General features: G+C 43.8%; 2 protein-coding genes and 1 pseudogene across 2 annotated transcripts; 1 reads left to right on the forward strand and 2 right to left on the reverse strand.

Moving 5' to 3' along the window:
- Nucleotides 1-9,066: 9,066 nt before the first annotated feature.
- LOC127033182 (olfactory receptor 6B1-like) lies at nt 9,067-9,976 on the forward strand. The gene is given in 3 exon segments (XM_050920975.1): nt 9,067-9,682; nt 9,685-9,711; nt 9,714-9,976. Coding segments are annotated over 3 exon segments (903 nt in total). The 5' UTR covers nt 9,067-9,069.
- A 7,607-nt stretch (nt 9,977-17,583) lies between these two features.
- Nucleotides 17,584-18,550, reverse strand: LOC127032824 (olfactory receptor 2AP1-like; annotated as a pseudogene).
- Nucleotides 18,551-52,287: 33,737 nt separating this feature from the next.
- Nucleotides 52,288-53,157, reverse strand: LOC127033183 (olfactory receptor 6N1-like). The gene is given in 1 exon segment (XM_050920976.1): nt 52,288-53,157. A coding segment is annotated over 1 exon segment (867 nt). The 5' UTR covers nt 53,155-53,157.
- Nucleotides 53,158-57,387: the final 4,230 nt, after the last annotated feature.

Genomic DNA, 57,387 nt, shown 5'->3' on the forward strand with positions numbered 1-57,387 from the left:
AAGAGAGGCAGCCTACAAAGAGAACAGGCAGCCTACCAAAGAGAACAGCAGCAAAGAGGCAGCACACAAAAGAAACTAGAAGAAGAAGAGGTGGCCTACCGAGGAAACAAGCAGAAGAAGAGTTGGCCCACCGCCGAGACATGGAAAAGCACCAAAAAGAAATGGGAAAAACAACAAAAAGAGAATGAAGAGAAGGAAAAACAGAGAAAACATGAACTGGACTTGGCAAAAGCTGGGCTGCATGTGCCAGCCAACCCTAACAACCCGGCGCCAATTATTGCTCCACAGCACAGGAAATTTCCCACCTACAAGGCAGGTGATGACACCGAGGCCTTCTTGGAAAATTTTGAAAGAGCCTGTCTTGGGTACAGAATCCCGAAGACCAGTACATGGGTAGAATTAAGGTCACAGCTCAGTGGACCTTTAGCAGAGGTGGCAGCTGAAATGCCTAAGCAGCAAATGAATGACTATAAACTTTTTCAAACCAAGGCCAGATACAGAATGGGGATAACCCCAGATCATGCCCGTCGGCGCTTCAGAACCCAAAAGTGGAAACCAGAGGTGTCATTTCCCAAACACGCCTACTACATTGCAAAAAACTATGAGGCCTGGATAACAGGAAACAACGTTCAAACCTTGGAAGAACTGCACCTCCTCATACAAATGGAGCAGTTCTTGGATGGTGTTCCTGAAGACATCACACGGTACATACAAGATGGAAAACCCAAAGATCTCGCTGAGGCGGGGGAGATTGGAGCCAAATGGATGGAACTGGCAGAAAGCAAGAAAGCTACTGTCAAGGGGAACGATTACCCCAGGGGGCACACAGACCATAAACCCTACAACCGAGGACAGCCAAAGACCCCACATACCACCCAAGTAAAGCCACAGACACCCTACCCTTCTACCTCACCAGTCTCCAGTAACTCACCTCGGCCCAGTGACCCATCAGATGGAAGATGCTTTAAGTGTAATGAACTGGGACATATCAAGGCCAACTGTCCAAGAACACCATGCGAGTGCAATTCATTACACCACCATCACACCAAAGATCCCCAGGCCCGGATGCCTCTCAAATACCCTTGGAGCGAAGGGAAAATTTGAGAGTGGGCGGAAAGAAGGTTACTGCGTGGAGAGACACGGGGGCACAAGTGTCAGCTATCCACCAATCCTTCGTTGACCCCAAATTCATCAACCCAAAGGCCAAAGTTACAATTTACCCCTTCATGTCACAAGCTGTAGACTTGCCTACAGCTCAACTGCCTGTCCAGTACAAAGGCTGGTCAGGAATGTGGACTTTTGAAGTCTATGACAATTATCCTATCCCCATGCTACTGGGGGAAGACTTGGCCAACCAGGTGAGGCGGGCCAAGAGAGTGGGAATGGTTACCCGTAGCCAAACCAGGCAAGCTTCCAGACCCATTCCTGTTCCTGAACCGTCCACAGACGCCCCGTCTGTGTTACCAGAGACCCAGACAGAGGTAGTGGATCCAATTCCATGCCAACCACTGAAACAGCCACAGCACCTTCAGTCGCAGGCCCGGAACTGGAACAGCAACCAGCACCAGCAAGTGCAACCACATCTTCAAACTCAACGCCAGAGGGCGCCAGCGAGCCAAAACTGGCAGAAGCAACAGACAGCCATACCCAAAAGGCTCAGCCAGAGCCTGAAATACCCTCAGGTGCACCAGCGGAGAGCGGTACACCAGCAACAGAAACAACCCCATCACCTACATCGCTTCCAGAGGGACCAAGCCCAAGTCCACAGTCTGAGGAAGAACTGGTGACCCCAGCCTCAAGGGAACAGTTCCAGACTGAGCAGGAAGCAGATGACAGCCTTCAGAAAGCTTGGGCGGCGGCACGGAGCACCCCACCGCCTCTCAGCTCTTCTAATCGATCCCGGTTTGTTATAGACCAAGGACTTTTATACAAGGAAATTCTTTCTGGTGGACACCGGGAAGAATGGCAGCCGCAAAAACAGTTGGTGGTTCCAACTAAGTACCGGGGGAAGCTCTTAAGCTTAGCCCATGATCATCCCAGTGGCCATGCTGGGGTGAACAGAACCAAGGACCGGTTGGGGAAGTCCTTCCACTGGGAGGGGATGGGCAAGGACGTTGCCAAGTATGTCCGGTCTTGTGAGGTATGCCAAAGAGTGGGAAAGCCTCAAGACCAGGTCAAGGCCCCTCTCCAGCCACTCCCCATAATTGAGGTCCCATTTCAGCGAGTAGCTGTGGATATTCTGGGTCCTTTCCAAAAAAGACACCCAGAGGAAAGCAGTACGTACTGACTTTAGTGGACTTTGCTACCCGATGGCCAGAAGCAGTCGCTCTAGGCAACACCAGGGCTAACACTGTGTGCCTGGCCCTAACAGACATCTTTGCCAGGGTAGGTTGGCCCTCTGACATCCTTACAGATTCAGGGTCTAATTTCCTGGCAGGGACCATGGAAAAACTGTGGGAAACTCATGGGGTGAATCACTTGGTTGCCACTCCGTACCACCATCAAACCAATGGCCTGGTGGAAAGGTTCAATGGAACTTTGGGGGCCATGATACGAAAATTCATCAACGAATTCTCCAATAATTGGGACCTAGTGTTGCAGCAGTTGCTGTTTGCATACAGGGCTGTACCACATCCCAGTTTAGGGTTTTCACCGTTTGAACTGGTGTATGGTCACGAGTTTAAGGGGCCATTACAGTTGGTGAAGCAGCAATGGGAGGGGTTTACGCCTTCTCCAGGAACTAACATTCTGGACTTTGTAAGCAACCTACAAAGCACCCTCCAACACTCTTTAGCCCTTGCTAGAGAGAATCTAAAGGATGCTCAGGAAGAGCAAAAGGCCTGGTATGACAGACATGCCAGAGAACGTTCCTTCAAGGTAGGAGACCAGGTTATGGTCTTGAAGGCGCAACAGGCCCATAAGATGGAAGCATCATGGGAAGGGCCATTCACGGTCCAAGAGCGCCTGGGAACTGTAAACTACCTCATAGCATTTCCCAATTCCTCACTAAAACCTAAAGTTTACCATGTTAATTCTCTCAAGCCTTTCTATTCCAGAGACTTACAGGTTTGTCAGTTTACAGTCCAGGGGATGATGCTGAGTGGCCTGACGGTGTCTACTACGACGGGAAAAAAACGGTGGCGTGGAAGAGGTGAACCTCTCAACCACCCTGGAACGTCTGCAGCGGTGACAAATCAAGGAGCTGTGCACTAGCTTCACCCCATTGTTCTCAGCCACCCCAGGACGGACTGAACGGGCATACCACTCCATTGATACAGGTAATGCTCACCCAATCAGAACCCCACCCTACCGGGTGTCTCCTCATGCCCAAGCTGCTATAGAACGGGAGATCCAGAACATGCTACAGATGGGTATAATCCGCTCATCTACCAGTGCATGGGCATCTCCAGTGGTTCTGGTACCCAAACCAGATGGGGAAATACGCTTTTGCGTGGACTACCGTAAGCTAAATGCTGTAACTCGTCCGGACAACTATCCAATGCCACGCACCGATGAGCTATTGGAGAAGTTGGGACGTGCCCAGTTCATCTCTACAATAGACTTAACCAAGGGGTACTGGCAAGTACCGCTAGATGAACCTGCCAAGGAGAGGTCAGCATTCGTCACCCATGCGGTGGTGTATGAATTCAATGTCCTTCCTTTCGGCCTTCGAAATGCACCCGCCACCTTCCAGAGGCTGGTAGATGGTCTACTAGCTGGACTGGGAGAATTTGCAGTTGCCTACCTCGATGATGTGGCCATTTTTTCAGACTCCTGGCCCGAACACCTACTACACCTGGAAAAGGTCTTTGAGCGCATCAGGCAGGCAGGACTAACTGTTAAGGCCAAAAAGTGTCAAATAGGCCAAAACAGAGTGACTTACCTGGGGCACCATGTGGGTCGAGGAACCATAAACCCCTACAGGCCAAGGTGGATGCTATCCAAAAGTGACCTGTCCCACGGTCCAAGAAGCAGGTCCAATCCTTCTTAGGCTTGGTAGGTACCACACTACAGCCAAATCGCTGCCCCACTGACCGACCTGACCAAAAAGACCCAGCCAAATGCAGTTAAGTGGACAGATGAGTGTCAAAAAGCCTTTACCCAACTTAAGGCAACACTCATGTCTGACCCCGTGCTCAGGGCCCCGGATTTCGACAAACCATTCCTAGTAACCACAGATGCATCTGAGCGTGGTATAGGAGCAGTGCTCATGCAGGAAGCAACAGATCACAACTTCCATCCTGTCGTGTTTCTCAGCAAGAAACTGTCTGAGAGGGAAAGTCACTGGTCAGTCAGTGAAAAGGAATGCTATGCCATTGTGTACGCCCTGGAAAAGCTACGCCCATATGTTTGGGGACGGCGGTTCCAACTACAAACTGACCATGCTGCACTAAAGTGGCTTCATACTGCCAAGGGGAACAACAAGAAACTTCTTCGTTGGAGTTTAGCTCTCCAAGATTTTGATTTTGAAATTCAACACATCACAGGAGCTTCTAACAAAGTTGCTGATGCACTCTCCCGTGAGAGTTTCCCAAATCCAGTAGTTAAAAGTGTTCTTAAAATGTAAAAGTCTGTTAGTTATATACTTAGTAGTATATGTAAAGGTGCATGTGTTGTAATAATCTGTTTATTTTAAAGTTCTAGAAGGAAATCGCCGCCAGTGAGCTTCCCCACTGTCTGCAATTTGGGGGGCGTGTCATAAACAGATAGCTAAGGGTTAATGTCTCTTTCACCTGAAGCACCTGACCAGAGGACCAATCAGGAAACCAGATTTTTTCAACTTTGGGTGGAGGGAATTTTGTGTCTGAGTCTTTGTTTTCTGTCTGCCTGCTTTCTCTGAGCTTTGGAGAAGTAGTTCTGCTTTCTAATCTTCTGTTTCTAAGTGTAAGGACAAAGAGATCAGATAGTAAGTTATATGGTTTCTTTTCTTTGGTATTTGCATGAATATAAGTGCTGGAGTGCTTTGATTTGTATTCTTTTGAATAAGGCTGTTTATTCAATATTCTTTTAAGCAATTGACCCTGTATTTTGTCACCTTAATACAGAGAGACCATTTGTATGTATTTTTCTTTCTTTTTATATAAAGCTTTCTTTTAAGACCTGTTGGAGTTTTTCTTTACTTCAGGGAAATTGAGTCTGTACTCACCAGGGAATTGGTGGGAGGAAGAAATTAGGGGGAGATCTGTGTGTGTTGGATTTGTTAGCCTGATTTTGCATTCCCTCTGGGTGAAGAGGAAAGTACTTTTGGTTTCCAGGATTGGGAACGGAGAGGGGGAGTCTCTCTGTGTAGTTTCACAGAGCTTGTGTCTGTGTATCTCTCCAGGAGCACCTGGAGGGGGAAGGGAAAAAGGATTATTTCCCTTTGTTGTGAGACTCAAGGGATTTGGGTCTTGGGGTCCCCAGGGAAGGTTTTTCAGAGGGACCAGAGTGCCCCAAAACACTCTAATTTTTTGGGTGGTGGCAGCAGGTACCAGGTCCAAGCTGGTAACTAAGCTTGGAGGTTTTCATGCTAACCCCCATATTTTGGACGCTAAGGTCCAAATCTGGGACTAAGGTTATGATAACCATCCCTTGGCTTCCTTGGGAGCTGTATCCTGGTCACATACCACTCTGCCCTCTGTGACTTCCCCATAGCATAAGGTGCACCATAGGTCTTGGTTTTTTTAATTTAATAAGTCATAGTTTGTTAAAATTGTACAGCTTGTAAATTTCACCTGCCTTGTTATAGTTTACTGTTTTATTGCTCCGTATAGTTGCTTGTTATAGCTTTGCTTAGAATTGTGATATTTGTTGTTTTGCCTAGTCGTTGGTTAAGATAGATAAGGTTTTTGCTGCTGTAAATTCGTCTTCCCGCTGTCCCGATCTCTCCCTGAACTTTCCCGTGTCTGTTTTTCCCCGCTCCAATCTCCCCCTCTGTGTGCTTCTCCGTGTCTCCCTGTTATAACCCTTTGCTGCCCCCCCCGCGTCTTCATCACCCTCTGAACCTCCCAAACTCCTTGCTGCTTCTCCCCCTGTATAAACTTCCCAAACCCTTTGCCGCTTTTTTTCCCTTTGTTTTTGGTGTCCGCTTGTTGCTTAAACCTCTCTCCAGCCCTCCTTTACACTTCTTCGCTGCCCCTCCCCTACCGAAGATCACCATCACGCTGCTCCATTGTCCTTACCCTGCAGGGCTTCAGAGTCTCTCGCTGCTTCCAGCCGCACTCTCCTCTCATCGGTTGCCACTAATTATTCACTCCCCTCCCCCCTCCTGTTCCTTGACAGATTATCTGCTATCCTAGCCTCACAAATTAAGTCATTACTTTTCTTTTATACCGTTACATTGCATAAGTTCACTTATATTCACATTTTACTTGTAATTATAACACCCCATTGGTTGCTTCCACTTTTCTAATATACGTTGTATTTGCATTGATACCATTGTGTTACATTGTGTATAAGGCCACTAACCACTTAATACATTCTATCTAAGATTGTTGACCATTTTATTTAGAAGCTACCATTTTATTTTGCATTTCTTTTTGATACGCTTATTGACTGTACTGTACCCCATTGTGCTGAACCCCACTTACTGTACCCCACTGTTAGAACTCCCTACACTGTTCAATAAGAAGAACCCCCCCATCATTGTCTATTGTAAACACCCTATACACCCCATCCCATCCTATTTCATTGTTAAATTCCCACCACTTCCTTTTTCCTTTAATAAAGAAATTAAATGGCACCCCACCTGTGTGGTAATTGCTCCCCAAGATCTCATATACCTGCAGGCAGGGACAGAACCAAGGTTGTCCCCTACAACCATTTCTTCTATGAGGTCCTCACTACTCACCAAAACCAAATCTAAAATGGCATCCCTTCTTGTTGGTTCTTCAACTACTCGGTTGAAGTAGAAATCCAGTTTGTCATTTCGACCATCAGGAGGAGTCCACGCAGAATTCTTCTTCTTGTAGTGTTGGTAGGAGGGTTCCTGTGGGTCAATGCGCTGTTCAGTGGTGTCTTGAAAATATTCCTGGAGTCGGAGGTGATGAAAGTAGGCTTCCAGGTCACTGCAGATCTCTATCATGTGTGTGGAGGGGGTGGGGCAGAAAGTTAAATGGCCATTTGGTGGAAGCATGTTGTAAGGGTGATATATGGGCAGCTCTTTTCAGAAATATCCACTAGATGGCAGCATATATTTAATATTAATAATGGAGGTGGTGCAAGTACATTATAAGAGGCAATCTTCTTGGACAGGCATCTCCCAAAAATGTAAGATGCTCTTTAATCACGATCTCAAATATTTTCCATAATGGATTATTAGACTTCGAAAAAGATGCAATTATACAAGTCACACTGTACAAGTCTCATTGGGCATTGTTAGCTACAAAGCTTTGGAGCCACAAAATGAACCACGTGGGAGAAAGGTTGAAGCGGGACCTTATAAAAAAGTTTGAAGACTGAATATAAATATGAGGCAGCATTTATACTTTTTAAATCAAAGGGGAAGCTCATTTTCCAAAGGTGGATCAAATGTACCTGCTCATTCCTTCCGCTAACTGCAGGTCTCTTCACTGAGAAAACCCAGTTTCTGCAAAAACAGGAGAGACGGAAACTCAGCTGAGGATCCTGAATTCTGGCAGCCAAGACCTGAGAAATAGAAGCTCATCGCTTCAAGCTTGGACTGTGCTGTCATTACAGGTGAGCACCATCTTTCTAACTGTATTTCTATACCACCACCAGACAGGGGCATGAATGTGCTTTGTGAATATTAGAGGGACGAGGCAGGCGAGGTCATATCTTATATTGCACCAGCTTCTGTTGATGAACAAGGGAAGCTTTTCAGCTACACAAAGCTCTTCTTCTAATGAATATAAGTAGTTTTATGCTCACCTTCCCACAGCCGTGCCAGTCAGGATTCATAGCACCATTTCACAGAGATGGAGCTTGAGATCCATGTCTTGTGACATGTCCTCAGTTGGGGATCTGCCCTGATGACACAAATGGAGCTACCTGATTTACATCAGCTGAGAATCTGGCTTACAGTGTGCCCCAATGGGGTGGCGAATGCTGATAGAGTCTTACTAGCCCAGATGACACATGCCAGATTGTTGCTAGAGACTGAATTCAGGGACAAGGTCTTCCCCCCAGTGCCTTTCTTGTTCTTGTGCTATCATCCCACAATCATTATTGTGTGAGGAGGATCACTGTCCAGTTACGGTTTAACATCAGCCTGGCTTTTGTCCCTTCCTAACATCCACCTTCCAAAGAGCTGTATTTATTTATTGCTACATAGTGAACATTGGGAAACAGAAAAAGCATTGCCAGTCCCTCACCACGTCACCATCACCGCCACAGGGATGAGGGGACAATTTACGCCACTTCATAAATTTATGGCATAAAGTGATCTCTTGTGAGGGGGGGGCGGGAATTATTTCTTCTCTTAAAGGACACTGAAAAGCTGAATATACCAGGAAACATTGTTAGATTAATTTCCATTAATTCTAACAGAAGATCGATGCCTAAGGAAAATAGGCTGCACTTGAAATCTCAGTTCAACATTTCAGTTGATGTATTTATTGATTTTGACTCCTAAGTCATGGCATGATTCTGGCAATTGCCAGAAGTGAAATACTGCATTAAAGCATCATTGTTACACTTTTGAATGTCACTAGATGGGATACAATAGTAGATAAAGAAAGAGTCTGACCTGTTGTATCAATATTCGGCTACCAGAGAAATGGACTGTTGAGTTAGTCATTGCTCTGATATGGGAGAGGGTGCTCTACATGGATACAAAAGATCTGTTCTCGAACTGAGACTCCTTATACTTTGACTGAAGTCAACATTTAGCATTAAAATTTCAGCTGGTAGCCAGGAGTGGGTGGAGAGTTTCTGAATATTTGTGGAATTAATTCAAAAGACTTGATTACCTTTCAGCTCTATGTTCTTCTAATTCAATTGTACAGTTTGCTTTCTTCTTCGTAGACTCAACCTATGGCTGACAGAAACCAGAGAAACCAAACTGCTGTCACAGAATTTATCCTCCTGGGATTCGGGAATCTCCCTGACATGCAAATTCCTCTCTTCCTGATGTTCCTAGTGATCTACATGGCAACTGTGGCCGGGAACATGCTCATCACTGCACTAATTATGGCTAATCATCACCTTCACACCCCTATGTACTTCTTCCTGGGGAACTTGTCCTGCTTGGAGACCTGCTACACCTCCACCGTCCTGCCCAGGGTGCTAGTCAGTCTCCTGACTGGGGACAAAACCATCTCATTCAATGGTTGTTTCTCACAACTGTATTTCTTTTCTGCTCTGATATGTACAGAATGCTGTCTCCTAGCAGCAATGTCTTATGATCGGTATTTAGCGATATGTAAACCTCTGCACTATTCAACTCTTATGAATAACAGGTTTTGCCTCCAGTTGGCTGCTGGGTCATGGTTAAGTGCTTGTTTGGCTATTACAATTTTTGTCTTATTCCTATCACAGTTAACATTCTGTGGCCCAAATGAAATAAACCATTTCTATTGTGATCCCATCCCACTGATGGAACTCTCCTGCAGTGACCCACACCTGAGCATATTGGTGGATTTCATACTAGCCTGTGTATTCACCTTGCCTCCATTCCTACTAACCTTGATGTCCTATGTGTTTATCCTTGCCAACATCCTGAGAATCCCATCCATCACCAGGAGACAAAGGCCTTTTCTACCTGCTCCTCCCACTCACTATGGTGACAATTTTCTATGGAACCATGATGATTTTCCACATGCTACCAAAACGTGATACACTCAGAGATCTGAAGAAAGTGCTGTCTCTTTGCTTCACAGTCCTAACTCCCCTGCTAAACCCCCTCATCTACAGCCTGAGAAACAGAGAGGTCAAGGAAGCCTTAAGCAAAGCAGTCAGTAAATGTGTCCTTTCACAAAAAACATGCAGAAATTCTGAGACAATAAAGGAGCCTGAGATTTTGAAACTGCCTGGGTGATTGAAGCAATGAGCCTGTGATGCACTGTACCTCAAAGTAGCACCCTGTAACTCCCATATTCGTCTTTGTATATAGTTGTGCTATTTCATAAAAAGCATGCCTTGTAAGGTATATATGTAAAATCATGATCTGCTGAAACTCATTCTTCTGTTAAAATATGTATATCATCACTGTATACATCATTATCAAATTTTGTTATATGGTTGTTATTGAAATATATTAGAAGCCTGGGTGTCAGACACTGTTAGTTCTCCACTCACAACATAGGAGGTGACCTGCACCCAGGCGGGTGTTAAACAAATATCACCAACCATTGACCAGCAGGGGAATTGTAAACAAGAAATTCACAAATCTGTAAGAGACAGTTGTGCAGGCACCACACAATGGTAATTGCTGAACTCTATGACTCAACAAGGCCTAGCAGGACATGTCTGGGCCAGTATTTTTCCAGGGACATGAATTGAGAGTATAAAATAAGGGACAGTGGCTTCATGAGACCACCTCTCTCCTCCCCAACCTATCTGGAGGCAATAAGAATGCTGCAAAGACAAAGACTTTGAACTGGGGAGGTTGGTCCCAGGCTGGGAAGGGAATTCAGCCTGTGTATGGAGAACTGTAACCTGGCTACAACATCCAAAAGGGTGTGGAAAGCTTTTTGATTCAAATCCTAGTGAATCTGATGAAGTTTAGGATTTACAGTGTGTGTTTACTTTTTATTTCCTAGGCATAAAGTTCAGAGATAGATTTTAAATTATTGTAAGTGTTAGGTAACTATTTTTCTGTATTTAATAAACTTAGTTTAATGTTTAATTTTAAACAGTGAGTTGCCTCTAGAGGAGCCCAAGGGGTAATGTGTAACTGTCTCAGGTTACTGGGTTGGGGATCAAGCCAGTTTTGTGTTGTATTATTGGAAAGGAACCCTTAGATATTGAACCCGGCTCTGTAGCTGCTGACTCCAACTGGGAGAAGGGTAACATAAGGAATCAATACTTCACTTCGGGCAATGTTCCAGACACACCCTTGGATCCCTGACCAGGAGTATTCTATCTGCTACCTAAGATCCATAAACCTTTAAACTGTAGACACCCCATCATCTCAGGCATTGGCACTCTTATAGCATTATTATCTCACTATTTGGACTCTTTCCTCAGACCCTATGCTACCAGCACTCCTAGCTATCGTCGAGACACCACTGACTTCCTGAAAACACCATCCTGCCCATCATGGATGTAGCAGCTCTTCATACCAATATTCAATACAAGGATGGACTACAAGCTGTCAAGAACAGTATCCCTGACATGCCCATGGCACACCTGGTGGCTGAGTTTCATAACTTTGTCCTCACCCACAACCATTTCAGATTTGGGGACAACTTATACCTTCAAGTCAGCGTCACTGCTATGGGTAGCTGCATGGCCCCACAGTATGCCAACATTTTTATGGCTGACTTAGAAGAACGCTTCCTCAGCTTTCGTCCCTTAGCGCCCCTCCTCCACTTGCATTACATTGATGACATCTTCATCATATGGACCCACAGGAAGAGGCCCTTGAAGAATGCCACCTGGATTTCAACATTTTCCACCCCACCATCAACCTTAGCCTGGACCAGTCCACACAAGAGATCCACTTCCTGGACACTGCTGTACAAATAAGTGATAGTCACATAAACCACCCTATACTGGAAACCTGCTTACTCCTATATTACCTACATGCCTCCAGCTTCTATCCAGGACACATCACATGATCGATTGTCCACAGCCAAGCCCTAAGTTGCAACTGAATTTGTGCCAATCCCTCAGACAGAAACAAACACCTACAAGATCTTAAAACTACAATACCACCTGAGAAAGTGAGGAAACAAACTGCCAGAGTGAGGTGAGTACCCAGAAATCACCTACTATAAGACAGGCTCAACAAGGAAAATAAGAGAACACCACTAACCATCACGTACAGCCCCAGCTAAAACCTCTCCAGCACGTCATCAACCATCTACAACCTATCCTGGAAACCCGTTCCCTCACTCTCACAGACCTTGGTAGACAGGCCAGTCCTCGTTTACAAACAGCCCCCCAACCTGAAGCAAATACTCACTAGCCACTACACACCACACCACAGAAACACCAACCCAGGAACCAATCCCTGTAGCAAACCTCGTTGCCTACTCTGTCCCCATATCTACTCTAGTGACATCTTCTTAGGACCCAATCACATGATGAGCCACACCATCAGGGGCTCATTCACGTGTACATCTACTAATGTAATATATGCCATTATGTGCCAGCAATGACCCTCTGCAATGTACATTGGCCAAACAGCTCAGTTTCTACGTAAAAGAATAAATGAATACAGATCAGACATCAAGAATGGTAACATACAAAAACCAGTAGGAGAACACTTCAATAACCCTGGATATTCAATAAGAGATTTAAAAGTAGCCATCCTGCAACAAAAAAACTTCAAAAACAGACTTCAAAGAGAAATTGCAGAGCTATAAATTATTTGCAAACTTAACACCATTAATTTTGGGCTTGAACAGGAACTGGGAGTGGTTGGCTCATTACAAAAGCAATTTTCCCTCTCTGGGTATTGACACTTCCTCATCAATTATTGAGAGTGGATCACATCCATCCTCATTGAATTGGCCTTGTCAACACTAGTTCACACCACCCACACCTGTAAGGTAACTCCCTTCTCTTCATGTGCCAGTATATTCGTGCTTGTACCTATACATTTCACTCCATGTATCTGAAGAAGTGGTTTTTTACCCACAAAAGCTTATGTCCAAATAAATCTGTTAGTTTTTAAGGTGCCACTGGACTCCTTATTGTTTTTGTGGAAACAGACTAACACGGCTACCCCTCTGACATTTAACAGTATAACTTTCCTATTATCGTGTTGGTTTCTGAAATCTGTTGGTCACTAGTCAATATTTCTGACACCCCCTCCCGTTCCCTCTACTCTGCTGCCATCTAGTGGTGATTTCCCAGCATGACAGTATAACGATGCTGGGTCTGGCGGAACTTAACTGAGAGTGCCAGTTCAGGACAAATTGCTTAAAGCAGGGTAGTTACAGCCCAAGGCTGGGGTTTTTCCACCTGTAAGGCAAACCAAACCAGCCAGATAAGATCAAGTCACTGGAGTACATCCCCAGCTGGGATGGGTCATTCAGTCCTTTGTTCAGAGCTTCTGTTTGTAGCAAAGTCCCTCCAGAGGTAAGAAGCAGGATTGAAGAGCAGATGGAGATAAGGCATCAGCCTTTTACAGTCTTTTCCAGGTGTAAGAACACCTCTTTGTTCTTACTGTGGAAAATTACAGCAAAATGGAGTCTGGAGTCACATGGGCAAGTTCCTGCATACTTTGCTGAGTTACAAGGCATATCTGCCTTCTCTCAATGGGTCAATTGTATAGCTGATTGTCCTTAGTGGGCCATCAAGCAGGCTAGGCAGAGCTAACACCAGCTTGTCTGGGATGTCTCCCAGAAGCATAGCATAAGTTTGGAATACAGACTGTATAGAGCCAATATTCATAACTTCAATTACAAAATTGAGACACACATATAGACAGCATAATCACAACCAGCAAACCATAACCTTGTCTTAGACACCTCATTTGACCCCCTTTATACAAGATTTGGTGACACTACAGGACCTTGCAACCTTGTTCTATATAGTCCCAGTTCAAATAAATAACATTACAGACAGTCTGGATTATTAGTGGATTAATGGATTATTCTATCGCTGCCTCTTTCCAGTTCTTCGCCCATGTCACCTTCTGTCCATTACTTAGAAAACTGCTCACTTCTGACTCTACAACATCTGCTACTATCCATAGTTCATTATATACATAGATGTCCTTATCTCTTCAGGGTCCTTCCCTCACCACGTATAGACCATTAAACAGCTTCATCTCCCTTTTCTCTTCCCTCAGATGGTCATTTGACAACATAATTTCTCCTGTCTTACCCTTCTGCTTTGGCTGCTATTGGTTGCCTATTGGTCAGAAGGGCTGCAACTTTCTCATTCCTCTGCCCTCTAGTGACCCTAGGGAGCATAATCTCATCTCTTCTCATTTCTTACCAACTGTTAGGTGTGCACTGCTCCAAATTAAAGCCACTGAGAACCAAATCGTACAACAGCATGTTTGCAAGACTGGTGGCTACAACAGCACCTACAACAGCAGCAGGTCTCAGAGGTTCAGCGGGGGTTTCCCATCAATAGACAGAATTTCTGTTTCCAATGGAAATGCATAGATTGAACCTACCGAAATAGAATCCCAGTGGCTCTTCAGGCTGAGATTCTCAGAGGCGTCTAAGGTTGTTAAATGCCCAACTCTCATATCAGAAGGATTTGGATGCATAACTCCATTAGGGCCCTTGAAAAATCCTTCCCAGAGTGCTGAAGTCCTTCTGTTCTCACCAGTGCTCACCTCCCCTGCCTCTGGCCATGCCCTGACATGCTCCCAGAGACTGAGCCAGCACTGCCATTTGGGCATCACAGGAATTCTGCCTGTTGGTAGGTGAGAGCTGCTTCATCTCACCATAGGTTGCTTCACACCCCAAGGGGAGGGTCCTAAGTGCAGCGGAGCTGTCTAAGGCACATAAGACTGGCTAGGCATTGCGCGCTGAGAACTACCCCTCTCGGGACAGGTGCTTGTTGCAGTCAGTTTTGGGGATGCTCAACGTAATGACATAGCAAAATCTGTGAGAGTGAGGGATCATCTTTCCACATATCTATTCAAGTGACACCATCATAGTACTTAATCACATCAGCCACACTATCAGGGGTTCGTTCACCTGCACATCTACCAATGTGATATATGCCATCATGGGCCAGGAATGCCCCTCTGCCACATACATTGACCAAACCAGACAGTTTCTACACAAAAGAATAAATGGACACAAATCTGACATCAGGAATCATAACATTCAAAAAACAAGTTGGGAGAACACTTCAACGTCTCTAGTCACTTAGTAACAAACTTAAAGGTGGCAATTTTGCAACAGAAAAGCTTCAGAAACAGAGTTCATTGAGAAACTGCTGAAATGGAATTAATTTGAAAACTAGATGCCATTAACTTGGGCTTGAGTACAGACTGGGAGTGGCTGGGTCATTACACAAATTGAATCTATTTTCCCATGATAAGTATCCTCACACCTTCTTGTCAACTGTCTGAAATTGTCTTACTGCATGTTTCATTCTATGCATCTCATGAAGTGGGCTGTAGTCCAGAAAAGCTTATGCTCAAATAAATGTATTAGTCTCTCAGTTGCTGCAAGTACTCCCGTTCTTTTTTCAAAAGTTTCTGTTATTCACCAACAGGAGTTGGTGCAATATAAGATATTAGCTCACCCACCATGTCCCTCTTATATTCATAAAGGACATTCATGGAGTTATAGAAATGCAGTCAGGCAGATGATGCTCACCTGTAACCAAAGCACAGCCCAAGCTTGAAGAGATGAGCTCTTATTTCTTAGGGTTTGTCAGCTGAGGTTCTTGTCTCTCCTATTTCTTCTTCAAAAACTGGGTTTACTCAGTGAAGGGACCTGGAGTTACCTGAAGGGATGAGTAGGTGCATTTGATCTACCTTTGGAAAATGAGGTTCTCGTTGGATTTACAAAATGTAAATCCTCTTTCATATTTGTATTCGGTCTTCACGGTTTTTGGTATAGTCCCACTTCAACCTTTCTGTTGACGGTCTGTTATAATGTACTTGCCCTACCCCTTTATTCATATTCAATCTATGCCACCACCTAGTGGCCCTTTTTCTAGTATAACTTTCCCATTGTATTGGCTACTAAAATATTTTGGTCACTACTCAGTATTTCTGACACCCCCTCTCAGTTCCTCTCCTCTGGAGCTAGTCACAGCTGGGCTTAGTCCAGGTAAGAGCTCTAACGCTGTTCCTGGTGAAGTGTCCATAGGTCAATGCTGGGGCCTGGCTGTTTGCATCTGGTCTGTGTGAGCGCAGTGAAGGTGGTGGATTCAGAGCCTTCCAGAGGATTCACAGGGCCTAGGGCATTGGTGGTGGGAGGCCCCTGTTTTGGTGGTAATTTGATGGCGGGAGATCCTTCTGCCCTGGAGCGGAAGGACTCCTCGCCGCCGAAGACCTAGAGCGAAGAAGAAGCTCTGGGGACCCCTCCCCTATGAGAGTTTTCCAGAGCACCCGGAGCGAGTGAAGGACCCCCACTCCACGGGCCCCGAAAAACTCTCATGGGGGCCACTGCAAGGCCCAGGGCAAATTGCCCCACTTGCCCTTGCTCTGGGTGGCCCTGGGTGGATTTGCAGATGCATATAATGGCAACAAGCACAATATCAGTGGTGGCAGATTTCCCAGGCTTACTTCCCTATCTCTGCTGTCCCAGGAGTTAGTATTTTTATTGTCCAAACATTTATTTAGATCAGAAATGGCTTTTTTAATGGAAATAAAAAATTGGTTAAAATTGTCTCCACTCTGCCTGGTACCCAGTTAGAAAGTCTATGATGGGACCATGGTTATGGCCACCTCCCTCCCTGGTTAAAAGAACACTGACCTGAACTCTGTGTGGCTTCTCCATTGTGTCCTTAGGGACATAAGAAATGACTTGTAACTACAAGCATGATGAAGTCATCCTGTCACGGATACATATGTCCAGTGCTCTTGAACAGCTCTGGAAGAGTCCCTGGGAGAACCCCTTTAGGTTGTCAGCCCCCTTAGGGTCACACTCTCACTAGGGTAGGCCTCTTGGCTTAACCGCCTCCTGAAACGTAATGTAGCTGCCTTCAGCACCCCTGCTCCTCACTGTGAGCTCCCCTCAGCGAGTCCACCTGAATTGGACACGTGGAGAAGACTTGCACACCCAAAGGGGACAATGAACCCCCGACTTCCTAACTCTGGAGTGACTTTCAGCCAGGCTTGTAAAAGCAGGAGGGTTTATGAGATGTCTGGAACACAGCGCAGAAATTCTTTCATTAACACAGAGAATGAAAAGTTACATTTGGGTCAGTCCCAAAACCCAAAGCTCTGTGACCCCTCTGTAGTCCCAATATAGAAGTTTCTCCCTGCCTCCAGCAACCCACACTTAAGAATCCCACCTGGCCCCTCCCCAGTCCTTTGTCCACCAGCTTGTCACACCCAGCTGGTTTCCTGCTAAGGGTGGGCCATCCAGGGTCATTTGTTGCTAGGAGGCAAATGTCCTGGCAATTGCAGTGGCAATTGTGTTCTGGAAGTCTCCATGGCCATGGATACCCAGACCCCAGACAGCTAGGCATCAGTCATACCTATGTCTCTGAGTCTCTGCAAAGCGTAAACAGTTCTTTCTCCCATCTAATTAAATATGCACACTATAGGGGACACTGAGGCACACACAATATTCATATGAAACATTAAGAAAAATTGCCATTTCATCTGAATTTGATAACAAGACTTCATTATCTAACATACAGAAACAATGATCAGGACATGGACACAGCGAGGGACCACAAAAACTGTCTTAGTAACTCTGTGCAGATCATCTCCAATTCTTTTTCATTTTAGTGCTCAGATTTTTCAATGGGACTTTTCAACTTAATTTTAATGGGGGCTGATTGCTTAAATCACCCAGGCAGCTTTGAAAACCTCAGACTAAGTTATTATCTCGGAGTCTCTGCATGTTTTGTGAAAGCTACATTTACTGACTGCTTTGCACAAGGCTTCCTTGACCTTTCTGTTTCTCAGGCTGTAAATGAGGGGGTTTACCAGGGGAGTTAGGACCGTGTAGCAAAGAGAAAACACTTTTTTCAGGTCTTTAAATTTATCACATTTTGGTAGCATGTAGACAATCATTATTGTGCCATAGAAAATTGTCACCACAATGAGGTGAGAGGAGCAGGTAGAAAAGGCTTTCTGCCTCCCAGCGGTGGAAGGGATTTTCAGGATGGTGGCAATGATACACACATAGGACGTCAGGGTTAGTAGGAATGGAGGCAGAGTGAATACACAGATTAGTATGAAATCCATCAATATGATCAGGTGTGTGTCACTGCAGGAGAGTTTTATCAATGGAATGGGGTCACAATAGAAGTGGTCAATTTCATTCTGGCCACAGAATATTAATGATGACATGAATAATATAAAGATGGTAGTAGCCAAACAACCATTTAACCATGCTCCAGCAGCCAACTGGAGGCAAAACCTGTTATTCATAAGAGTTGAATAATGCAGGGGTTTACATATTGCTAAATACCGATCATAAGACATCACTGCTAGGAGACAGCATTCTGTAGCTGCCAGTAAACCAAAAAAATACATTTGTGTGAAACAGCCACTGAATGAGATGGTTCTATCCCCAGTCAGCAGACTGGCCAGTAATCTGAGCAGGAAGGTCGAGGTGTAGCAGGTCTCCAAGTAGGACAAGTTCCCCAGGAAGAAGTACATGGGGGTGTGAAGGTGCTGATCTGTCACAACAAGCACCACGATGAGCGTATTCCCAACTGTGGTTGCAATATAGATCACTAGGAACATTAGAAAAAGAAGAATTTGCAGGTCAGGGAGATCCCCGAATCCCAGGAGGATAAATTCTGTGATGATCGTTTGGTTTCTCCATTCGGTGTCTGTCATGGGTTGAGTCTAGGAACAAAAAAACAAGCTGGGCAATTGAATTGGAAGAATACAGCATGAAAAGTTAATCAAGTCTTGTGAATTAATACCATCAATAATCAGAATATTCCCTTCCTTTCCCGGTTACAGGTTGAAATTTTCAGGCAGATGTAGACTTTAGAGCAAAGTGCCAGGAGTCTCAATCGGAGGACAGAAGATTGGTATCCCTGTAGACCTCCCTCTGCCATATCAGAGCAATGACTCGTATAACAGCCCATATCTCTGGTAGAGAACTGGTCTGATCTGTCATATCAGTATTGGGTTATCTATTATATCGCACCTTGTGATATACCAGAGCTGAACAACTAAAATCTTCTACTCAGATTTTTCAATGCAATCTAGTGTCAATAGGCACCAATCTCATAAGAATTAATGGAAATTAATCTATCCATATGTAATGATGAGTACTCTGGCGGGACACAACTGAGAGTATCAATTCATGAAAAATTGCTTAGAGCAGGGCAATTACAGCCCAAAACTGGAATTCCTTTACTAAGGCACAGCAAACCAGCCAAACAGAGAAGACTTTGGTTTTACCCTACTGGCTGACCGTAAATCACACAAGCAATTCCCTTAGACACTCCAGTTTCCCAGTATCAACACCAGCACCGCTCCTCATGGGGATGCCTCATTATGAGAATCAATATCCCAGTAAAAGAAGAATGGTTCTTCCGATCTCAAAGGACCAAGCCCCAGACCCAGGTCAATATACAAATCAGATCTTACCCACAAATCACATTGTTGCCAATCCTTTAGAATCTAAAATCTAATGGCAAACTTCTTGGTTCAGGCTTTTAGCAGTGATGGATTAAACTGCAGATTCAAATCAAGTCTCTCAAGTACATCCACTGCTTGGATGGGTCATTCAGTCCTTCGTTTAGAGCTTCAGTTTGTAGAAAAGTTCCTCCAGAGCAGGGGTCTCAAAGTCTCAGTCCACTGGCTATCTGTGGCTAGAGAACCTCCCCACTTCTGCCCGTAGAGGAGAGACGCAGGCAGACACGTTGCCAGGATTCTCACCTACAAGCGCCGCTCCCTCTGGAGCTCCCATTGTCTGGGGGAGAGGGACAGAGAAACCAGGCAGAGTCAGCATAGAAGACGGGTTCTCAAACTTTTGTACTGGTGACCTTTTTCATACAGCAAGCATCTGAGTATGACCCCCCTCATAAATTAAAAAAAGTTTTAATATATTTAACATCATTATAAATGCTGGAGGAAAAGCGGGGTTTGGGGTGGAGGCTGACACCTCGCAACCCCTCCCATGTAATAACCTTGTGACTCCCTGAGGGGTCCCGACCCCCAGTTTGAGAACCCCTGGCATAGAGGCAGCATCCCTTTTTTCCACAATGAATACAAGTAAAAATACCGAACACAACTATCTGATGCACGCCTTGCTGCAATCCTGAAGGTTTCAACTGCTCAGTCACTGAGGCCAAACATTAACAAACTGACAGAACTGAAGCATTGCCACGTGTCTGGCAAACACTAAAAGCTCTCTGGGAGGTGAAGAATTGTATAAAGTTGTATGACAGTTTAATTTAATATAAAATTTTTGTTTTCTGAACACTATCTTCAGTAACATTATTGGTCCGTTGGAAGGATTTGAGGACTGGCACTGGCCTTAAGGTAAATTGAGTTTGAGACCCCTGCTCCAGAGGTTAGAAGCAGGATTGAAAACAAAATGTAGATGATGCAGCTGCCTTTTATAGTCCTTTTGCCATGTGGCTGGTGCTTCCTTTGTCTCAAATACAAGCTACCCAGCACATGGCACGGAAAAACCTGAGTTCTGTTCATAGGCATGTCCCTGCATGCCTAGCTGAGTCACAAGGTGTATCTGCCCTTTCTCAGAGAGTTAATTGTATAGCTGATGGTCCTCAATGGGCCATCAAGCAGGCTAGGCAGTGCTGATGCCAAATTGTCTGGGGTGTCACCCAGAAGCATAGCACAAGTTTGAAATGCAAACAGTATAGAGACAGTACTTATAGCTTTAAATACAAAAAATGATGCATACATACAGATAGTATAATCATAACTAGCAAATCATAACCTCCTCAGAGACACCATACTTAATCTCATTTTGACAAGATTTGGTGCCACTACAGGATCTTGGTTTCAGTAATGGTCTACACGGTCACACTTTGTGTCAATAACGTCACATCCCCAATGTAAAATTGATGCAGGAAGGAATGACACAAACATCATTGACTGCATCCCAAGAGCTCCCGATCCTTGGTTCTGTCTTACTATAGCTAGTATTGGATTAGAAGTCATATCAGTGTAAAACAGAAATAGTTTATCAAAATCATGTTGAATAACATGACTGAATCGCTTTACAAACTCAAGGTAAAACTTGGTTAGAACAACAGTGGACTCTATCTGCTCTTGTTCCTATATGTCTCATGTGATCTTGCCAAGATCTAAAGAACATAGCTACTTTATCCATACAAGCTTCGGCAAATGTTTGGAACTCAATTAACATTAAGTTAATGTAGATATTAATGTTGTTCCTAGTACAGGAGTCTTGGAATTTTGCTATGAAAGCAATGTTAGTGTGCCTCAGTTTCCCTTTTCATTCAGCACATAAGAGCTGGAATGTCTTTTCTCCTGTGAAAAGTTACAAGACTATACTGTTCAACATCAGCATTACAAGGTCTTTTAACATAAAGTGCATTCTTATGCATAACTCTTAACATATTCAAGAGATTTTCCAAAAGATTAGGCACATTGTATGTTTTTACAATGTTTGGTATTAGCAACACATTAATTACAAAAATCACCATTAGCAATAACAACAAATCCATTGCAAGTGTACATATACAAGCATTTTTGTTATGCCATGCTTTTTGTTTAATACCATTAGCATGATAAAGTTTTTTTCTTTTCTTCCTGTTCTGAGCTTTCTTGCTTAACAGAATTCACTGGCTGTTTGGGTGCAGTCTCTTTGCTAACAGCTATTAGCAAGTCTTTCATCTCCCTGCTAGCCAGGTAATTTGCATTAACAGTGACAGGAGCCTGTTCACCAGTTTTCAGATGCTTAACTGCTACCAGTTCCAAGGCTGGACCCTGTCTTAAAGAGAATTACCTTTTGCTCCTCATGTGGATTCCTACCCAATCCTCTTTTAGGCAAACTGCAAGATTTCATAGTCGAAAGGTTAGAAGCCTTGTCCTTCCCTTTGCCACACACAAGCTCAGGAATCTTTTCCTTCTTCCTACAAGTTTTCAAACTGTCAGTTAGTAACACAATCAAAGCACCTTTATGCTCGCCTGGTGCCCCAGCTAGGGTATCACTCTGATCAGACAGAGTTGCTACACCATTCTCCAGCCACATATTACCAACAGGCAAAATACAAGCACCAACATTGTCTGGTCTCTGGGATTTTGCTAGAACACTGACTGGATACAACCTAGTTACAGTGTCATTCTTCCTAGCAGAAACAAATTTAGGACCATTCCCTTCCTGGGCTTTAGTTGAATCCAGAACCAACTCTGAGACAACTGCAGTACCCTCAACCATCACAGGCTGAAAGGCACCTTCTGTCTGCTCCACAGACAAAGAAGAGCTGGAGAAGCGTACTTCCACTTTTTCATGTTCTCTGTATGTATAAATATCATCTGTCTGTGTGTTGCATCCTATGCATCCGAAGAAGTGAGTTGTGGCCCACAAAAGCTTATGCTGAAATAAATTTGTTAGTTACTAAGGTGCCACAAGTACTCCTGTTCTTTTTGCAGATACAGACTAACACGGCTGCTGCTCTGAAACCTCTACTTTAACAGACACACAGCTTGGGATTTAATTTCCCTTGTCCCAGCACACAGGGCTGTTCACAGACAATTGCTTGGAGTCTGGGGTAGCGCCCCCCCCATAGGCAAAACCAGGCTGATGTGAAATCATAACTGGGGAATGACCCTCCACGCTCCATAATGAGTGTGTGATGATAATACAGGAACAAGAAAGGCATTGGAGGGGGGCGGGGGCAGATGCTGTCCCTGAACTCAGAGTCTAGAAACAATCTGGCCTGTGTGATCTGGGCTAGTAAGACTCTGTCACCACTTCCCAACCCCATTGGGGCACACTGTGCCAGATCCTCAGCTGATGTGAATCAACATAGCTCCATTTGTGTCAGTGGCGCCGATCCTCAACTGAGGGCCTGTCAAAAGGCGTGGATCTCACACTCCATCTCTATTCTATGGTGCTATAAATGCCGACTGACATTGCTCTGGGAAGGAGAAGCTAAAAGAGTAAATATTCACCTGCAGAACAGCTCTGTGTAGCTCAAAACCTTCTCTCATTCACCAACAGATGTTTATCCAATAGAAGCGATTACCTCACCCCTCATGTCCCTCTCATATTCACAAAGCACATTCATGTGTCTGTTTGGAAGGTGGTTAGAAATGCAGTCAGGAAAATGGTGCTCACCTGTAACCACAGCACAGCCCAAGCTTGAAGCAATGAGCTCTTATTTATCAGTGTTTGGCCTCCAGGACTCAGGATCCTCAGCTGAGGTTCTTCTCTCTCCTCTTTCTGCAGAAGCTGGATTTTCTCAGTAGGCAGACCTGCATCTCCTTGAATGGATGAGAAGCTGTCACAATCTGTCTTAGAACATGCTCCTCCCTCTCCATTTACAAAGTGCAGAGATGTCCTCATACTTGTATCCTTCTCCATGGAAAGCTACGTCTCCCTTGATTCCTCCTCTGACGGGGCTGAGCCTGGGGAGTTAGTGCTTTTTTTTAATGTGCAAACAGTACAAACAACTGTCCTGGTGCAACCAACCTCCCCCAGCCAGAAGAATTTCCTTTCTGCTTTATAAGATCATAGCTCTGCATGGCTGAAATCTAATGCAGCGCCCATGGAGTGCATGACTGTGCAGAGACTGATTCTACTCGGCCATCTTTTCTTATGTCAATTGTTCTACTGAAGGCAAATACAAGCGTAAAAATGGCTAAGATGATCAGGCCTGCCAGACTGGGTTCTGAAGCCACATAGTTTAACACATACACAGGAAACTGAATGTAAAGCAGATTTAATCCATAGTTTGCAAATTAAAAATCTGGATGAAAGAATCTCCCCCTACCCCCCCAAGGAAATATTTCTCTTAAGGATCTTTATAATTGCTAATTAGAAATGTTTATTTAACAATACTCTCACCCTTCTGCTGAGCCGTAGCAGAACTCAGCATCTTGTAAATTAGTTTCTGTGACACCTCGAGGGAACACCCGTCACCCTCATGTTCATCCTTATAATATGATTGTCTGGCATCCATTGCAAAGCTTGTCATGTAGCACTGATCATCATTGCTATAGTAATGTACTGGCTGTAATTTCATGTATATAGTTATTAGACTAAAATGTGCTTAAAACAAGTCCAGACAAAATGCTCTGGGAGCAGAGGGGCAGTTCACACCTCATCAGGTTGTGTATGGGACAAATCCAGCCCAGCCTAAGACTATCTGACTCTGAAGGTTGGGGGGAACCAAGAGAGAGAAAGAACCTTATAAAAGGGAGAGATGTTTGCCATGTTCTCTCTCTCAGTCATTTGAGCATTGGCCTGTTAAGCCCAGGGTTGTGAGGTCAACCCTTGAGGGGGCCACTTAGGGATTTGGGGCAAAACCAGCACTTGGTCCTGCTGTTGATGGCAGGGGGCTAGACTCAATGACCTTTCAGGGTCCCTTCCAGTTCTATAAGATAGGTATATCTCCATATATTATTTTTTTCACCTCCATCTATACACACCACCATCAAGTGACTAAAGCGCTGATCAAAGGAAAGATCCTGGCATAAGGACAAACAGCCAGCCTGTAGTGAGAAGCATCTAAGTTATAAGGGTCCTGAGAGTGTTAAGATGAGCTTAGAATGCATTTTGCTGTCATTTCTTTTGGTAACTTATCTTAACTTTTTGGCTATAGCTTATAATCACGTAAAATCTATCTTTTATGTTTATCCTCCGCAAGGAGTTGGTCTGAAGTGTTTGGTAAATTTGCTCAGGTGGCAAAGGCTGTGCATGTCTACTTTCCCTCGAAGTAAGTGGTGAATCAATCAATACATTGGCATTGTTCTGTCCAAGTTGGTATATCCCTGAGGTACAAGGCTGGGATCTGGAGGGATCTGGTGGGATCCAGTTGGTGTCTTTCTCTGTGAGATTCATGAGTGTCTGTGGGAGCATTCATGAAATCTAGCTGGGTAGGGGCTCCACCTGCTGCTGGACTAAGTGATAACAGCACCTGGAGGGGTTTGCTTCTTGTCACTAGCAGAGCATTGTGACAGACACCCCAGGTTAGTGTGTACAGGGGGCAGAGCAGGTCTCACAGTTCCAGGTTATACCCTGAGAAACCACCTAGACCGTCACATTTTCCCACTGGAGGAGAATCCAGTGATGTGGTCTCTTAGTGTAACTTGTTTATTTACACTATATAGACACATCCTGGAACAGAGGTGGCCAAAGACAACAATCAGAGTCTCCCATTTTTTAAGGGATCTCAGACTGTACACCAGGAGGAGGACTAGTGTGCAAAGACCTTTCCCTCCCACAATACTTTCAGCCTAGGACACTGAGGGTAAAAACTGCATCATTACCAGCGAGTGGGAGCTGGGCAAAGCAGGGTACTTCTCTGTATGACCTCTCTGACGAGTGTTGCTGTGCTTCTTTCTAATACTATTGCATCATGTGTTTACATATTTTTAATGCAACAGCCCTCTGCTCTGTATCCTAATAACTATTGCAATAACTTTTCTACAGATCCATTGTCATTGCTAGTATGTGCCCTACGGGTTGTCTGACCATTCTGTGTGTTGGATTCTCATTTTTGAGAGGTTCCTGCCTCTTCCAAAGGAACAGAAAATAAATAGTTTGAAATGGGAAAGGAAATGTCCTGCCTTCTCAGCCTTGAGGCCCCTGGGATTATGCACAGTGACCACTTTTTTGGGTCCACCTTGTTTTAAAGTAAACTTCTTAGGTTTTCTGATCTCTTTGATTTGGCCAATGTTCATCCCAAGTGGCACTGAGGAGTTCTCAAAACTGTACCTGCAAAAGTGCCAGAGAGATTGTAGAGATGATAGTTTGGAAAGAGTTTTCCATAAATGTGTCCTTTTATAGTCAGCACTTTTTGAGACCCTGCCTGGTGACAGAATGGAACCTGGACATTTGGAGGCTGGCTAACTAATCTCCCCAATCCCTGTTCTTACTGACTCAAGAGAGATGGAGCGGGACACTGTATTTGAACTTGCACCCTAATTGAAATATCTGAGGTGTGAAAAGCAGCACTAAATACTGAGTCACTGCACAGGGGTTGTTCTAAGGTAACTAACCTATGGGCATGTCACGATTATTATTAAACTTCTAAGCATCACCGTTTGAGCCAAAAATTCAAAAGATCATAATTTTTTTTTAAGTACATCAGAAGCAGGAAGCCTGCTAAACAACCAGTAGGGCCCCTGGATGATCAAGATACAAAAGGAGCACTTAAAGATGATAAAGTCATTGTGGAGAAACTCAATGAATTCTTTGCTTCAGTCTTTATGGCTGAGGATGTTAGGGAAATTCCCAAACCTGAGCCGGCTTTTGTAGGTGACAAATCTGAGGAATTATCACAGACTGACGTGTCACTTGATGAGGTTTTGGAATTAATTCATAAACTTAACAGTAATAAGTCACCGGGACCAGATGGCATTCACCCAAAAGTTCTGAAAGAACTCAAATGAGAGGTTCCAGAACTATTAACTATGGTTTGTAACCTGTCCTTTAAATTGGCTTCTGTACTCAATAACTGGAAGATAGCTAATATAATGCCAATATTTAAAAAGGGCTCTAGAGGTGATACCAGCAATTACAGTAAGTTTAAGGTCAATACCGGGCAAATTAGTTGAAACAATAGTAAAGAATAAAATTGTCAGACACATGGAAGAACATAAATTGTTGGACAAAAGTCTACATGGTTTCTGTAAAGGGAAATCGCATCTTACTAATCTAATAGAGTTCTTTGAAGTGGTCAACAAACATGTGGACAAGGGGGATCCAGTGTACTTAGATTTCCACAAAGCCTTTGATAAGTCCCTCACCAAAGGTTCTTACGTAAATTACATTGTTATGGGATAAGAGAGAATGTCCTTCTATGGATGAGAACTGGTTAAAAAACAGGGAACAAAGAGTCGGAATAAATAGTAAATTCTCAGAATGGAGAGGGGTAACTAGTGGTGTTCTCCAAGAGTCAGTCCTAGGACCAATCCTATTCAACTTATTTATAAATGATCTGGAGAAAGGGGTAAAAAGTGAGGTGGCAAAGTTTGTAGATGATATTAAACTGTTCAAGATAGTTAAGACCAAAGCAGACTGTGAAGAACTTCAAAAAGATCTCACAAAACTAAGTGATTGGGCAAGAAAATGGCAAGTAAAATTTAATGTGGATAAATGTAAAGTAATGCACACTGGAAAAAAATAACCCCAAATATACATACAACATGATGAGGAATAATTTAGCTACAACTAATCAGGAAAAACATCTTGAAGTCATGACAGATAGTTCTCTGAAGACGTCCACGCAGTGTGTAGCGCCAGTCAAAAAAGCAAGCAGGATGTTAGGAATCATTAAAAAGTGGATAGAGAATAAGATGAAGAATATCTTATTGCCCTTATATAAATCCATAGTATGCCCACATCTTGAATACTGTGTACAGACAGGACCGGCGCTAGTGTTTTTAGTGCCCTGGGCGCATGGCCATTTTGCTGCCCCGTGCACTGGTCCCGCTGCTCAGGTCCAGGCTCCGGTGGAGCTGCTGCAGCTGTGCCTGCGGGAGGCCCACCGGAGCCGCTGGACCAGCGGACCATCCGCAGGAATGCCTGTGGCAGCTCCACTGGAGCCACGGGACCAGGGGACCCTCCGCAGGCACGACTGCGGCAGGTCCACCAGAGCCGCCTGCTTCCCCCCCGGGCAAAATGCCTCCTCCCAATAATCCTGGCGCCCAGGCGATTGCCTAGGCCACCTAAATGGAAGCACCGGCCCTGCGAACAGATGTGGTCTCCTCATGTCAAAAAAGAGATGCTGGCATTAGAAAAGATTCAGAGAAGGACAACTAAAATGATTAGGGGTTTGGAATGGGTCCTGTATGAGGAGAGATTAAAGAGCCTAGGACTTTTCAGTTTGGAAAAGAGGAGACTAAGGGGGATATGATAGAGGTATATAAAATAATGAGTGATGTGCAGAAAGTAAATAAGGAAAAGTTGTTTAGTTGTTCCCATAATACAAGAACTAGTGTTTACTAAATCAAATTAATGGGTAGCAGGTTTAAAACAAATAAAAGGAAGTTCTTCACACAGCGCACAATCAACTTATGGAACTCTGCCTGAGGAGGTTGTGAAGGCTGGGACTGTGCACTGGAATGGGTTACCTAGGGAGGTGGTGGAAATCTCCTTCCTTAGAGGTTTTTAAGGTCAGGCTTGACAAAGCCCTGGCTAGGATGATTTTGTTGGGAATTGGTCCTGCTTTGAGCAGTGGATTGGACTAGAGGACCTCCTGAGGTTCCTTCCAACCCTGATATTCTATGATTCTATGATCACAGGGTTTAAAAGAGAACTGGATAAATTCATGGAGGTTAAGTCCATTAATGGCTATTAGCCAGGATGGGTAAGGAATGGTGTCCTTAGCTTCTGTTTGTCAGAGGGTGGAGAGGGATGGCAGGAGAGAGATCACACATGGAATGTCAGGGATTGGATATTTACACAGATATCAGTAATGTCCAGAGCTATCATAATTAGTGACAACCAGGATTCTGGAAGAGATATTAAACCTCATGCTTCAGGGCTTGAGCCAATCTCTAAGTAACAAAGACCAAGGTGAGAACTATATGGGGGGCAGATTATCCCACCTCTACCTCCTATGGGATTCTTCCACCTTCCTCTTAAACATCTGGTTATGGCCTCTGTCAGACAGGATATTAGATTAGATGGACCTAGTTTCTGATCCAGTCTGGAAATTCCTATGTTACTATGAAAAGAGAGCAGGTAAATCTGGAGTCATTCTGCTCAAAGCACAGACCAGTATCTGAATTTGGAATACTTGAATTAGATACTAGTTGAAGAGGGCACATTTGACAGGATCTATCTCCATTCACTAGAGGGCAGTCCCCGCTCCTGCCTACATTTCCTTAAATTATGTTGATATTGTCTCCATGAAATACATTTATATTGTGTATAGATCCATTCCATTTCTGCATTACACAAATATCCATACACTTGCTTTCGAGAAGTTGGTAGACAAGCATGAAGTTCTCATTTTTTTAACCCAAGTTTTCTCAGATGGACACAATTAAAAATATTGTTTCAGCTTTTTGGCAAGAAACTACTTTATTTATTCATTATTAGTTTGGTTGCAAAATAGATTGGGAAAACATTATTCTCAGCCCATTTTTGCGTTGGTTGGTTTGTTTGTTTTTATGGTGATGGTGTGTGACCTTTTTAAAAAGGGTCCCACTTCAACCTATCGTTCAGCTGACTAATTTTGTGTCTTCAAATCTTAGTTGTGAACGTTGTCCATAGTGAAGTATTGATTCCTTATGTAACCCTTCTTCCAGTTGAAGTCAGCAGCAACAGGGGCTGGGTTCAATATCTAAGGGTTCCTTTCCAATAATACAACACAAAACTGGCTCCAGCCCCAACCCAGTAACCTGAGACAATTACACATTACCCCTTGGGCGCCTCTAGAGGCAACAGTTCCCCTCTCACAAGCACAGAGTCTGTGCAGAAAAGAAAGTTTTAATAAAAAGGGGGAAAGTAACCTGGCATTAACTTGGGAAAACACTGCAACCAGGATTGTTAACATAAAATAATGGGGCTGGCTTGACACTGTGTCCTCAGAACGAGCCCTCTTGGGACATCCCCTCTTTGCAGTGAGTTTTGGAGACAATCATTGTAACAGGTCCCCTTCCTTTGAACTGGTCTGTGCAGTTGGTGGCAGCAGAGCAGCTGGTGCCCTGCAGGGCCACATGCAGAGTCCCTCATCAGTGACCGTTTAGCAGACCTGGCCCCAGAAATGGCCTCCATTCTATGGGTCCCCTGGCCAAGCTGCAGCTGGGTCTTTCTTGACAGTGCCAGTGTCCCTGGTTTGTGAGTCTTCCTCTTTGTTTGCCTCCAAGGGACTTGTGAGCCTGGTGCTGTTGCTTTTCTGGAGCTGGTCACAGCCAGGTTTAGTACAGATAAAAGGTATAAAGCTATTCTTGGTGAAGTGTCCAGAGGTATTACTGGCACTTGGCTGTTCATCAAAGGAGACCGGACATGTACCAGCCCTTGTAATCTGAGCAGAGTCCCCAAGCGTTTTAGACAAACTCCTTGGTTAAGATTAAACATTAAAATAAGTTTATTAACTACAGAAAAATATTTAACTAACACTTATAATCACTTAAAATCTATCTCTGAACTTTATGCCTAGGAAATAAAAAGTAAACACGCATTCTAAATCCTAAACTCCATCAGATTCACTAGGATTTGAATGAAAAACATTTTCACACTCCACTGGATGTTGTAGCCAGGTTACAGTTCTCTATTCACAGGCTGAATTCCCTTCCTAGCCAGGGACCAACCTGCCCAGTTCAAAGTCTTTGTCTTTGCCGCATTCTTATTGCCTCCAGAATAGGTGGCAGAGGTGAGAGGTGGTCTCATGAGGCCACTGTCCCTTATTTTATACTCTTAATTCATGTCCCTGGAAAAATACTGGCATAGACATGTCCTGCTGGGCCCTGCTGAGTCATAGAGTTCAGCAATTCCCATTGTGTGGTCCTTGCACAACTGTCTCTTATAGAATTGTGAATTTCTTGTTTACAATTCCCCTGCTGGTCAATGGTTGGTGACATTTGTTTAACACCCGCCTGGGTGCAGGTCACCTCCCACGTTGTCACTGGAGAACTAACAGTGGGTAACTCCCAGGCTCCTAATACATTTCAATAACAAACATATAACAAAATTTGATAATGATGTATACAATGATGATATGCATATTTTGACAGAAGAATGAGTTTCTGCAGATCATGACCTTATGATACCTTACAAGGCATGCTTTTTATGAAATATCACAACCATATACAAAAGATGAATATGGGAGTTGCAGGGGGCTACTGTGAGGTACAGTGCATCACAGGCTCATTGCTTCAATCACCCAGACAGCTTTCAAAATCTCAGGCTATTTTATTATCTCATAGTCTCTGCATGTTTTGCCACATTTACTGACTGCTTTGCTTAAGGCTTCCTTGACCTCTTTGTTTCTCAGGTTGTAGATGAGGGGGTTTACCAGGGGAGTTAGGACTATGAAGCAAAGAGACAGCACTTTCTTCAGACCTCTGATTGTATCACGTTTTGGTAGTATGTGGACAATGATTATGGTGCCATAGAAAATTGTCACCACAGTGAGGTGAGAGGAGCAGGTAGAAAAGGCCTTTTGTCTCCTGGTGGTGGAAGGGATTCTGAGAATGTTGGCAAGGATCAACACGTAAGACATCAGGGTTAGGAGGAATGGAGGCAGGGTGAATACATAGACTAGTATGAAATCCACCAATATGCTCAGGTGTGTGTCACTGCAGGAGAGTTCCATCAGTGGGATGGGATCACAATAGAAATGGTCAATTTCATTTGGGCCACAGAATGTTAACTGTGACAGGAATAAGACAAAGATTATAATAGCCAAACAAGCATTTAACCATGACCCAGCAGCCAACTGGAGGCAAAACCTGTTATTCATGAGTTGAATAGTGCAGAGGTTTACATATCGCTAAATACCGATCATAAGACATTGCTGCTAGGAGATAGCATTCCGTAGCTGCCAGTGAGCCAGAGAAATACAGTTGTGTGATGCAGCCACTGACTGAGATGGTTCTGTCCCCAGTCAGGAGACTGGCCAGTAACCTGGGGAGGAAGGTAGAGGTATAGCAGATCTCCAAGTAGGACAAGCTACCCAGAAACAGGTACATGGGAGTGTGAAGGCGCTGGTCAGTCACAACAAGCATCACAATGAGAGTGTTCCCAGCCATGGTTGCCATATAGATCACTAGGAACATTAGAAAGAGAAGAATTCTCAGGTCAGGGAGCTCCCTGAATCCCAGGAGGACTAATTCTGTGATGATCGTTTGGTTTCTCCAATCTGTGCCTTCCATGGGTTGAGTCTAGGAACAAAAAAAATAAAAAGCTGGGCAATTGAATTGGAAGAACATAGCATGAAATGTTAATCAAGTCTTGTAAATTAATACCATAAATATTCAGAATATTCCCTGGACAGATCACTGGTACCCATGTAAACCTCCCTCTGCCATATCAGAGCAATGACTAATACAACAGTCCATATCTCTGGTAGAGAATTGGTCTGATCTGTCATATCAGACGTTGGCTATGTATCGTATCCCATCCCGTGACATATCAGAGCTTAAGAATGATGCGTAAGTTCTTTATTTCACTTCTGTCAATAGCCAGAATCATGCCAGGTCTTTGGAGTCAAAACCAATAAGTACATCAATTCAAATCTTGGACTCAGATTTTTCATTGCAGTCTAGTGTCCATATACACTGATCCCTTGTTAGATTTAATGGAAATTAATCTAAGTATATGGAATGATGCAGCCTGTGGCAGGACACTACTGAGAGTATCAATCCAGAATAAGATTGCTTTGAAGAGGGCAGTTACAGCCCAAAGCTGGAGTTCCTTTACTATTAAGGGATGCCAAACCAGCCAAATAGAGATGACTTTGGTTTTACCTCACTGGCTAGCCATAAGTCAAAAAAGGAATTCCCTTAGACACTCCAGTTTCCCTAACAGCATCACTTCTTATGGTGATGACTGGTTATGGAAACCAATATCTCAGTAAAAGAAGAAAGGTTCTCCTGGTCCCAAAGGACCAAGCCCCAGACTGAGATCAATATACACATCAGATCTTACCCACAAATCACACTGTTGCCAATCCTTTAGAATCTAAAATCTAACTGTTTATTCATAAAAGAAAGAAATACACATGAGAGCTAAAATTGGTTACATGGGATCAGTGACATACAGTAATGGCAAAGTTCTTGGTTCAGGCTTTTAGCAGTGATGGAATAAACTGCATATTCAAATTAAGTCTCTGGAGTACATCCACAGCTTGGATGGGTCATTCAGTCTTCCATTCAGAGCTTCAGTTTGTAGCAAAGTTTTTCCAGATGTAAGAAGCAGGAATGAAGACAAAAAGATGATGCACCTGCCTTTTATAAACCTTTTGATATGTGGTTTGTGCTTCCTTTGTCTCAGATACAAGCTATTCAGCACATGGCATGGAAAAATCTTAAGAGTTCTGTCCATAGGAATCTCCCTGTATGCCTTTCTGAGCCACAAGGTGTATCTGCCTTCTCTCAGTGGGTCAGTTTTATAGCTGATGGTCCTTAATGAGTCATCAAGCAGGCCAGGCTGATGCAAATTGTGTGGGGTGTCACCCAGAAGCAAGTTTGAAACAGACAGTACAGAACCAATACTTACAACTTTAAATATAAACATGATACATGCAAACAGGTAGCATAATCATAACTAGCAAATCATAACCTCCTCATAGACACCCACTTAATCTCCTTTGTACAAGATTTAGTGCTACTACAGAATCTTGGTTACAACAATGGTCTATACAGTCACACTTCGTGTCAATAACGTCACAACATATATTCTGGTATATTCAGCATTTCTATGCCCTGTGGGAAAAGGAACAATTTTCATCCCCTCACAAGAGATCGGTTTATGTTGTAAATTATGAAGTGGAGTAAATTCTCCCTTAGTTGCTGTGGTGGTGTGGTCAGGGACTGGCAGCACCTTTTTTGTTTCCTGATGTGGATTATGTAGCAGTAATAAAATACAGCTCTGTGGAGGGTGGATCTTCAGAAGGGGCAAAACCAGTCTTATGTGCAACCCTAACTGGGGAGTGACCCTCTGCACTCCATAAAGATTGTGTGATGATAACATAAGAACAAGAACTGCACTGGAGGGTTGGAGAAAAAAGATGCTGTCCCTGAACTCAGAGTCTAGAAACAATCTGGCATGTGTGATCCAGGCTAGTAAGACTCTGTCACCACTCGGCACCATATTCGGGGACACACTAAGCCAGACCCTCAACTGGTGTAAATCAAGGTATCTCCATTTGTATCAGTGGGGCAGATTCCCCATTGAGGACCTGTCACAAGACAAGGATCTCAAGCTCCATCTCTATTAAATGGTGCTATAAACACTGACTGGCACTGCTGTGGGAAGGAGTGGCTAAAACTGTAAACATTCACCTGAAGAGCTCTGTGTAGCTCAAAAGCTTCTCTTGTTCACCAACAGAAGTTTATCTAATAAAAGATATTACCTCACTCATCTTGTCCCTCTAATATTCACAAAGCACATTGATGCCCCTGTTTGCTGTTGGTATAGAAATGCAGTCAGGCACATGGTGCTCACCTGTAACCACAGCACAGCCCAAACCTGAAGCAATGAGTTCTTACTTTTCAGTGTTTGGCCGCCAGGACTCAGGATCCTCAGCTGAGGTTCTTCTCTTTTGTCCTTCTGCAGAAGCTGGATTTTCTCTGTAGAGAGACCTGCAACTCCTTGAATGGACGAGCAGCTGCTGCACTTTGTTTTAGAACATGCTTTTCCTGCTCTATTTACAAAGTGCAAATGTCTGTTGATACTTGTATCCTTCTCCATGGAAAGCTGCTTCTCCCTTGATTCATCCTCTGGAGATGCTGGGCCTGGGGAGTTAGTGCTGTTTTTTTGAGTGCAGACAGTACAAATAGTTGTCCTGTTGCAACCAGCCTCCGCCACCCAGAGGAACTGCCTTTCTATTGTATGAGATCATTTCTCTGCATGGCTGAAATCTAACGCAGCATCCTTGGAGGGCATGACTGTGCAGAGACTGACTACTCAGTCATCTTTAGTCATGTCAGTTGTTCCATTGAAGGCAACTACATGAGTAACAATGGCTAAGAAGGTCAGGCCTGCCAGACTGGGTGCTGAAGCCATGCAGTTTAACAAACACATAGGAAAAGAAATGTAAAGTAGATTTAATCCATCGTTTGCAAATGAAAGATTTGGATGAAAGACTCTCCCCCCTCCCCATTGACATATTTCTCCCAAGGAACTTTTGTTATTCTTAATTGCAAATGCTTATTTAACAATACTCTCACCCTTTTTCTGAGCAGTAGTGGAACTCAGCATCTTGCAAATTGGTTTCTGTGACATTCTGTACCTCAGGGGAACATCCTGCACCTCATGTTCATCCTTATAATATTATTGTGTGGCATCCAATGCAAAGTTTGTCATGTTGGGTGTCTTTGGAAGGCTCATGATGCACTGATCATCATTGTTATAGTAATGTACTGGTTTTAATTTCATGTATATAGGTATGAAAATGAAATATAACCTCAAGACTTAAAACAAGCACAGACAAAATGTTCCAGGAGCAGAGGGACAGAAGGGCCGGCTCCAGGTTTTTTGCTGCCCCAGGCAGAAAAAAAAGAGCTGGAGTGGTGCTGCTGAAGCAAAATAAATAAATAAATAAATAAATAAATAAAAGGGCCAGAGTGCCATCCCTTGAAAGTGCCACCCCAAGCACATGCTTGGGACGCTGGTGCCTAGAGCCGGCTCTTGGGACAGTTCACACCTCATCAGGGTGTGTATTTGATAAATCCAACCCAGCCTAGCAAGAATAAAGAATTAGTTTGACTCTCGAGTGAGTCACCACTCTTCCTTTGGTCAGTTTGGGACTATGATGATGTTGCCGGCAGCTAACTGCCTGAGGCCAAGCAACAGCGGGGGCGGGTCCGTTGCCTGGTGTGCCGCGCCAATAAACACACCAGGGTGGAGAAGCAAACAACTAAATTTATTTGAGCTCAAGTAAGGTGCCAGGGAGAAATAACAATCTCAGATCCTGCACATCTAAAACAAGCAGTTTCTTCCTTTTATATTCCAGTTGTTTATTACAAAACTTTCTTGCTGACTAGCTGATCTTTCACTCCCCTGTACTTTCCCATCCAGCTGCAGTATCCTTTATCATTCAGTCTTTTGACTTCCCCCTTCCTCCCCCCTCTCCGCTGCTGAGACATGTATACAGTGTCTTAAAACAGCCTTGAGCGGGCTTTAGCCTAGCTTCAATGTATTACAGGAGAGAACTGACTGTTACAACCAAAACTAACTGCTAACACTACATTTTTGCAGCTATTAGTACATTAAGTTACATTAGGTTACACAAAGTGTTTAATCATGGAGGAACATTGGTTCATTGAGGCCTACAACAGGAGGGTTTCATTGACACTTGTGGTCTACCACCTTTCCGAGTTACCTAGGGTTATGCCAGAGTGACACCAACAATGACGTAATGCTCACCTGACTCTGGGAAGGGGAGGTAAATCCACGAGCATAGAAGGAAACTTATAAAAGGGAGAGACATTTGCCATGAGCTCTCTCTTCCACCTCCATCTAGAAACACTACCACCAAGTGACTGAATCGTTGATCAAAGTGGAGAGCCTGGCTGAAGGGCAACCAGTTAGCCTGTGGTGAGAAGCATCTAAGTCAGTGGTACCCAACCTTTTCCAGATGGCGAGTGCCAGACGACGAACCACCCAGGACCATAGCCAGTGGACAAGCATCCGCTGAGACGTGGCCACGTCAAGAGGCATTTTGGCAGCGACGGCTCTTTATGATGCTGTTTTTCGGTGGTATTTCGGCGGCAACGCCCCTTGATGATTATGCTTTTTGGTGGCATTTCAGCGGATCTTATCTGCTTGCCAGTACGCGGGCGCACATAGACGCCCCAGCGGGCACCATGGCATCCACGGGCACTGCTTTGGGGACCCCTGATCTAAGTTATAAGGGTACTGAGTGTTAAGATTAGTTTAGAATGTGTTTTGCTTTTATTTGCTTTGGTAACTTATCTGAACTTTTTGCCTATCACTGGTGGAGAAGGCGATGACTCAGGGTGGATACTGGCAGCTGGTTACTTCTGGCAGCAGACAGTGCTCCACCCCTGCTCCAAACCCTCCCATCATGGTAATAGGAAACCGTTATGCTCTACTTGATAAAGGAGAGAAGGAATCACCCCCAACAGCAGAGGAGGTGAAGCCTTGTACCCCTAAGGCTGGGAGGTCTGCTGGCACCACTGTGAATAGAAAACATAGGGTAGAGGTGGTCAGAGACTATCTTCTGAGGGAGACGGAGGCGCCCATCTGTCATCCTGACAATTCATCTCGGGAGGTATGTTGCCTGCCGAGGGCCCATATCCGAGACGTTACAGAGGCATTGTTGAGGATTATCCAGGTCTCTGACTGCTACCCTATGCTACTCATCCATGTGGGCACAAATGATACTGCGAGGTGTGACACTGAGCAGATCAAGAGTGACTACAGGGCTCTGGGAGTACGGGTGAAGGAGTTTGGAGAGCAGGTGGTATTCTCTTTGATCCTTCATGTCAAAGATATGGGCCTGAGCAGAGACAGGTGCATCATGGAGGTGAATGATTGGCTGCGAAGATGGTGTCACCAGGGAGGCTTTGGCTTCCTCGCTCACTGGATGATATTCCAGGAAGGATTGCTAGGCAGAGACAGCGTTCACCTTTTGAGAAGGGGAAAGACCCTATTTGGACATAGATTGGCTAACCTAGTGAGGAGGGCTTTAAACTAGATTTGACGGGGACAGATGAGCAAAGCCCAAAGGTCAGTGGAGAACATGGAGACCTAGGAGATGGGTCAGAAATAGGAGGGAGCGTGGGCTATAATGGCAGAGAGAAAGGAGGGTCAGGGCAAAACTGAGAGGCAAGGTCAAACCAGTATCTTAGAAGCCCATATACAAATGTGAGACGTATGGGTAATAAGCACAAAGAACTGGAAGTACTAATAAATAAATACAACTATGACATTATTGGCATCACCGAAACTTGGTGGGATAATACACATGATTGGAATGTTGGTGTGGATGGGTACAGCTTGCTCAGGAAGGATAAACAGGGGAAAAAGGGAGGAGGTGTTGCTTTATATATTAAAAATGTACAAACTTGGACTGAGGTGGAGATGGACATAGGAGACGGAGGTGTTGAGAGTTGAGAGTCTCTGGGTTAGGCTAAAAGGGGAAAAAAACAAGGGCCATGACATGCTAGGAGTCTACTACAAGCCACTTAACCAGATGGAAGAGGTGGATGAGGCTTTTTTTAAAACAACTAACAAAATCATCCAAAGCTCAAGATTTGGTGGTGATGGAGGACTTCAACTATCCAGTGGGGCACAGACTATCCAATAAGATCTTGGACTGCATTGCAGACAACTTTTTATTTCAGAAGGTTGAAAAAGCTACTGCGGGGAAGCTGTTCTAGATTTGATTTTAACAAATGGGGAGGAACTTGTTGAGAATTTGAAAGTGGAAGGCCTCTTGGGTGAAAGTGATCATGAAATGATAGAGTTCACAATTCTAAGGAACGGTAGAAGGACTACAGCAAAATACAGACAATGGATTTTAGGAAGGCGGATTTTGGTAAGCTCAGAGAGCTGATAGGTAAGGTCCCATGGGAGTCAAGACTGAGAGGAAAAACAACTGAGGAGAGTTGGCAGTTTTTCAAAGGGACATGATTAAGGGCCCAAAAGCAAGCTATTCTGCTGCGTAGGAAAGATAGAAAATGTGGCAAAAGACCACCTTGGCTTAACCACGACATCTTGCATGATCTAAAAAATAAAAAGGAGTCATATAAAAAATGGAAAGTAGGACAAATTACGAAGGATGAATATAAGTAAACAACACAGGAATGCAGGGGAAAGATTAGAAAGACAAAGGCACAAAATGAGCTCAAACTAGTCACAGGAATAAAGGGAAATAAGAAGACTTTTTAATCAATACATTAGAAGCAAGAGGAAGACCAAGGACAGTGAGGAGGGAGAAAAAGTAACAGGAAACTTGGAAATGGCAGAGATGTTTAATGACTTCTTTGTTTCGGTCTTCACAGAGAAGTCTGAAGGAGTACCTAACATAGTGAATGCTAATGGGAAGGGGGTAGGTTTAGAAGATAAAATAAAAAAAAACAAGTTAAAAATCCCTTAGAAAAGTTATATGCCTGCAAGTCACCAGGGCCTGATGAAATGTATCCTAGAATACTCAAGGAGATAATAGAGGAGGTATCTGAGCCTTTAGCTATTATCTATGGAAAATCATGGGAGAAAAGAGAGATTCCAGAAGACTGGAAAAGGACAAATATAATGCCCAGCTATAAAAAGAGAAATAAAAACAACCAAGGAAACTACAGAACAGTTAGTTTAACTTCTGTGCCAGGGAAGATAAGGGAGCAAGTGGTTAAGGAAATCACCTGCAAACACTTGGAAGGTGGAATGGTGATAGGGAATAGCCAGCATGGATTTGTAAAGAACAAATCATGTCAAACCGATCTGATAGCTTTCTTTGATAGGATAATGGGTCTTGTGGATAAGGGAGAAGCGGTGGATGTGGTATACCTAGACTTTAGTAAGACATTTGATACGGTCTCACATGATAGTCTTATCAATAAACTAGGCAAATACAACTTAGATGGGCCGACTATAAGGTGGCTGCATAACTGGATGGATAACTACACTCAGAGAGTAGTTATAAATGGTTCCCAGTCCTGCTGGAAAGGTATAACAAGTGGGATTCCCCAGGGTTCTGTTTTGGGACCGGCTCTGTTCAATATCTTCATCAACGACTTAGCTATTGGCATAGAAAGTTTGCAGACAATATCAAACTGGGAGGGATTGCAACTGCTTTGGAGGACAGGGTCATAATTCAAAATGATCTGGATAAATTGGAGAAATGGTCCTGAGGTAAACAGGATGAAGTTTAATAAAGACAAATGTAAAGTGCTCCACTTAGGAAGGAACAATCAGTTTCACACATACAGAATGGGAAGACACTGTCTAGGAAGGAGTACGGCAGAAAGGGATATAAGGGTTATAGTGGACCATAAGCCAAATATGAGTCAACAATGTGATGCTGTTGCAAAAAAAGCAAACATGATTCTGGAATGAATTAACAGGTGTGTTGTGAGCAAGAGACAAGAAGTCATTCTTCCACTCTACTCTGTGCTGGTTAGACCTCAACTGTAGTATTGTGTCCAGTTCTGGGCACCTCACTTCAAGAAAGATGTGGAGAAATTGGAGAGGGTCCAGAGAAGAGCAACAAGAATGATTAAAGCTCTAGAGAACATGACCTATGAAGGAAGGCTGAAATAATTGGGTTTGCTTAGTTTGGAAAAGAGAAAACTGAGAAGGGACATGATAGCAGTTTTCAGGTATCTAAAAGGCTGTCATAAGGAGGAGGGACAAAACTTGTTCATCTTAGCCTGTAAGGATAGAACAAGAAGCAATGGCTTAATCTGCAGCAATGGAGGTTTAGGTTAGACATTAGGAAAAAGTTCCTAACTGTCAGGATGGTTAAACACTGGAATAAATTGCCTAGGGATGTTGTGGAATCTCCATCTCTGGAGATACTTAACAGTAGGTTAGATAAATGTCTATCAGGAATGGTGAAGACAGTATTTGGACCTGCCATGAGGGCAGGGGACTGGACTCGATCACCTCTCGAGGTTCCTTCCAGTCCTAGAATCTATGAATCTATCACCACTTAAAATCTATCTTTTGTAGCCAGTAACCTTACTTTTATGTTTATCCTCACCAGTGAGTTTGTCTGAAGTGTTTGGTAAACCTGCTCAGGTGGCAAAGACTGTGCATGTCTACTTTCCCTTGAAGTAAGTGGTGAATCACTTAATAAATTGGCATTATTCTGTCCAAAGTGGTATATCCCTGAGGAACAAGGCTGGGAGTTGGTGGGATCCGGGATCTCTGTGAGATTCATGAGTGTCTGTGGGAGCATTCATGCAATCTAGTTTTGTGTGGGGCTCCACCTGCTGTTGGACTGAGTGATAACAGCACCTGGAGGGGTTTGCTGCTTGTCACTAGCAGAGCATTGTGACAGACACCCCAGGTTAGTGTGTTCAGGAGGCAGAACAGGTCTCACAGTTCCAGGCTGTACCCTGGGAAACCACCTAGACAGTCACAATTTCCCATTGGAGGAGAATCCAGTGATGTGGCCTCTTAGTGTAACTCATTTGTTTGCACTATATACACCAATCCTGGAAAAACAGGTGGCCACAGACAACAAGCAACGTCTCCCCTCTTTTAGGGATGTCAGACCGCAAGCCAGGAGGAGGACTAGTGTTCAAGGACCTTTTCCCCGCATAATACTTTCATCTTAGGACACTAAGGGTGAAAGCTGGGTCATTATCCGTGAGTGGGAGCTGGGCAAGGCAGGGTACTTCTCTGTAGATCTCTCTGATGAGTGTTGCTCTGCTTCTTTCTAATGCTGTTGCATCATGTGTTTACATATCTTTGATGCAACAGTCCTCTGGTCTGTGTCCTAATAACTATTGCAATAATTTCCCTATAGATCCATTGTCATTCCTAATATTTGTCCTATGGGTTGCCTGACCATTCTGTGTGTTGGATTCTCATTTCTGAGAGGTTCCTGCCTCTCCCAAAGGAACAGAAAATAAATAGTTTGAAATGGGAAAGGAAATGTCCAGCCTTCTCTATCCTGAAGCTACTGGGTTGATGCACGGTGCCCACTTTTTGGGGGTAACCCTGTTTTAAAATAAACTTCTTAGATTTGGCTAATGTTCATCCCAAGTGGCACTGAGGAGTTCTCCAAACTGCACCTGCAAAAGTGCCAGAGAGATTGTAGAGATGACAGTTTGGAAAGGGTTTTTCATAAATGTGTCCTTTTTATATTCAGTTTTTTTGAGCCCCTGCCTGGTTACAGAATGGAACCTGGGCATTTGGAGGCTGCCTAACTAGTCTCCCCAATCCCTGGTCTTACTGACTCAAGAGATATGGAGGGAGACAGTGTATTCAAACTCACATCTTAACTGAAATATCTGAGGCGTGAAAAGCAGCACTAAATACCGAGTCACTGCATAGGTTTTGTTCTAAGGTAACTAACTTGTGGGCATGTCATGGTTATTAGCAAACTTCAAAGCATCACCGTTTGAGCCAAAAATTCAAAAGGTAATAACAAAATGTTTTTTAAGTACATCAGAAGCAGGAAGCCTGCTAAACAACCAGTGGGGCCCCTGGACGGTCAAGATACAAAAGGATCACTTAAAGATGATAAAGTTATCATGGAGAAACTCAGTTAATTCTTTGCTTCAGTCTTCATGGCTGAGGATGTTAGGGAGATTTCCATATCTGAACCGGCTTTTGTAGGTACCAAATCTGAGGAATTGTCACAGATTAAGGTGTCACTAGAGGAAGTTTAGGAATTAATTGATAAACTTAACAGTAATAAGTCAACGGAACCAGATGGCATTCACCCAAGAGTTCTGAAAGAACTCAGATGAGAAGTTGCAGAACTATTAACTATGGTCTGTAACCTGTCCTTTAAATCAGTTTCTGTACCCAATGACTGGAAGATAGCTAACATAATGCCAATATTTAAAAAGGGCTCTAGAAGTGATACCGGCAATTACAGACCAGTAAGTCTAACGTCAGTACAGGATAAAATTAGTTGAAAAAATAGTAAAGAATAAAATTTTCAGAGACATACAAGAACATACATTGTTGGGCAAAGATTAACATGGTTTCCTTAATGGAAAATCATGTCGTACTAATCTATTAGAATTCTTTGAAGGGGTCAACAAGCATGTTGACAAGGGGGATCCAGTGGATGTAGTGTTCTTAGATTTCCAGAAAACCTTTGACAAGATCCCTCACCAAAGGCTCTTACATAAATTACATTGTCATGGGATAAGAGGGAAGGTCCTTCCATGGATTGAGAACTGGTTAAAAGACAGGGAACAAGGGGTAGAAATAAATGGTAATTTCTCACAATGGAGAGGGATAACTAGTGGTATTCCCCAAGGATCAGTCCTAGGACCAATCCTATTCAACTTATTTATAAATGATCTGGAGAAAGCGGTAAACAGTGAAGTGGCAAAGTTTGCAGATGATACTAAACTACTCAGGATAGTTAAGACCAAAGCAGACTGTGAAGAACTTCAAAATTTCTCACAAAACTAAGTGATAGGGCAACAAAATGCCAAATGAAATTTAATGTGGATAAATGTAAAGTGATGCACACTGGAAAAAAATAACCCTAAATATACCTACAACATGATAGGGGCTAATTTAGCTACAACTAATCAGGAAAAATATCTTGGAGTCATCGTGGATAGTTCCCTGAAGACGTCTACACAGTGTGCAGCAGTGGTCAAAAAAGCAAACAGGATGTTAGGAATCATTAAAAAGGGTATAGAGAATAAGATGGAGAATATCTTATTGTCCTTATATAAATTCATGGTAGGCTCACATCTTGAATATTGCATACAGATGTGGTCTCCTCATCTCAAAAAAGATATACTGGCATTAGAAAAGGTTCAGCGAAGGGCAAGTAAAATGATTAGGGATTTGGAACAGGTCCCATATGAGGAGAGATTAAAGAGGCTAGGACTTTTCAGGTTGGAAAAGAGGAGACTAAGGGAAGATATGATAGAGGTATATAAAATCATGAGTGATGTGAAGAAAATAAATAAGGAAAAGTTATTTAATTGTTCCCATAATATAAGAAGTAGGGGCCACCAAATGAAATTAATGGGCAGCAGATTTAAAACAAATAAAAGGAAACTCTTCACACAGTGCACAGTCAATGTATGGAACTCCTTCCCTGAGGAGGTTGTGAAGGCTAGGATTATCACAGGGTTTAAAAGAGAACTGGAGAAATTCATGGAGGTTAAGTCCATTAATGGCTATTAGCCAGGGTGGGTAAGGAATGGTGTCCCTGGCCTCTGCTTGTCAGAGGGTGGAGATGGATGGCAAGAGAGAGATCACTTATGGAATATCAAGGATTGGATATTTACATGGATATCAGCAATGTCCAGAGTTGTTACAATTAATGACAACCAACATTCTGGAAGGGATATTAAACCTCATGTTTCAGGGCTTGATCCAATCTCTAAGTAACAGAGACCAAGCTGAGAACTATATGGGGGGCAGATTCCCCTCTCACAAGCACAGTGTGTGACTGTAGAAAAGAAAATTTTAATAAAAAGGGGGAAAGTAACCTGGCATTAACTTGGGAAAACACTGTAAGCAGGATTCATAACATAAAACCATGAGCAAAAAAACTCACCCCAGAATACATTGGGCAGTGTCCTTGAACCTCTGGTTCTTAAGTCCAGCAGCCAAAAGTTCCTTTAGCGTGCCCTTCCCTACACCACACCCCACTCTCTATTATTGTCCTTGGTCAGTAAAGACCCAGAGTTCAGAAGTGCATCTGAGTTCACCCCCACCCAGCATGGCTGGAGAGGAAGAAATCACCTTGCTCGTTCCGCTGCCCAGGTTCTTGCCCTGACATCTGCTACTCTACCAACTGTTCCCTGTACCCTCTGGAGTGGTTTGAGGGCCTGCAACTTAACACAGCTCTCTGCAATTTCAGCTGTTAGTGGGCAAGCCACACTACTAGTGCAGCCTGGACAGTCTCTGGCATCAGAGACACTGCTAAAAAACAGATCTAATGCTTAGAGCTGGTTATTAGTGATTTCAATGCTGTCGGTTAGCAACAAGACTCTCAATTGAGTCTTTATAAACTCAATTATTAAACAGTGGAGAAAAGAAGATTTGGTACCCTTCAGCAAAGCCCAAACCACAAACTACTTGTCCCACCCCACTCTTAATTCCACTGGGCTTTGGCACCCATGTCTCCTGCTTAGCGAATGCAGTTTAGCTGAGGGTGAGTCCCTCCATCAGGGTCAGGGTATGCAAAGTATAGTTCTGCTACCCTTGATCCGCACAGTAAGAATTCACAACCCTTTATTACCCCTGCTCCAATAACGAAGTGACTTGTGATCCAACACCGCCAAAAGTCATTATTTGGGCAAATTATTTCCATCATGCCTAAGCAGAGTGGGTGTGTCCATGCAAACAAGGTCAGTTCATGAAGTCTTCTTCCCAAGTTCATCACTAGAAATCAAGGGAGAGTTCATGCAGACTTTGCTTATACTTAAAAAAGGGGAAAAAAATCCCACAGGGAAAAATACTTCACATAATGATGAAACACTAGGTGATGGCCTGTTAAAACCTACTGCTCATAGAATAATAATATTAAGACTCAGAGGGTTAGCCATGTTACTCTGGATCTGTAAAAAGCAACAAAGAGTCCTGTGGCACCTTATAGACTAACAGATGTATTGGACCATAAGCTTTCGTGGGTGAATACTCACTTTCCATGAGTCTGACAAAGTGGGTATTTGCCCACAAAAGCTTATACTCCAATACATCTGTTAGTCTATAAGGTGCCACAGGACTCTTCGTTAATATTAAGACATCTAAATGCACCCATGTCCTGGCTGGTGGTCAAGCATTCGCAGAAAGGACACCGAAATTCAGTGGCCTTTTGGCACTGATGCCTCTGGATGACGCTGCCTGCCACCAACAAGCACCGTCATCCAGATGCGTCGCCACCGCAATGACGTTGAATTTCTGCGGATGCTCGACTGCCGCTACGGTCCTTCGTCTGGCACCTGCCAGATGAAAAAGGTTGGGGACCACTTTATTAAGACTATATCTGCTGCCACCTACTAGGCATTTCAGAAAATAGCTGTCAATTTCTCCTGCTTTGAATGTGTTGTCCTCTAGTGGATAAATTGCAGCATCACTGACATTTCCCCTTCACATTACAGGACTTTATCCTGTTCTGAAATATAGTGGCAAATATGACGGATCTTTCCTCATTTCTTTCAAGCTGCTGCCCCTAGGGTCGATTACACAGCATAATTGTCTATTGCTCTGTTCTTATCTTCTACTCTCTTCTGGAGTTAACTACAGTGGATGCTGTAGCTGCCTCTTTCCATCCTTGATGCTCTTGTGACCCCGTTGATCATTATTCAGTATAAACAACCCTTTTCTTGTCCCTTAACATCTGCTACCATTTCACATTCCTTGTTCCACCATGGCACATATTTCCGATCTTTAGCTAGTGTTGGTAACGTAGCACTAGCTAGGCTGTCTGTCTCTGATTCCCTTATTAACATACCTTCAGAATTCCTCAATATCTTCATTTATACATTGTTCACTCACATTCCTCACTTTGGTTTCTAAAGCTATTTCCAGTTCATTACATAGCATAGAGGTCCATTGAGCCACAAAATTATTTTCTCTTCATTTACACTGACGCAATCTAATCTGGATTATACAGCTTTACCTCTGTCCACTTCCCTTTGCTGGTCATTTGGCAACATAACTTTTCCTTTCATAACTTCCACTTTGGCTGCTATCCACTGGGTAGCACCGCTGCACCTTTCCCATATCTCCACCCTCTAGTGACCCTAGAGAGTATAATCACAGATTTCCACATTTCTTACTTACTGCTAGGTTTGCGCTGCTCCAAATTAGAGCCACTGGGAACAAAACTGTACAACAGCATGATTGCAACATTAGTGGCAACAAAAGTACATACAACAATTGCAGTAGCTCTCAAAGGTTTAGCAGGGGGTTCCCATCCATTCAGTACATTTCTGTTGCTGTGGGGTCTGTTTCCAAAGGAAATGCATAGAGTGAACCTGTATTAGAGAGAGTCTGAGACTGTACTGAGTGGAGACAACACAACACACATGCACGCAGCCAAAAAGCATATAACAACAGAACCTACCGTGACAGAAGCCAAGTGATTCTTGAAGCAGAGATTCTCAGAGGCCTCTGAGAGAGTTAAGCATCCAACTCCCATTTCAAAGGGATTTGGGTGCCTTGGAAAATGATTTCTGTAAGGCTCAAATCCTACCGTTCTCACTGGTGCCCAGCTCCTCTGCCTCTGGCCAAGCCCTGACGTGCTCCCAGTAACTGAGCCAGCACGCCATTTTGACATCACAGGAGTTCTGCCCATTGGTAGGTTGTAGCCACTTCCTCTCACCATAGGTTGCCTCACTCCCCGAGGGGAGGGTCCTCGATGGAGCAGAGCTGTCTAAGACACCTGTGCTGTCTGGACACGGTGCCCTGAGAACTAGCCCTCTCGGGACTCAACTCAATTTCAATGGGGGCTGATAGCCTAACGTTTTCACATCTGCCTGGCTGATTTAGGCAAAGTTGTTATCTAGAAGTCTCTGCACTTTTTTTTTAAAGCCGCATATTTACTAACTGCTTTGCTCAAGGCTTCTTTCACCTCTCTGTTTCTCACGTTGCAGATGAAGGGGTTTACCAGGGGAGTCAGGACTGCGTAGCAAAGAGAGAGCATTTTGTTTAGGGTGCTTAGTGTCTCATGTTCCTAGTAGGTACACAATCATTAGGGTTCCATAGAAAATTGTCACCACAAAGAGGTAAGAAGAGCAGGTGGAAAAGGCCTTTTGCCTCCCTATGGTGGAAGGGATTCTCAGGATGGTGGTGAGGATGCACATGTAGGATGTCAAAGTTAGTAGGAATGGAGGCATGGTGAATACACAGGCTAGTATGAAATTCAACAATATAACCAGGCGTGTGTCCCCACAGAGAGTAATAGAAATGATCAATTTCATTCGGGCCACAGAATATTAACTGTGACATGAATAATACAAAGATGTGAGTAACCAAAGAACCCTTTAACCATGACCAAGCAGCCAAGTGGAGGCAAAGTCCGGTGTTTGTAAGAGCTGAATACTGCAAGGGTTAAAATATTGCTAAACACCAATCATAAGACATCGCTGCTAGGAGATAGCATTCTGTAGCTGCCAGAGCACAAAAGATATACATTTATATGAAGCAGACACTGAATTAGATAGTTTTGTCCCCAGTGAGGAAACTGGCCAGCAATCTGGGTAAGACAGTTGAGGTGTAGCAGGTCTCCAAGTTCCCCAGGAAGAAGTACACGGGGGTGTGAAAGTGTTGATCGGCCACAACTTGCACCACAATGACGGTGTTCCCGGACAGAGTTGCCATGTAGACATCAGGAAGAGAAGAATTTGCAGGTCAGGGAAATCCCCGGATCCCAGGAGGAAGAATTCTGTGACAGCGTTTGATTTCTCCAGACTGTGTCTGCCATGGACCAAGTCTAGGAACAATAAAGCAAATTGTGCAATTGATTTGGAAGAACATAGAGCTGAAAGCTAATCAAGTGTCATGAATTAATTCCATAAATATTCAAAAACTCCCCTCCCTCTCCTGGCTAAATGGTGACTTCAGTCAAAGTGTAAGGAGTCTCAATTCGAGAACAGATCTTTGTATCCATGTAGACCACCCTCTCCCATATCAGAGCAATGACTAATATAACAGATCATTTCTCTGGTTGCCGGGTACTGATATGACAGATCAGACTCTTTCTTTATCTGCTATTGTATACCAGCTAGTGACATACTGAAGCTTAACAATGATGCTTAAATATAGTATTTCACTTCTGACAATGACCAGAATCATGCTATCACTTAGGAGTCAAAATTAATAAATACATCAACTGAAATGTTGAACTGAAATTTCCAGTTCAGTCTATTGTCCTTAGGCACCGATCTTCTGTTAGAATTAATGGAAATTAATCTAACAATGGTTCCTGGTATATTCAGCATTTCAATGCCCTGGAGGAGAAGGAATAATTTCTCCACCTTCCACACAAGAGATCAGTTTATGTCATAAATGATGAAGTGGAGTAAATTCTCCCTTAGTCCCTGTGGTGGTGATGGTGACATGGTGAGGAACTTGTCATTCCTCAATGGTTGCCTCCCTCTCATAGGTCCCTGGGGAGGGCAGATCAGCATTTTATGTGTCTAACACTGTTTGAAGCATTGCAAAGCATGCTGCAAAGGGTTAAAGGTGTGAGTGAGGAGTGACAGCTTCCTTTGTAGGTTACAAGGTGCCAAGAAGGGGGGAATAAGAAGAAAAGAACAGTGAACAAGTTAACTTAACACAGTAGCTAGCTCAGTGTGAAGATAAGATGCTGGCCCCCACCCAAGGACACTGCTGACAGCTAAGACTTGGCTGACAGCCAAGAAAGATGGGGGCTTGAATGTGCCCAAGCGGCCGTGAGAAAGAAATATCCAGCTGCACAGACCTGCATAACAGCAAGGCCAGCAGAAAGGAAAACAAAGTCTAGGGTCTGCACAGATGGAAAAAACAGACGAGACAATGAAAGGGGGAGCCGAGCCTCGTGTCCCTTGAACTGGGGTGTTTGGGGAATGTTGAAGAAACCACAGAAAGCCAGTTTGGACTGGCACAAAGGGCACCAAAAGCAGAGGTCCTCGAATGAAGTATCCCTCCCCCGCACCCTCCGAGGAGCCAGGACTTAAAACCCTACTGAGAGCTGGAGCAATTTGGAGAACAACAGCAGACCTGGATGGCCTGAGCACAGGACAGCACTCTCGTCCACTCCCCTCACACTTCTAACGTTACATCCAGGCCTGGTCAGTCTTGGATAGTGTGTAAGTGGGTTAGGGCTTGGGGCACTAACACTTTCTTCCCCCTCCCTCCCCCCGAGTGACATGGGAGACTTCCCAGCACTCTTTGCTGTTGTTTTATTATTTTATTAATAATGCTTTAAAATTTAGATGCTTGATGTGTTCCGTCATCTCTTCTGCAAAAGATCCTGTGGCCTCAGCCTGATCACCTGACACTGCAGGCAGATTGGTAACAAAAATCTATCACAGACTGGCAATGCCTTTTCTGTTTCCTGAGGTTCACTACGTACCGGTAATAAAATACAGCTCTTTGGAGAGTGGATCTTAGTCAGGGACAAAACCAGGCTGAAGTGCAATCCTAACTGGGGAGTGGCCCTCCCCAGGCCATAATGATTGTGGGATAACCACACAAGAACAAGGCACTGGGGGGAAGATGCTGTCCCTGAACTCAGAGTCTAGAAACAATCTGGCATGTGTCATCCCAGCTAGTAAGACTCTATCAGCATTTGTCAACCCATTGGGACACACTGTGAGCCAGATTCTCAGCTCGTGGTAAATCAAGGTGGCTCCCTCTGTGTCAGTGGGGCAGATCCCCAACTGAGGACGTGTCACAAGACACGGATCTCACGCTCCATCTCTGTGAAATGGTGCTATGAATGCTGACTGGCACTGCGGTGGGAAGGTGAGGCTAAAACTGCTAATATTCACCAGAAGAAAAGCTCTGTGTAGCTCAAAAGCTTCTCTCCTCCACAAACAGATTCATTACAAAGCACAGAGTTCCTTGTCTCTGCAATGCTCTTTGCTCACCACTTGTACAGTGTTCTATAGCTCCACCTCCCTTTCCACTTCCCTCTGATGGTCATTTGGCAACATAAATTCTGCTTTCTTGACCTTGCACTTTGCCTGCTGTCCATTGGGCTGCGCCTTTCCTATTCCTCTTCCTTCTAGTGGTCCTACACAGCAAAACTGCATCTTTCCTCATTTCTTACCTATTGCTATGTGTGCACTGTTCAAAATTTTAACCATCAGGAACCAAATCACACAACAGCATGATTGCAGCATTAGCTGCCAAAACTACACATACCAGATTAGTGGGTCTGAAAGGTTTAGCAGGGATTAACATTAATTCAGTGCATTTCTGTTGCTGGGGACTCTGTTTCCAGTGGAAATACATAGATTGAAGCTACAGTGACAGCAGCCCAATGGTTCTCCAGGCTGAGATTTTAGGAGGTGTCTAAGTGAGTTAGGCACATAAATCCTTTTGCAGTGCGGAAGTGCTGCAGTTCTCACTGGTGCCCAGCTCCCCTGCCTCTGGCCAAAACCTGATGTAGTCAGAGTGGCTGAGCCAGCATTGGTGTGTTTGGCATCACAGGAGTTCTGCTAGCTGCTAGGCCGTAGCCACTTCCTCTCACCATAAGCTGTGTCATGCCTGGAGGAGGGGGCCATGCATGTAGCAGAGCTCAAAAAGACACCTTGGGCAGGCTGGATATAGTGTCCTCAGAACTAGCCCTCTCAGGACATGCACTCGTTGCAGTGAGTTTGGGGGACACTCATTGTAACAGGTCCCCACCATTTCGACTGCTCTGTGCAATTGGTGGCAGCAGAGCAGCTCGTACCCTGCAGAGCCACATGCAGAGTCCCTCGTAGGTGACCGTTTGACAGACTCGATCCCAGAAATGGCCTCAATTCTAGAGGTGCCCTGGCTTGTGAGTCTACCTCTTTGTCTTCCCAACCTCGCCGCCTCCAAGGGCAATGTGAGCCTGGAGATGTAGCTTTGCTGGAGTTGGTCACAACCAGGTTTAGCTCAGATAAGAGCTATAAAGCTGTTCCTGGTGAAGTTTCCAGAGGTCACTGCTGGGGCCTGGCTGTTTGCATCTGGCCTGTGTGAGTCTAATGAAGGTGTTTGGACAATAAATATGATAACATTTATTTTGATAATAATGGCTTTTTTACAGATATTAAAAATATGTTTAAAATTGTCTGCACAGTTCCTGGTAGCCAGTTGAAAACTCCATGATGGGAACATGGTTTTGGCCACCTCCATCCCTGGTCCTTCCACTTAGATGGACATTGGGAGTTTTCATCTTAATTTTAATGGGGCTATGCAATGGGACCCCTGGTGTACAACCTGGAGCTGTGGGACCACTGTGCCCCCTTATTTCTCCAGCCTGACTGTCTTTCATGATGCTTTAACAGTGAGAAGCAACAATACCCACCCTCCCCAGTTGCTGTTATCACTCAGTCACCAGCATACAGAGACACACTCGGCGGAGTTGCATGAATGCTCTCCAAGCTACTCGTGAACTATACAGAGGGAGACACCAGCAAATCCCCCCAGCCTTGCACCCCCAGAAATGTACCACCTTACACTGCTCAAGCCCTTCTCTTGAACAATGCAAGCTCATTAATTAGTTCACCACTTTGTCACAGGATAGTGGACATGCATCAGCCCTTGTAATCTGAGCAGATTCCCCAAGCATTTTAGACAAACTCGCTGGTTAAGATTAAACATTAAAATAAGTTTATTAACTACAGAAAGATAGATTAAGTGATATAAGTGTTAGGTAACTATCTCTGACCCTTATGCCTAAGAAATAAAAAAGAAACATACATTCTCAAGCCTAAATTTTATTAGACTCCATAAGATTTGATTCAAATGGCTTTTCTCACGCCGCTGAATGTTGCAGCCAGGTTACAATTCTTAATACAAAGACTGAATTCCCCTCTCAGCCTGGGATCAACCTCCTCAGTTCAAAGTCTTTGTCCTCCCAGCTTTCTTTTTGCCTCCAGAATAGGTGGGGGAGGAAAGAGGTGATTTCATGATGCCACTGTCTATTATTTTATACTCTCAATTCACGTCCCTGAAAAATATTGGCCCAGACATGTCCTGGTGGGTCTTGCTGAGTCAGAGTTCAGCAATTCTCATTGTGTGGTGCTTGTGCACCTGTCTTACAGAATTATGAATGTCTTGTTTACAATTCCCCTGCCAGTCAATGGCTGGTGATGGTCTTTTAACGTCCGCCTGGGTGTGGGTCACCTCCTTTGTTGTCACTGGAGAACTAACCGTGGGTGACTCCCAGACTCCCAACATATTCAGTAACAACCGTATAACAAAATCTGATAATGACGTATACAAGGATGATATACATATTTTGATAGAGCAGGGTGTTTCAGTGTATCATATGATACCTTACAAGGCATGCTTTTAATCACAATCACATAAAAAAGATGAATATGGGAATTACAGGGGGCTACTGTGAGGTACAGTGCATTACAGGCTCGTTGCTTCAATCATCCAGGCAACTTTCAAATCATCAGGCTAAATAATAATCTCATAGGCTCTGCATGTTTCTGTGAAAGCCATATTTACTAACTGCTTTGCTCAAGGCTTCCTTGACCTCTCTGTTTCTCAAGCTGTAGATGAGTGGGTTTATCAGCGGAGTTAGGACCGTGAAGCAAAGAGAGAGCACTTTCTTCAGATCTCTGAGTGTATCATGTTTTGGTAGCATGTAGAAAATCATTATGGTGCCATAGAAAATTGTCACCACAGTGAGGTGAGAGGAACAGGTGGAAAAGGCCTTTTGTCTCCCAGTGGTGGAAGGGATTCTTAGGATGGTGGTGCTGATACACACGTAGGATGTCATGGTTAGTAGGAATGGAGGCAGGGTGAATATGGAGACTAATATGAGATCCACCAATATGCTCAGGTGTGTGTCACTGCAGGAGAGTTCCATCAGCAGGACGGGATCACAACAGAAGTGGTCAATTTCATTCGGGCCACAGAAAATTAACTGTGATATGAATAATATAAAGATGGTAGTAGCCAAGCTACCATTTAACCATGATCCAGCAGCCAACTGGAGGCAAATCCTGGTATTCATAAGAGCTGAATAATGTAGGGGTTTACATATCGCCAAATACCGATCATAAGACATTGCTGCTAGGAGACAGCATTCCGTACCTGCCAGAGCACAAAAGAAATACAGTTGTGAGAGGCAGCCACTGAATGAGATGGTTTTGGTCCCCGTCAGGAGACTGACCAGCATCCTGGGCAGGAGGGTTGAGGTGTATCAGGTCTCTAAGCATGACAAGTTCCCTAGGAAGTAGTACATGGATGTGTGAAGGTGCTTATCAGCCACAACTAATGCAATGATGAGCATGTTCCCGGCCACGGTTGCCATGTAGATTACTAGAAACATGAGGAAGATAATAATTTGCAGGACAGGGTGATCCCCGAATCCCAAGAGGATAAACTCTGTGACAGCTGTTTGGTTTCTCCAGATTATGTCTGCCATGGGTTGAGTCTAAGAATAATAAAGCAAATTATGCAATTGAATTTGAAGAACAGAGCTGAAGGGTAATCAAGGGTCATGAATTAATTCCATAAATCTTCAGAAACTCCCCACCTTCTCCTGGCTGCCAGCTGAAATTTTAAGGCTAAACAGACTTCAGTCAAAGTGCAAGGAGTCTCAGTTCGACAACAGATATTTTGTATCCATGTGGAGCACCCTCTGCCATATCAGACGAATGACTAATATAACAGTCCGTTTCTTTGATAGCCAAGTACTGATATGCAGATCAGACTCTTTCTTTATCTACTGTTGTATCCCATCTAGTGACATACAGAAGTTTAACAATGATGCTTAAAAGCAGTATTTCACTTCTGGCAATTGCCAGAATCATGCCATGACTTAGGAGTCAAAAATCAATAAATACATCTACTAAAATGTTGAACTGAGATTTCCAGTGCAGCTTATTTTCTTAGGCATAGATTTTCTTTTATAATTAATGAAAATTACTCTAACAATGTTTCCTGGTAATTTCAGCATTTCAGTGCCCTGTAGAAGAAGGAATAATTCCCGCCCTCCTCACAAGACATCAGTTTATGCCATAAATTTATGAAGTGGAGTAAATTCTCCCTTTGTCCCTGTGGTGGTGGTGGTAACGTGGTGAGGGACTGGCAATGTCTTTTCTGTTTCCTGATGCTCACTATGTAGCAGTAATAAAATACATCTCTTTGAAGGGTGGATCTTCGGAAGAGACAAAACCAGGCTGATGTGCAACCCTAACTGGATAGTGACACTCCACACTGCATAATGATTGTGGGTTGATAACACAAGAACAAGAAAGACACTGGACGGTGACAAGACACTGTTTCTGAACTCCGAGTCTAGAAACAATCTTGCATGTGTCAATCCGGCTAGTAAGACTCAATCACATTTGCTACCGCACTGGGGCATAGTGTGAGCCAGATTCTTAACTCATGTAAATCAAGGTAGCTCCATTTGTGTCATCAGGGCAGATCCCCAACTGAGGACCTGTCACAAGACATGGATCTCATGCTCCATCTCTGTGAAATGAAGCTATGAATGCTGACTGGCACTGCTGTGGGAAGGTGAGGCCAAAACTGCTAATATTCACCTGAAGAAGAGCTCTCTGTAGCTCAAAAGCTTCTCTCCTCCACCAACAGGAGTTTGGGCAATATAAGGTATTACTTCACCACCTTGTCCATCTAATATTCACAAACCACATTCATGCCTCTGTTTGGTGGTAGTATAGAAATGCACTCAGGAAGATGGTGCTCACCTGTAATTACAGCAGAGCCCAAGCTTGAAGTGATGAGCTCTTATTTCTCAGGGCTTGGCCGCCAGGACATATGTTCATCAGCTGAGGTTCTTGTCTCTCCTCTTTCTGAAGAAACTGGGTTTTCTCATCGAAGACATCTGCAGTTACCTGAAATGATGAACAGGTTCATTTGATCTAACTTTGGAAAATGAGCTTTCTCTTTGATTTACTAAGTGTAAATGCTGCCTCATATTTGTATTCAGTCATCACACTTTTTAATATGGTCCCACTTCAATCTTTCTCCCCCTTGCTTCATTTTGCGTCTCCAAAGCTTTGTAGCTAACAATGCTCAATGGGAATTGTACAGCATGACTTCTATAATTGCAACATTTTTTAAGTCTAAGGATCCTACGTGTAAACTATTTGACATTGTGAACAAACACCAGCTTTCATTTTTGGGAGATGCCTGTTCAAGGTGATGGTCTGTTATAAGGGCAGCTATTTTCAGAAATGTCCACTAGATGGCAGCATATATTGAATATTATTTTATTAAAGGGATAGTGTAAGTAGATCAGGGGCCGGCAACCTTGCAGAAGTGGTGTGCGAGTTTTCATTTATTCACTCTAATTTAAGGTTTCACATGCCATTAATACATTTTAACATTTTTAGAAGGTCTCTTTCTATAAGTCTATAATATATAACTAAATTATTGTTGTATGTAAAGTAAATAAGGTTTTAAAAATGTTTAAGAAGCTTCATTTAAAATTAAATTAAAATGCAGAGCTCCTTGGACAGATGGGCAGGACCTGGGCAGTGTGAGTGCCACTGAAAAATCAGCTCACGTGTCGCCTTTGGCACCCGTGCCATAGGTTGCCTACCCCTGAAGTAGATTATATCACCCTTACAACATGCTTTCACTTAGGGAAGAAAAAACAAATGCACATATAAATAATGGGGGATAACTGGCTTGGCTGCAGCACTGCTGAGAAGGATCTGGGAGGTGTGATGGATCATAATGTCAACATGAGTCAACAGAGTGATGCTGCTGCAAAAAAAGAAAATGGAATTTTAGTTTGCATTAACCAAAGCATAACATGAAAGTCTTGGGAGGTGATAGTACTGCTCTGCTTGGCTCTGGTTAGGCCTCATCTAGAGATGAGGTGTCCAATTTTGGTTGCCAAAGGATAGAAAGGATGTAGAGAAACTGGAAAACATCCAAAGGTGAGTGACAATGATGATCAAAGGGATGGAATGCAAACCATATGAACAAAGTCTGAAAAGCTGGGTATGTTTAGTCTGGAAAAAGAGGATATTAAGGGGGGACATGATAGTGCTCTTCAAATACTTGAAAGGTTTCCATAAAAAATATGTAGAAAAGTTGTTCTCTCTTGCCACAAAGGGCAGGACCAGAGGGAATGGGTTCAAACTGCAGCATAGCAAATTTAGATTAAATCTCAGGATAAACTTCCTAACTGTGAAAACAATAAGACAATGGAACAGACTACCTAGAGAAGTTGTGGAATCTCCTTCACTGGAATTTTCCAAAAGGAGGCTGGACAGCCATCAGTCTTGGATGGCTGAGACTGAACAAGTCCTGCATCTTGGCAGGGTGTTAGATTAGATGCAATCAGGAAGGCCAACGCACAATTGGAGTTGCAGCAAACAAGGGATGTGAAGGGTAACAAAAAGGTTTTCTACAGGTATGTTAGCAACAAAAAGATGATCAGGGAAAGTGTGGGACCCTTACTGAATGGGGGAGGCAACATAGTGACAGGTGATGCGGAAAAAGTTGAAGAACTCAATGCTTTTTTGTCTCCATTTTCACAGACAAGGTCAGCTCCCAGACGGCTGCACTGGACAACATGGTATGAGGAGGAGGTGAGAAGCCCTCAGTGGTGAAAGAACAGGTTAAGGACTACTTAGAAAAGCTGGACAAGCACAAGTCCATGGGTCCAGATCTAATGCATCCAAAGGTGCTGAGGGAGCTGGCTGATGTGATTGCAGAGCCTTTGGCTATTATCTTTGAAAACTCGTGGTGATCAGGGAGGTCCCAGATGATTGGAAAAAGGCAAATATAGTGCCCATCTTTAAAAAAAAGGGAAGAAAGAGAACCCGGGAAACTACAGACTGGTCAGTCTCTTTTAGTCTCTGTCAAAGTCATAGAGCAGATCCTCAAGGAATCCATTCTGAAGCACTTGGAGGAGAGGAAGGTGATCAGGAACAGTCAACATGGATTCTCCAAGGGCAAGTCATGCTTGACCAACCTGTTTACCTTCTATGATGAGATAAATGGCTCTGTGAATATGGGGAAAGTGGTGGATTTGATATATATTGACTTTAGGCAAGCTTTTGATATGGTCACCACAGTATTCTTGCCAACAAGTTAAAAAACTATGGATTGGATGAATGGACTACAAAGTGAATAGAAAGCTGTCTAGATTGTCAGATTCAACGGGCAGTGATCAACGGCTTGCTGTCTAGTTGGCAGCCAGTATGAAGTGGAGTGCCCCAGGGGTTGGTCCTGGGGCTAGTTTTGTTCAACATATTAATTAATGATCTGGATGATGGGATTAATTACACCCTCCACAAATTCACAGATGACACTAAGATGGGGGGAGAAGTAGATATGCTGGAGGGTTGGGATAGGGTCCAGAGTGACCTAGATAAATTGGAGGTTTGGGCCAAAAAAATCTGATGAGATTCAACAAGGACAAGTGCAGAGTCCTACACTTAGGAAGGAAGAATCCTGCACCGCTACAGGCTGAGGACCAACTGGCTACACAGCAGTTTTGCAGAAAAGGACCTGGGGATTACAGTGGATGAAAAGTTGTATATGAGTCAACAGTGTGCCCTCATTGACAAGAGGC

The sequence above is a fragment of the Gopherus flavomarginatus genome, chromosome 12, assembly GCF_025201925.1.
Source record: "Gopherus flavomarginatus isolate rGopFla2 chromosome 12, rGopFla2.mat.asm, whole genome shotgun sequence".
In the NCBI taxonomy this organism is placed as follows: domain Eukaryota; kingdom Metazoa; phylum Chordata; order Testudines; family Testudinidae; genus Gopherus; species Gopherus flavomarginatus.